The following is a 71,940-nucleotide window of genomic DNA, read 5'->3' on the forward strand; positions in this document are numbered from 1 at the left end:
CTGGGCCAAAAAAATAAAAAACATTTGTTCTATGTCCTGTACACAAAAGGGCCTACTTTTCTTAAAGGTCTTCCTAAATCTGTGTTAGTGAGCACTTCTCCTTTGCCAAGATTATCCATCCACCTCACAGGTGCAGCATATCAAGATGCTGACTCGATGGCATGATTGTCCAGGTGTACCTCAGGGTGCTCACAATGAAAAGGGCATGCTAAATGTACAGCAAAAGAAAAAAAAAAAAAATAATAAAATTGCTCACTAACAGATTCATCAACCATATTGGAGAAATAAGACTTTAGCGTACAAAGAACAAGTCTTGAGAGCTTTTATCAAGAAAGGAGCAAAAACAAGTGTTGCATTTATAAGCATGCATGAATAATTAAAAAAAAAAAAAAAAACAAATTAAAAAAAAGTAAATAAACTACTGACAACATAACTCCCAAATTCCTAGTATTGTCATTCAGAATTTGGTCAAAATGTTGAACCATATAGTTCACTATACAAAAATGTCTCTATAGTGAACAGGAAGTAGCAAGCACATCCCTCACTCATTCTGTACTCTCGAACCAGTATATACAAATTTTGAGTAACCTATACAGTCTACTATTTTTAACAACTATTCAATGAGTAGGGATCGAACAGATGATTCCGATCCTAGATTACCTCTGCTTTCGTTGTGCTGCCATCTTTGTGTGAGAGGCCCCAGATGACAATGAAGATGATGGTATGATGTGCTGCAGCGTCCAAAATTTATACACCTTCTGATTGCCAAGCAGAAACAGGTGTGCTTCTTTTTAATCCTCTTGAAGACGCCGTTCAACGCAGGCTCAATTCACTCTTTGGGATTTTAGGAATAGACACACGGAACAGCATTTAACTCAAAGGGCGTGGGCAAACGTTTGCGTTCAAGAGTCATGTTTGATTTTTAAAAACAGATCGGTGAGGCCGGATCATTTGTGGATCAGGTATGATCGATCGATCGATCAATAGATAGATAGATACTTTATTCATCCCGTGAGGGAAATTAGATATGCAAAATGGTGTAATGAAATAATGATTGACTCTCAGTTTTGCTTTATCTAGAATATATGTAGCTTTAATTGAATCACACTTAAGTTGTTTAATAAAGCAAATCAATAAAACAAGTTAAATATGCCCAATTGTATAGGTTACGAATATTTAATTTTATTTACAACAATCAAGCAATTATTTGATGAGATAAATGAATACAAATTATGTAAAAAAAAAAATTAACCATTAAATAAAAAGATGTCAAGATTTCATGTCAAATGGTTTATTTTACTGACATCTCAAATGGCTTTGAGATTTTAAAATGATACATTTTTTTTGTGAACTAATTATTTCATAACAATAATTGTATGTACAAATAAAAATGTTTATTTTACAAATGCTTTTATTCTATTTGCAATACATCAATGAATTCATCCGCTCTATGCCGAACGTCACTTGACCAACGCTGAACAACAATAACTGACTTCCTATGTATGTGTACGTAAGTTGGATTGATGGCACGATTGTTTGCAAAAATGTTTGTTTTCTTTGTGGCTGGTGTCTTCGGACAAACGTTAAATGCATGAATATCATTTATTTATACAAATATGATACGATTCATGTAAAGATGAACACAGTCCATTGTCATCTTTGGTGGTTCTGTGGATACATCTTGTGTTTAAAAAAAGATATTGTAGCTGTTTTACAGTGGGTTGTGCATATACCGGATTACTTCATGAGATGAATGAATAGCAATTAATAAAAACTACCAATGAATTATTTTTTTAATGGACCTGTTATGAACAATATATATTTTTTAGTTTCACAAAAAAAATGTTATTCTGTTATTTACAATCAATCAATCAATAATAAATAAATAAAATCAATCATTTTAAAAAATACATTTTAATAAACCAGTTTGAAGGGAGGGAAAATAGTATTTTTTTTATATAAAAAACTTATATATATATATATATATATATATATTAGTTTACATGATTTAAATTTTTAATTTTAAATAATTGTTTTTTTTTTTAAATGATTTAAATGATGTAAATGTTCGGAGGCCGGATTAACATGGGGCACACTTTGGCCACTTCTGATTCAACGCAAATTAGGCATTCGTAGTATGTGCTAACGGCGCCATCTAGTGTCTATTAGTGCACATGCAGTACATGGACAACCCTAATTGGACTTCAGGCCAGGCCGCATACAGGGAGTCAAAAGTTTTTTTGATGAGCTTTTCTTCAAGTTGCTGGAGTGTCGTTTCATTCAGACGGCAATTTGGAATGTCAGCATATTGTGATTTATTAAAAAAATACGTTTATTATTGTGGTTGCAGTTGCACTACATCCTATTGAGAGATGTTACTCATACTTGACTGTCATGTTGATGGATGTTATATTATGTGTAATATATGGACATAACATTTTGTATAAATATGCACATTTTTATTTATAATACATTGTAAATAGTCAAATGTAAGGGAAGTTTTTTATGCAGCTTTTGTATTAGATTTTTGGTCCAAGTGGTCATTTTGTTGTGAGCACACGCTATCGTCCACTAGGTATTGATATTAGTGACCTTGTTTACATACATTCAGCTCTTGGTGACCAGTGTACCGTCCTCCCAGTGGTGGTCTTCCTCTGCAGGATCGTAGCTGTACACTGAAATCAGATCATCTAATCTGACACAACAATCCACACAATGAGGCATGGATATTCTAAATAGTCAAACATCAGGATTGTGATTCAAGCCAATAAAAATCTTACCTCAACCTCCTCTTGATAAACAGAACCTGAGGGTGAGCACAGCACTGCCGCAGTCATGTGATTGGCAAAGAGAAGAGGAAGAAAGGTAGATCTGGGGTCACCAACCTTTTGGAAACTGAGTGCTCCTTCTTCGGAAATGCATAGGGCTACCAGCAAAGGTAGCCCTATTTGTAGGCCGTTTTAGGTGGTGCTGAAGTACCGTTGAAAATGAATCTCAGCACCCATACAATTTGAGAGGTAAAAATGTGTTATGTTTTTCAAACAACCTAGAAATGTGGAAAACCACAGTGCTTAGTTGTAACGTAATATTTAAGCAATAAGTAAATAAACACCCTCCGCCATTGCCCCGAACATGGTTTGTTCCTGCGTTTGTATCCCATTTTGGGGGTTGGTGAACCACCCCTAAACATCTCATCTGAGAATTGCCCCGGGCTACCAGTTTGATACGTTTCATTGTGTTAGTAATGAATGATATGCATCCGCATGAAAACACTGATCACGTTCATGATTCTTCACAATAATTATCAATGATTGAACAAGAAATGAGACAGATGAATATCAATAAGTAAAACTTTGGGCTCCAGTTGTGTAGGCCGCAGCACAAATTGTGGGATATTTTGGTTTTTCATACAAGTGCAAGGCTCACTGGCGTGAATTTGGTAGACTGGTCTTGGCCGAGATGGACATACCGACGCAACGAGGGTGTGTCCTTTGACATCAGCCCGGAACACGTGACAATTTGGTGACTGAAACGTACACCTTGCTCAGAGCGTGGCTATTTTGTGGTGCAACGTAGACCACTGGGCCAATGCAATTTTGGTGAATTTGATCCAAGTGCAGGCAAACAGATACACGAGCGCCACGGACGTGAGGTATATTTCATTCATAAATACAACCCCAATTCCAATGAACATTAAATATCTTGTGTATTCAAGTGTATTCAATTAAATATAGGTTGAAGATGATTTGCAAATCATTGTATTCTGTTTTTATTTATGTTTAACTCAATGTCCCAACTTCGTTGGAATTGGGGCTGTATATGAACAGCATGGATCGAACCCTCTGAATCATTTTAGAAATGAACTATTTGAACACATTCTTATGATCATCATGATTGTTTATCGGAGCGCGCTGGGGGATGGAAATGAAGACTCGTTGGAGGGGATATAGATCATTAATGCCCGCAGACATATTCGAGCCGCCGCCGGCTTTTCACCAGCTGATTCAGTATTTAATGAGGGTACCCGCTAACATTCAATTCTTCAGTCGATTTCCGAATCGTTGACTCCTCTACCGCATATAGAAACTGCTCCATGTGGGAGTATATTTGCGGCGCTTTTAAAAAGAATGAAAGAAGCCGGTTTGATGGGATGGGTTTGCACTCGGCCGTGGTGATGCCCACACCAGCGCAGACATCCCATTTTAAAAGCGCCGGGGTATGCCGGTCCACGAAACTACCAAAACCGGGTCTAGCCCGCCTCCTCGCAGAGTTACGCCATGGGCAGAGCTGTATTAGTGCTAGTCACGAAAATAGAGCCCTTGGTTTTTATAAATATCTGCAAGTGTCTACATTTTTAGATGATCACGTTTCCATCATTCCTAGGAAATCGCAATGCATGTCCCATCACTAGTGAGCTATTTTTTGAACGGGCCTGCTGGCTGACATTCTGATATAGATCGTTAGAATATGTGTTGAAGGGTAGAATTCCAACAATGTTGGATGGCTACGTACTGCAGATCGTCCTGTGGAGAGAGGTAGTGCTGTGTCAAAATATTGTGCCAACTTGAACCTGTTTAATAGCATTGCTGAGGGAGGAGTGGAGGTCAGGTAGTCTCATGCTTTGTTTACATACAAGCAAAGGAAGCTATTGCGTGTGTCGTTTTAGCAATTTCCCACTTCAATTGTTTGAGCGTTTGAATTTCCCTTCTCATCAAAACATTAAGAATATAAAGCATATCAAGCTCATCTTCCAGTCACAAGTTCCGATATTCGGTACAACAACGCCATCCAGTACAAGAGAGACCATTTTTTCTGACACACAGAGGTAGCATTGACAGACTGAGGAAATCCTTCCGCACCCATGCCACACAGCTTTTTAATTCCCCCCCTGAGAAGGAAAGGCTAATATCATTCCCTCAACTGTCAATATTTAGCAGGTTCACCCTGAAGCATGCACCATATTCTACATGTTCAGACTGCCCTGGAATAATTGCCTGTATTGAATTCTATTACAACAACACTTTTATAGCTACTATGTTTAATCTGGCTGTCTGGGTAGCTAGCAAGACAGTCTTCGGAACTATCTACAGGTTATTTCTGAGATGATTTTGTAGGTGGGGGGGTGACGCCCTCCTGAAATTGTTTAGTTTCTTTGTTGTTAAAACCGAGTGCCCTGCCTATAGTATATACTTTCCCCCCACTGTCATAATGTCTTTCCTCCAGGAGAGAGCTTGTCGTCATCGGTGCGGTCCACGCGAGGAAAGTTCATCCAGTGGGAGGAGTCAATGCATGAGTGTCACCGGCGAATGTTCAGGTCTAACTCGCTGAGCATGATGGCCTCAATTTACAAGAAACACGGGACCACGACATCATCTCTAATGGTAGGTCGCTTAGAACTCAAACTGTTTACATATGATTTGCATTTAGAGCACATTTTGATCACTTTTTACGTGTTTATTGACACCACACAAGTGCGTAAGAGAATTAAACTACATTTGTGAGTTTGAGTAAACGTCCTCCTTTATAGGCTCAGTATTGTGATTGTTGTGTGTGTTTTGTCACGTTTGGCTTGTGTACCCACAAAGTCCCGAGACTTTGTGGCACGCCGCGCATTTCCTGTTAAGATTTGAAAGGCTGTCAATGATTAGACTCAACCCAAAGCTTCAGTCACATACACTGCTCACTAAAAAGTGAACCTAAAATGCACTATAACCTTTACAAGTTGATTTCATTATACCTTATCTAAACTTCTGATTTCAAATGTCTAACTGTTTTCTTTTAAACTTTCTATTGTCTAAGAAGGCGCTGAACGGCAAAAGTCACAACAGTTGTTTGAGTCATTAATCCAACAATACATTTCCTTGTTCAATTGCAATTGCTATTTACACAATCTTCTCCATCGTGCTGTTCACATTTTGACATGTTGAGACCAAGACAACACCAGACCATTGATCAACAGTACAGGATGTTCTAAGAAGGAAGTGACAATTGAGCTTCGAGTGTCATCGGCACATTGTGGCAAAGAGACTGGAAGAGTCACAGAAAAACATAGAAGTGGACGCCTTAGGAAATTTTCTTGGATCGAACACCTTTTGTGAATTTTGCTGTGCAGCCAAAAGTACCGGTACTGAAACATTCAACAGTTGGACAAGTGCTTTCATAGGTTGACAGAAGGTCATAATAAATTCACCTTTAAAGGTTATAGTGCATTTCACCTGAAGCAAAATATCCCTATCCTTTTATGAGTAGTGTAAGCCTATGCTGCCATTTCTTGCAGGCTGTCCCGCTGTGACGTGACACACTGCAGCATCAAGACGCACTCGAGCTACAATGCGATGGATCCCCGTGGACCGCAACCAGGACCACCCCCTTTGCCAGCACGTAGAGTGCTCCACAGACAAAATGCAAACAACAACCTCTCCACGACTTTGACAGGGACCGACTTTGACGCTCATATTTACGAAGAGATCGACATTATTGAGGAAAATAAACAATCGTTGGCGAACAGGTTGCCTCATTCGAAATCCCAGTCCGACCCACAGGCCGACGGCCGAGAACATCCTAACGGTGCTCAGCGAGGAACGCGCAGGCCTCTCCGACCTCGTCGTACCGCCCCTCCGGTCCCGAGTGCAAGCGCGCCAAGCGGACAGGACCACATTTCCCCACCTATACCCCCCAGGAAGCACGTACCCCTTGGCCACAACAAAACCAGGTTCTCCTGTGACCTGACTGTCCCTGTCCACAAATTGACCCGCTCCAACACACAACCAGACGACCTGGTGAGTACCTGCCACAGTTTTTCCATCTTGGCGAGGAGGTAAAATTGTCAGTGTGAAGGCCTAAACGATTGTTTTTAACCCTAGGATAAATGGGTCATCGAACTGACAGATACGCCTGAAGGCAGCACCAGAGTGATGGCTTCATTCTGTCAAGCCACATCCAAGTAAGACGATGCCGGATATACGAGCCATGAAATACTGTGCAAATGTCTTGGGCTACCGCTAGGTTTGTTGTTTTAACGCATAGTCATTGTGACCTTGGGATGCAGTAAATCGTAGGATAAATCCAGTTAGATTCCCCGAGAATACACTTTCCACAAAGCTTTGGAAAGGGGTGGCACGTGAGCCAACGAGGCAATGAGCATATTTTGGTGATGATCTGGATAAACGGTGTAGATTCAGGAATTTTACACTTTGAGTCACTATGGCAACAATGGAATCCGTGGAATGGAATCATAATGGCATAGATGAACCAACAAACGCATTGACAGTTTGTTTTGCCCACTTTTGTTACAGTCCCCGTGAAGTGAAAATGAATGCCTTCAAAATTTGACACACCAAAGAGAAGAGTGTTGTGAACAATCTTGCCAAATTTGATTGGCTGGGAAAAAGAAGACCAAGTATGTAAAATAGGGCGTCAAAATCTTGAACAATCAGATCAACTGTCAATCGAATACCTCTACTACCACCTGGAAAAATGGATGCTACAGTACTTTGTCTGTCATATATCATACATAGTTTGAGCTTAAAGCCTTCGGTGGCTGGAAGACATCCCGCCAGGTTGCGGCTGGCATTTTCCATGCTGCGACAACAAGGCACTCTAAAGCGGCCATGGGCGGACTACGCTCTAAACTGGTCGCCAGTCAGTAGCAGGGCACATATAGACACAGACAACCATTCACACTCACCCACGCTGCCCGCATCAATGTCAGGCGAGTGTACCGCTACACCATGAGTGACTGCACACTTTTTAAGCAGTAAGATTTCATCAGGTATTTGGCTAGAACAATAAAATATAAAAATGTTGAACGATTGTATCCATCCTGCCTTTTCTCTTAAAAGTGAACGTGTATGTAAGAGTTCTATGTGAAATAACGTCAACCCCATCAAACATTATGAGTTCAAAATAAGTGAAAGAGAAATGGTTTTCTTCATTACAACAGTCACTCCCTTTAGGTATAATGGCTCGGTGTCCTTTGTCCATACAGTGCATTTTTGACCTGGTAATCTGCTGTAATTATTACAATTACAAAAAATGTCTTTGTGGCGTTTTGATCTGTCATTGTTCTCCTGCCGTCAGTCTGCTGTCGCACTACAAGCACACACAAAGTGCTCACAACTCGGGTGTGGTGTATGCTCGAGTGTCACGCCTCCATCCCGCGTTGCTGCAGCAGGTCGAGCTGACTGTCAGCGTGGCGACCCAATATGAAAGTCACCAGCTTCCGATCCCAACCGCAGGTATCGCATCCATCACTCTCTAAACTATAATAAATACCAGTACACTGTTTGGAAAAAGTCAGGGATATTCAGCTTTTGGGTGAAATTTCAGCACTGTAACCTCTGTGACACTGTAAACTCAGTGGCCATTCCCCCTCCCCTGGTATTATTGATGATTAGTTGTCCTGATCTGTTCCTGTCAAAATGTGAACAGCGTGACAAAGAAGAGTGCTTAAATACCAATTGTAATTGAACCAGGAAATATAATCTTACTGTGGTGAATTTTAGAGTCATCATACAATTTTACCCGAATGCTGAAAATCCTTTTTTGTCAGTAGTGTATGTCCTGTTGAACTTGTATCTTTTGTCCAGTGAATAGGACGGTGCAAAGTTTAATCAATGAGATCTTCCAGCTGCTGGAGCTCACTCGCAAAACCAGCGGCCATTATGTTCTCAAGTTGTGTAACTCTGAGGAGTATCTCCACAAGTAAGTAGTTTAATTGAGCAAACTTGTGAATTTCCCCCACTGTGTATTTGCGGATTGACGCCGCACTGTCTCAACAGCGAAGAGCGGCTGGGTTTGCACGAGGTCGTTCAAACACACTGCAAGTTCAACATGGCCCTCCCCCTTCGACTGCTCCACACCAGCAATCTGAGACACAGCCTGGCCAGGGATGTGAGTCACTTCAAACGCTCTCAGATGTTAATCATTGCTCAACAAAGAAAGACCTACCCTGCCACATATTTATCAGGGCTGGTGTGGCTGTAAAAAAAAAAAAAACAACAACAACAAAAACACTACCTGCAGTTTTCTTGCAGTCTTTGTTCTGTATACAAATCCCATACTGGCTACTTACATTTGGGAGACAGGCTGAGGAAAAAAAATAACGCAGATGCAGCTATACCATTTAAGTGGTTTGTGTCTAATACAGGATACAGTTGAATCGAATCTCTGAAGTTGAACACAATCCGTTTCAATTTGTTGGCATTTACATTTTTTCCCCCATAAATTATGGAAACAGTAAAAAATGTGTTCCAGTGGTGAACAGTCGCTGTAATCGTAAATATACATTTTAACTAATGATGGTGCGAAAAAGGCTCAAAAGTGCTTTTTCAGTTTTGTCACTGAAATAAAATGGCAGACAAAGGATGTTGTTATGATGCAAGCAAAAACCTCATGTGCACTATATTGAAAAAAAAAAAACCCCACATAAAAATGGTTCTTTATTGAACAGTTGGCAACGTCCACGCTTTCCACTGTTTGTGTTGGGGAATGCTTGTTGCGTGCTATTTTGTGCCGCACTAGCTACGTACGAGCTACAACTAACGCTGCTAAATATGATGCGGAGCCGCGGAGGTGAACGTTCACGTTGCATCTGCTGTCCACGCGGCATAAGTCACTCATCGTGGCCTCTATGGCAGCGATTGAGCGACACTTCTGACAAGTATCTTCGTGACGAAGTGAGGATGAGGAGTAATTAACAGGAGAAAGACGGGGACGGCATGCTAATTGCTAAGCTACCGTGATATGTCATTTTTGGATACAGTACACTTGTCGCATAGGTCTGGCTGGAACCACGTTAGTACAGTAACCAATTTTGAAGAGCAAAATAGCAGGTTTTTAGAGAGAAAATACTATAACACGCAATCACGCGAGAGGACGGGAACGCGAAATGAATTAGTATGTCACCGCAAGTCCACTGTCACTTGAGAAAAGGGGCCAATAAGTTTAGAAGTACATTAATACATATGGATAATATAAGATAAGAACACTATGAAGAATCATTTTTTATTATTACATACTATACTATCATAACTTTCCCACGGTAATGTGCTTGACATAATTTAAAAAATGTGGAAACTCAGACAAATTGTTTTGGAAGTGAATTTATATATGTTGCCGTCCGTCACAGCTATAAATGCAATTTTACTAATAAGTTGGTACATCACTCATTTTACCATTCTTAACTGTCATACAAGTGTGATGGATCCCGTGAGGGAAATCAAGGTGTCCTGGTAGCAGTGATACTTGTGTGAATAATATAGCTCCTTCGTAAAACATTTTCTCTTGATACTAAGACATTTTTAGCAATTGTACGCGTCCAACTTTGTGGGAACAGCTCGGAGAAGGCCCTGTTTTTGTTCCCAGTGCACAAAGCAGGATTGATATAGTCTTGTTGGATGAATGATCAAATGTCTTTCATATGAACTAGAACAGATATTGTCAGTCTACGTGCTCGCTCTCAGGTCCTACGTCAATGTTAACTAAAGATGTCGCGTATCAATTAATCGTTTCATTGTCATTTCTCTCCTTGAGGAGGATGACGACAAACCCACGTGTCATCTTTACGAGCTGGTGCGGCCCGTCTGCGTCTTCAACACGTGCAAGTAAGACACCGAGCCGCCGTGCCTTTCCATTGTTACGGCTGCCGTGGTGACATCTCATTACATCCCAAGTTGTGTGTGTTTGCAGGGGAAAATAAGTAAAGGAGGTGTGTGCACAAATGTGTTTTTCACCTCTTAAGTTTTCTCTCTGTCAGGTTGAGTCTACAGAATGTGCTGATGAGCTACAGCAGGGAGGAGGCCATGCTGATGAGAAGCAAAGTCAGTAAAAACAGGTGACTGTTCGGGTATAAAATATTTGTGAATGAAGCATTCCAAAGTGACTTGATGTGTGTAGTCGGGGATGAACGTCAACGTCCTGGTGGCCCACGTTCGCACCATTACTGATCTCCTGTGCGGCCTCTCAAGCGGGGAGCTGGAAGACGCCATTGGCCGGCTCAACAGAGTCAACCCCATACCTCTGGTAAGAGAGCACATCCATGACACTTTTTCATCACAATCCTGCTTGTAGCTTGTGTTTTTCCCACGTCACGTCTTCCATTTTCCATGGATCTGATGCATGTAAGGTGTGTGTCCTCTCCTGTCCTTGCAGAGTCATGAGGAGATGTTAGAAGGCGAGAGTGGTGAGTAGATGTTTTGCATCTTGAAATGTTGTAATTATGTTTGATCAACGGGGACAAAATCAGCATCATCGGGTCCCTCGAACATTGAAGATTTAATAGCGCAGACAACGCAAACTGACGTGCAGCAACACAGGAGTAAACATTTGCCCAGCCAATTGTTACTAGGCTGAATTTGGGATGCAGTCTATATGCATCATTAGACATAGTTGTTGTTACTATTATTCTTATTAGTAGTTGTAGTAGTAGTGTTGGTGGTGGCACGGTAGGCGACAGGTTAGAGCGTCTGCCTCACAGTTCAATCGGGGTTCAATCCCCGCCTGTGTGGAGTTGGCGTGTTCTCCCCGTGCCTGCGTGGGTTTTCTCCGGGCTCTCCGGTTTCCTCCCACATCCCAAAAACATGCACGGTAGGTTAATTGAAAACTCTAAATTGCCCGTAGGTGTGAATGTGAGTGTGAATGTTTGCTTGTTTATATGTGCCCTGCGATTGGCTGGCGACCAGTTCACACATGAATTGATATCAAGAAGATTACTGACACCGGAGGCGATTATTGTGTGCCTTGTAGCCATGCAGGTGCTGCACGAGTCCCTGCTGAAAGTCATGCAGAGCTTCTTTGAGAACTTCCTGTCCAACTTCAGAACTCAGGACGTTGCCAGCAAACCTCCGACCCGTGATGTGGAGCAGAACAGTGAACTCTTACAGTTCAATGTGGCCGCCCTCTATAAACTTCTACCCAGCTGGGTGACCACGTACGACATAAGCGCCACATGATGCACACGTCACGCCAAAAAACATGATCCTTACGTGTTGTCTTTTTTGTCTAGGTACGACTGCTTCTCTATTTCCTGTGAGCTGACGTATGGAGAGACGCAGCTTTGCTCGGCCGTGGTTTCTGAAAACATCAGCACAGCTTTATCCTTTGAGAAGAAAATACGTTGTAACCGCATGTGAGTTCTGTATAGATTTTAACTCTACGGTACAGTATAGACATTTATTTTTTTTCCCATTACATACGATGTACAGGAACGAGTTCCAAGATGAAATCTTTACTGTACAGGCAATATTTTACGGTAATTAACATTTTAAGATTCCTGACTGATGTTAATCCTTTCAATGCTCATCGAGGTCTCACAAGATTTGCTTACACCTTGTGTGAAGTCGTCCAGGAAGAGAAGAGATGTAAAAGCAGCACTCTTTAGTGGCATACTAGTCAGTGTTTATCTCAAGTCGAATGTCGTGGGTTAAAGAACATCACACGGAGTCAGAATAACGATTCAGACTCCCCATGACAACATAAAACCTCCTCCCAAAAAATGTAATGATGAAATAGGTCCACGCCATACAAATATAGATATCAATGCATACAAATATGGCTTTCAATGCAAAGCTATATCTGACATACTTCCCTTCTCTTTGAATGAGATGTCCACATTTCAAACGAAAACATATTTCAGAGGCTGCTCAGAAAAAAAAAAATCATCCTCCAATATCATTAAGTGGAGGAAAAGAAACGAAGGATTCTTAAGAATCCTTAGCTTATCACTTCATTTGAATTTTTGGACTCATATGACTAAATGCTCATATGAACTCAATGAATAAAATATGACAATACAGTAAATACTGTTGAATTATTGAACAGACAAACGCCTGTGTAGAGTTTGCATGTTCTGCCCGTGCCTGCGTGGGTTTTCTCCGGGCGCTCCCACATCCCCAAAAGCATGCGTGCTAGGCTAATTGAAGACTCTAAATTGCCCGTAGGTGTGAATGTGAGTGCGAATGTTTGTTTGTTTATATGTGCCCTGCGATTGGCTGGCGACCACTTCAGGGTGTACCCCGCCTCCTGCCCGATGATGGCTTGGATAGGCTCCAGTACTCCCGCGACCCTTGTCTATATTGGTTCATAAATGAGTAAAAATCTGTACTTATAAAGGCACGTGATTTGGACTAATGTGCAGTTTTATTGCTAAAAAAAACATTTTCTTATTGCCATAAGGAAATGAAATTCCTCTTCTTGTTAAATGGAAAACGGTACCATAAATGTATGTATGTTTGTACATAATTGTAAGCATTCTTAATGTTTCCTGTCGGGCCCTTGAATCGCCATTGAAGTAAAACATTTGATTTCAATACACATTTTATTGTTAACTTCCTTACATTACCAAATAATTCAGGTATTTTAGGTTTTGGGAAGTTTTAAGGCAGCCCCTGACCACTTTAATGTAACCCTTAGAGTAATATAAACGTGGTGCTAATTCAAATAGCAAAGAATCAGGTTTTTTTTTTTTTTGGAACGTCAGGATGGCGTTTCCTGTCCCAGCAAAGCAGTTGCCCTACGAGTGCATGCTGACCTTCCAGCTGATGGGCTCAAAGCGAGGAAAGAATCCCGAGCTGCTGGCTTGGGCTGTTCTACCCCTTTACAGGAAAAGGTACATCCCAACCACGCTGAATCACATTTCCTCTTCAGAATGAAGAGTTTGCAGCGTTTTCCATTCCACAATGTTGACTAAACTGACTGTGTAGAACCCTGGTAAGAGGGACCATCCTGCTCACTTTGTCCATGTTGGCCATGCTGTCTTCACCCGCCTCCCCAGCCCTCTTTGACAGCCACAGACAAACAGTGGGGGTCATCCTGCAGGTGAATAGTGTCAGAAAGCTCTGCCCTCTGTAGAAAAACAAAAAAACACTCATCATCTCTTCCATGCAGCTGGAGTTTCCCGATGAAGTGAACTGGACGTATCAGAGGCCTGTCGAGCTCCCCGGGTCCTTCATATTCTCTCCGCCTTGTGAAGATCTGGAAAAGAAAATGTTACAAGTGTCGAAGAAGGTGTGCCTTTGCTTGTGAGTTAAAGAAAAGTAGTTGCACTCGAAGAACATTTGTCTCATGGGCGCATATTTTTATTGAATGGAAGAATTTTAAATATGTTGGTTAGATATGATCGTGAAGGAGCCAGAATGAATGATTTATGTCCTCTTACCGACATTGCTAATGAGTTGAGTGTGGGACAGGTAAGTGCCAGGAATGAAAGAATGAAAATTGGACACACGCTGGAACAACGAATTTCCTTTTGTCTCCAGTCTGTCAGAAAACGAGAAGAACTTCCTGTGGAGTAAACGTCACAGCGGTGACAAAGCAAGCACCTTCCTCCATTTGGTGTTGGGTGGAGCCCCCAAGTGGCAGGCTGAGGACCTCACAGAGATCTACACAGTTCTGGACCGCTGGGCTATCCATCTTCCCGAGGAGGCGCTCTTCCTGCTCACCGATAAGTAGGCAGCAGCTCAGATTCCTGCCGTGATTCCGCATACCAATTTGCTTAATTTAAACAAAAAAGAAATCCTGTTTATCTTTAACCAGTTTTCCAGACCAGACTGTGCGCAAGGCCGCTGTGCAGTATTTTAAACAAATTCCTGATGATGAGTTGGAGCAGTTTCTACCACAGTTGGTCCAGGTGAGCACCGCGACACCCACATCTCCTAATTCACATCCTTTCCATCCTCAGTCCTATTTAGTTTGTCATCATCATCATCATCTTCTTCTTCTTCTTCTTCTTCTTCTTCTTCTTCTTCTTCTTCTTCTTGTGCAGGCTCTGAAGAGTGAGTGGGAACTGGATGGACCTCTGGTCATGTTGTTGTTGGAGAGATCTCTAAAGAAAATTCGGATTGCTCATCAACTCTTCTGGTGTGTAACAACTCAACCATGGATTGTGGTGTTATTACACATCTTCTTTTCCTTTCGGCTTGTCCCAACCTGCATCCTCCTCACATATATATTACACATATTGGATTCAAATGGAGCGGCACGGGGGACGACTGGTTAGAGCGTCTGCCTCACATTTATGAGGACCGGGGTTTAATCCCCGGCCCGCCTGTGTGGAGGGGTTAGCCCGTCTGCCAAACAGTTCTGAGGTTTGGACTCTAGCCCTCCTTTGTGGACTTTGCATGTTGTCCTTTCGCCACATTCTAAAAAAAACATGCATCTTAGGTTCATTGATTACTCTAAATTGCTATGTTATCTGATTGCATAACTACTGTATATGTGAAAAATAAAAGCACTGTAATTCCAAGTTTGGGCTGCTTCCTGTTTTTGCTTATTTTATGATGTTATACTGCATGTACCGTACTCTACTAAGTTCATGATATACCAAAATGACTGTTTTAGCAGGAAAATCAGTTTATTGCATACAAAAGGACAAATATCAAGAGGATATTCTACAGTAACTGTGACACAACAACTGAATTATTATGTTAATGGTGTGTTATTGTCCATTGCTGTCTGTGTTGCCAGGTTGCTGGAGGATGCTTGCACAGAGTCGCACTACCAGAGCTGGTTCAGTAAGGTGCACGCGGCCTTGCGCTTCTGCTGCGGCCGAGCGCTGAGCGAGGAGCTGGATAAAGAGAGTCGCTTGCTGTCGGCACTCGTCCAGGTGGCGGAGAAGGTCCGGACGTCGGAGAAGACGCGACGGAAGGTCTTTTCATCTCATTCACAGGTTTAGACTCGGCAGAAAGGCAAATATTTGACGATGCATGTTGATTTCCGTGCAGGCTGTTCTGAACAAAGAAAAGGGGAAGATTGAGGAGTTCTTCAGTGATGGGGGAAGTTGCTGTCTACCTCTAGATGTTGCCGTCCGCGTCAAGGGAGTGGACCTGGATGTAAATGTTAAACAGCATCATGACAATCCAAACCATTCATCTTTGGAAAAGTGTTTACAATGTGAGCTTTTATTTCCAGGCCTGTAAGTTTTACAACTCCAATACCTCTCCTCTGGGCGTGTCCTTCGTTTGCACTGACCCGCTGGGAACGAACATCACTGTGATCTGCAAGGTTGGTCATAAAGCAGCACTTTATTGATCCTCGTTGGCTCTTTAGTTGTGCCCCGTCAAGGAGAACTGTGAGCTAATGGCCAGCTACGCATCTGCTTCCACAAACACGCCACTTTGAGTGTAAATGAAGCTTTTTGTTTTTGTTCTTGCTGTTTTCCATCACTCAGTTGGATGTGCTCTCTCCAGACAGGAGATAGCCTGCGCCAGGACATGCTAGTACTGCAGATGGTCCGTATGATGGACAGGGTGTGGCTCCAAGAAGGGCTGGACTTGCGAATGGTCACCTACAGATGTCTTTCTACTGGGACGACTCAGGGTAACTTGATTTGAAAATGTATTCAAATAATGCTCTAATGCAGTGATTCCCAACCACTTTTCCAATCACGTGTTCCGTGGAAAAGGATCCAATTTTTCTTAAGTAGTCCAAATTTCATGTTTGATTTATGCTGGCAACATATAATGCCGCCAGAACAATTAAATGCTCTTTTTTGTGCCATTATTGTTTGTTGGTGTGGTGAGTAAGTTTTCTGCTGAGAAAAAAATGACGCCTTTACAAAAAGACGCCTGGTACTCTCTGCAGTTGCATAATAAACCCCATCGGAAACTATATGAAGAAATAAGGTGGCATGGTATCTGCGGTTTGTGTTTGCGGCTGACAGGCCTCATAGAAGTGGTTCCTGAGGCGGTGACGCTGGGGAAGATCCAGCAGGAGTGGGGTCTGGGTGGGACCCTTCGACAGGACACCCTGGAGAAGTGGTTTCATATGTGGAATAAAACAAAGGAGGACTATGAAAAGGTTAGCAGGCCCCCTGAATCACTAATGCGAGTTGACCTCAAGGACTGATCGTTAACCTCTGCTCCTGTTTGTTTATCACGTGTTTTCAGGCTGTGATGAACTTCATTCACTCATGTGCAGGTTGGTGCGTGGCCACCTTCATCCTGGGGATCTGCGACCGCCACAACGATAACATCATGTTGAAGCACAGCGGTCACATGTTCCACATCGACTTTGGCAAGATCATGGGCAATGCGCAGAAGATCGCAAACTTTAAAAGGTACGTATATCACTAGGTGAACAGACACATGGGATGAAATCAAATACATCAAACGCGAAAAGAACTTGTCACATTTTTTTCTGTCTTTTTTTTTTTTTTTAAACAATGTAGGGACCGATCACCGTTCATCTTCACATCGGAGATGCAGCACTTCATCACAGGCGGTGGGCAGAAGCCTCAGCGCTTGCATCGCTTTGTGGAACTTTGCTGTGAAGCTTACAACATCATCAGACACAGATCTGCCCTCGTACTCAGCCTGCTGGAGCTAGTAAGGCCAAACATTTATGAACATCAACATTGCGTGTGTGTGTGTGTGTGTGTAAGGGAGCAAAACAACAACAACAAAAAGAAAACAAACAAATAAAATAAACAAGGACAATGAAGTAGAGTGGGGGTCTTCTGTATGAGATGAGTTTTTATTCAAGACTCAGGGCAACAAGAGAAGGTACTGCTGGAGCAAAGTGGAGACTGTGGAGGGTAAGCTTTCATTAGCATGTTAGCACATTGTTTAAACAGAATTTCTAGCTGTGTGCCCTAAAAGAGCCAGTAAAATGAGCCAAAAAAAATCTTGTAAATTCGCCACACCACAGGGAAGAGTGTTGTTAATAAGTTTTGAATGAATAAAAAAATCCCCAAGTATATAAAATAAGGCTTCCAAATCATAAAAAAGTCGAGCCCGCCCTCCAGCTTCAGGTTTTTCTGGGTTACGTTACGCTGACACTTCGATTTTGTGAGGGGCGTGGCTTGAGTCACAGACGCGAGGGCGGGGGTAGGGAGTAGTGAAGTGAGGCAACATTCAAATCTTGTTAGCAGTTTGAAAACTGCGTACTCTACCTAGAAGTAGTTCTGAAACTCTTTATCGGTTTCTGGCTGCGTTATTATATTAAACTGTCCCCTGGTGGCAAGTTGCACAAACCAGAAGGAGCCGCGATGGATTCATCATGATACACAAACTGTTTAGTTCTTTACATACTACTTAGTTATGTTGTTAGTCTATATTTGTATAAAGTGCAATATTATAGAGTTTGCGTTTCCTTATTTAAAACATAACACACATTTTGTGTATTTTTTAGGGGGCTGGGAGCTGGAACAGATTATATATAGCACCTCATAGTAGCTGGTTGTGTCAATATAGTGAGTTGAACAATGTGTATTGGAAAGAGGAAATTGTGAACTATGAGATGTCAATAAAGGACTTTTGTTGTGAGGCCAAACGCTAACACAATGGTGGATCATAAAATAATACACCATAAGTCAGCATGAACAATGTACACATCTTCGATTTTATAGAAACCACTGGAGTAGTTTCTGTGTAATAATGCTAACAAACCAACAAAACAATATCCCAGTTGACAGAGGTAATGAAATGCATTTCCATTCATTTATTCATGGTGTTTGTGTGTTTGCATTTCCCAGATGACCAATGCAGGAATGCCCGAACTCAAGGACTGTAATGACCTGCAGTACGTCCAGAGAAACCTCAGACCTCATGACACTGACCTGGAAGCCACATCCTACTTTACAAAGTGACTGACACGCACGCGCACGCACATGCACACACGCAGATTTTCTTTCTTAAAATAGATTGCTCAAGGCAAGTAAATGTTGATATACTCTTAAATTGTGTTATGAATCGAGACAGTTATTTTCCTTCATTAGCAACATATGCTTTGAAAGGGCCCCCCTTTTTGCCTCCTAGCTTGACAAATGCAAATGGTTGGTAAAGGCAACATACACGCCAGTATCCTTACACTTCTGGTTTGGTTTTTTTGGAAATAGACTTGCTTGTAAACCATTTACAGACATGCTTTATTTCTGGTTGAAACTATGAATATACTTTAGGCCATTATGAACATATTTGCATTTTTCAAAATTTTATTTCAGTGTTTCGTTGCTCGACCTCCGCATGTGCCATTGTGTCTGTTGTATAGGAAGATCAAGGAGAGCATAGGTTCTGTTGCAGTCAAGTTGAACTTCCTAACACATAGCATGGCCCAAGGGAAGAAGCAGACAACGCCGATCCGTGATGGCGTTCCTGCTCCCAGCACCAACATTCAAGATGCGGTCATCCAGGACTTTGCCATCAAGGACAAAGTTGCGGTGAGACCAGCAGTGGCGAGGCCATTGGGCCGGCAGTCCTTTGGGGCCCATTGACATGCTGTTTATCTTCTTCCCACCTTATTTTTTGAAGAGACTGGACCCAGAGGGGGCAGCCCATTGGTCCATTTTCAATATAGACACTAAATTCAACCAATAAGACAGAATACCGGACGAAAGCAGCCCACCACGTCCCTGCAACGATTGGGTTTTGTGCGTAACGTGTAAAATTAAAACGGAAAAATGAAGGTGCACTGAGGTTGCATGCAAAGAAATCAAAGAATCTCATTTTAAATGCTACAAATAATGCCAAAATCACATATAACTGGATGTTCGCTGGAGGGCTCGAGGATCCTGTAGCCTCTCCCGAGTCTGTGACGTCGATGGTCCCGCAACAGCAGGTTTGGACAGCATCACAGATGCACGCTTTTAAAAGTCGAGAGTGAGTGGAAAAATGTAAACTGCCGGAAAGCAACTTGTCACGTTTGTATAACAAAGGCACCTTGAGGTGATGACGGTAACGTCAGCTCGCCTCCATTACATGACTTAAGCAATGGCGACTGATTATGTATTGTCAAGTAACATCGATACAATCCATCGTCATTGCTAATGTCCAGTAATATTGCACACGTCCCGAAATCTGGCAACCATGGCCCCTTGTTATGATAAGATCGCAAATGGTCAAGGCTGGGAAGTGTTGGATGAGCAGCACGTGTCTGTTTTAGGCTATGCCATTGCATGTAGATATTTACCAATGTGATGAAAGGCTGCGTAAAAGTTGAAATTAGTAGCAACCCTCACTGGTGTAGCGAAAAATGTTTTTAAAAGCACTCTCACAAGTCAAATTAAGTCAGTTAAAGCTTTGCAATCTAAACATTATAAAGAGTAAAAAAAAAAAAAAAATTTTAAAAGTATAAAAATATGAGCAAAAGGTATGCCCACATTGAAAAAGAGTGAGCAGGGGAGCATCGAGGTCGAGCAATTTGGGTGGGCTTAGCCCATGACCTAATTTTGGAAAGTACTTTTTTCAGACCTTGAAAAAGACCATTTGGTGGACGACCCAAAATAGGGCCACTTGCCACTGATAATAATAATAATAATGGAGTCTATAGATACTGTATACTGTGTGTGTGTGTGTGTGTGTGTGGTGGAGTGGCTCCCTCGCACTCTGTATTGACCAGCCGCCACTGTTATCAATGTTAAGATGGAATCCAGACCAAAAAGTCAAGACGCATTCTTGTTGTTGTTGTTTTTCCACCTTTTGATTTGTCAGATCTATGACCTGAGAGTGACCATCGACGATGGCTTTTGGTATAGCGAAATGACATTTGAAGATTTTGAGCTGATCCACAAGCAACTGCAGAAACACTTCATAGAATCTGCTATGCCTCAGTGAGTCAAAAGTCAAGCGTCCATCTCACATTATCTTGGTATCGTAACACAGTACTTGTTATTTTCCTTTCCAGGTTTCCGTGTTGGTATATGATGTCATTCACCCCCAACAGGAAGATGTCTCTGTTGAATAAATACCTCAAACAGCTTTTTGAGGGGCCTTGCAAGGGAGTATGTTTGCTTGATGTTCTCTTTTTGCTTTGTGTCCTTCTGTTTTAGCGTTGAATTGTATTGCTGTAAACACAAATCTGCTTTTTTTCTGCTTTTAGAATGAATTTGTGTGCAGTTTGTTCTTGGATGGGCCAAAAATGGTTAAGCAAAGCGTGGTAAAAGGTGAATTTCTGCTTTTAAGTATGTGTTCATCAGCCACAACATTACTGTAGGTGCACCCACGCAATTTTATAAGATTTAATGTGTCAAGAGATTTAATAAATATGTTTATTGTGAATGCAGGGTTCAGACGTGTACAACTCCACATCATACTGGGAGCTGTTTTTTATATTTGTCACCTTATGAGTGGCAACTCTTCGTAACCGCTGAATTTCTGGTGCAGCACTTGCATTGGCTCTCACTTGACTGCGCTTGTGTACCTCGTCAAGTGTCTTGTAAGATGAACAGGCTGTATTAAAAAGTGTGAACTTGTGACTTCCCGTTACAGAAGCCTGCCCTCAAATCCAGCTGTACATAACTTACAAGGAACGAAAGCTCTCAGTCTTGGTTAAACACCTCAAGAACATTGTGAGTTTGCCACACTGGGGGGAAAAAAATTAAATAAATCTGCATGTTAAATGTTCTTTGTGAAGTTAAAAATGTCTTCTTTTGTTTTTTGACAGAAGATGGCCAATGGCTCCAACCCTGATGCCTATGTGGTCACATGTCTGAGACCGGATCCCCAGCAGAAGTCCAAGAGAAAGACTAAAGTGGTGCGGAATAATGACAACCCCACGTTCAATGAACTGGTACAATTATTTTCTTTTCTGCATTCTAAACAATACGGTGTTGTGAACTACAATAGCCTTCCGGCATCATGGTGTTTTACTGACCAGCTCGCATTGCGCACACTGTAAGATAAGACAGGGTGTCCAGAAATCCTTAAAAGTGAGTTCAGTGTGAGTTACATTTCTCCTTGAAGGACTATAATGAGTAAAATGAAAAAAATGATTTTTTCAAACACTTCTTTTATTATCCTTAAAAAGTACATACCATTCCTAAATCTATCATTCAGTCTTTAAAATTGGACTTTGTCATTGGTGAATCTTGATTTTTTATTTTTATTTTTTTGTATTATTCATCTTTGAATGATGTATTATGCTGGGTCCTATTTAGTGAACAGTAAGTCTTAAATTTGATCGAAATGTCTTAAATTTGTCTTTCTCCAGCCTGTATCCAAAACCAGACAAAAGCTATAACCTATCCCAGCTAACCTTGGGCGAGGCAGGGTACACCCTGAACTGATTGCTGGCAAATTGCAAAGCAAATAGACGACACTCACATTCTTTTGGAATGTGAGAGGAAGCTGAAATAACTGTTGAAAACCCACCCAGACAAGTGTGTGGAGAGCACAGAAAGTTCCGCACAGAAAGGTTGAAGCTGACACTGGGACCGGGGACCGGGAACCAGGCAGACCTAATAATCACTCTTCCACCGTGCAGCAACAATATTTTCATATACTCTACTATACTATTCAGTACATATGTAGTAAATATATTATAAAAAGAACCAGAGTGGGCGGCACGGTGGAGGACTGGTTAGAGCGTTGGCCTCACAGTTCTGAGGATCCGGGTTCAAAAGGTTCCCCGCCTGTGTGGAGTTGGCATGTCCGGTTTCCTCCCACATCCCACAAACATTGATTAATAGGAAACTCTAAATTGTCCATAGGTGTGAATGTGAGTGTGAATGCTTGTTTGTTTGCATGTGCCCTGCGATTGGCTGGCAACCAGTTCAGGGTGTACCCGGCCTCCTGCCCGATGATAGCCGGGACAGGCTCCAGCACGCCCGCGACCCGAGTGAGGAGAAGCGGCTCAGAAAATAAAATGGATGGATGGGAGAACCAGAGTCAGCTGGGATAGACAACTTGGCACAGGATGAAAGAAAAAAAGAATTTCTCAAAACAAATACATTCATACATACATAAATTACATTAATATCAATATATTAGAAAAAGCATGACAAACATTGTTGTAGGATGACAGAACAAAGAATGATAAAGTACAAATTCCACAACCTTTACAAAATTACGTTTCAAATACAGAGCTGCTCGACTTGACATGTCCCAAAAATGTTTGCGTCGTTCACAGCTGGAGTACGCAAATGTCCCCCTTCTGTATGGGATGGTGCTGGAGGTGAGCGTGAAGAGCAAAAAGACGTTTGTAGCTGCCACAAACATTAAATTGGAAGAGGAGCTGCTCAACAAGGAGACTTGGTTCACACTGGGAAACTCGGCCCTTTGACCCAAGTTGCTGCACTGCAGGCCTGTTGCCAACAGGGGGTGCAACCACAATGTCTATTGTCTCAACTACAGTGCAGTGTGAATAAAACTGTGGATGAAGTTACAACTGGGGGGGGGGGGGGACTCATGAAAGAACTGTTAGGTATTTTAACTGCAGTGATTGAAAGCACTGAGTTTTTGTTTTTAAATGCCAATCAAATGTCGGAATAATGACGATAATCTAATAGGCTTTTTTCAGGCTTTCTTTCCTCTTTACCACCCACGTAACACTAGATCAGAATCGGAATCATCTTTATTTTGCCAAGTATGTCCAAAAAACACCCAAGCACATGCATTGAGATGCATTTGTATGAACATATTTGCATGCACCACGGTCCATATGGGCATGCTTGCTTGGGTTTGGTGTGGAAGCCCTGACCACAACCCCATCAAATAATCTCCATATTCTATTTTCACCTCCTGGAAGGCAGGGGTGCCAAACTTGCTTTGCTCACAGTTTTCATAGTTATGAAAAAATGTGTGTGTTATGTTCTAGTTATGAAGAAAAAAAACCAAGTGATTGCCCCACAGTCCTGCTGAGAAAATTGCCCATAGATACCACAAGATGGCGGAAAATAAAATTCTTGTTTGACAAGGCTATAGCCTGAATAAATCAAAAAGCTCCTCCCCTCACTTCAACATAGTTTCATAGTATCAAAAAAGCTCCTCCCCACACTTCAACATAGTTCCATAGTATCTTGGTTTTAAGTTGAGTTGGGCCACTATGACATTCTTGGACTTTTTTAAACATTGTAAAGCCAAACCGTCAGGCAGCCATGTATTATTGTATTATAGTAATTTGAGAATCTGTTCCATCACAGGTTTCTGTGAAAGGTGATTAGGTAAAAAGTTTTGGATTTTTCAGGGTTGCGGGTGGCCCACAGTCCTGTATCTCACCAGACTAGATCTGCCCCTGCCCTCAGCAGATTTCCATATTCAGAACCAAAACAAGAGCAATCTGTAATAAACTGGCAATCTTTAAAGCAGTGTTGACTTGACGATCATAATTAATGTGATATTTTCACAAATCAGACCTTGAGAGTGGAGGAAAAAATGTTTGCTTCCAAAATTGAATTCTTTATTCACAAGCCATCTGCCTGAGCCCCCCCACTCCTTTTGCACGCCACTCGTAGTTTTGCTGTTATAGTTGTAAAGTTTCTTTGCATAGTTTATATATAAATATATATATATATATATATATATATATATACCCCCCCCCCCCCCCCCCCCCCCTCACACACACACACAGTCCCGTCCGAAAGTACTGGAACGGCAAGGTCAATTCCTTTGTTTTTGTTGTTTACTCAAAAGATGAATATGAGACCAAAGTTCTGAATTCCAGATTTTATTTCATGGCATTTACATGCAGATGTGTTAAACAACTCAAGACAAAGCACCTTTTGTCTGAACCCACCCACTTTTCGAGTGAGCAAAATTATTGGAAAATGTGACTGATGGGTGTTTCTAGTTGCGCAGGTGTTGCCTTTTAGATTGATTGCTTAATCATTAGTTTGTGCTTGTTTTTGGCTTTGGGTTTCACCTCTGAAAACTGCATTTGCTTTTAAGCAAACATGAAGACCAGAGATCTGTCTATGGGGAAAAAGCAAACCAATTTGGAAGCTGAGAGAAGAGGAAAAAATTATCAGAGCTATTGCGCAACCATGGTGCATAGACAATACAACAATTTGGAATGTCTTGAAAATGAGAAAAACTATTGGTGTACTGAGCAACAGAGATCGAACAGGTCAGCCAAGGGTATCAACAAAAACCCAAAGACAACAGACATCACTGCCAACCTATACATAACACAAGATGCAACCCACTCATCAGCAAAAAGAATCGGAAGGCCAGATTGGAAAGAAGTAGAGATATGAGCCAGAAAGGTTTTGGAACAAAGTTTTATGAAATGATGAGACCAAGATTAACCTCTACCAAAGTGATGGAAAGGCCAAAGTATGGAGAAAGAAAGGATCTGCTTATGATCCAAAACACAAACGCTCATCTGTGAAGCATGGTGGAGGTAATGTCATGGCTTGGGCGTGCATGGCTGTTTCTGGAATGGGCTCACTCGTCTTTGTTGATGATGTAACTCATGATGGTAGCAGCAGAATGAATTCTGCAGCCTACAAAACCATTTTGTCGGACAATTTACAGAAAAATGCATCCAAACTCATTGGGATAAGATTCAACAAGACAATGACCCAAAACACAAAGAACTTCATCAGGGAGAAAAAGTGGCAAGTGTTAGACTGGCCAAGTCAATCACCGCACCTTAACCCAATAGAGCATGCATTTTACCTCCTGAAGAGGAGACCGAAGGGAGAAACCCCCAGAAACAAACAAGAAATGAAAGAGGCTGCAGTAAAGGCCTGGAAAAGCATTTCAAATGTCTTTATGTCCCCAAAGTGTTCTGTAAATTGACTGTTTGTTGTACTAGAGCGGCTCCAACTACCGGAGACAAATTCCTTGTGTGTTTTGGACATACTTGGCAAATAAAGATGATTCTGATTCTGATTCTGATTCTGATTCTGAATGCAACAGTCTGGTCAAGTCAGTGGATCGCAGGCTTCATGCAGTTATTGCAAGTACGGATTATGCCACCAAATATTAAATTAACAAAAGATGGTCTGTCCTGAGTTGTTTAACACATCTAGATGTAAATAGTATGAAATAAATGCTGGAATTCTGAACCTTTGTCTCATTCATCTTTTGATCTGAAACGCAAATGTCTTTAGTTTACAACAAAAACAAAGGAATGGACCTTGCTGTTACAGTACTTTTGGAGCGGACTGTATATTTAAAACCAATTTATTAGTAGTAGTTGTCAGGTGTGGTCACAACCATGAGGGATCTTAGTGTCGCACCCCCCCCCCCCCCCTCCCACACACACACACCCCCAATAGTGTTGCAGGATGTGTCAAATGTTTTTTTTTGTGTGTTTTGTATATGCTGCAGGCCACTAGAAAAATTGATGCCGGGCTGCAAATGGCCCCCAGGCTGTAGTTTTGACACCACTGCTCTTGTGGTATGCGAAAGAAACACTGCCAAGTACAGTTCAGTTGTATTTAACTTTTGAGTTCAATGCATTTGCATTTAATCTTAAAGAACTATTTATTTTGAAACATTGATTTGGGTACATTTTTATTTTATTTTATGTGCTTTACATTTGAACTGAATCACTGCTTCAGTAAAAAAAAAAAAAAAAAAATATATATATATCTAAGCAAAGACTTTGGACACTACGCTCAATATTTTTTGAGGTGGTACTTGGTGTAAAATGTGTGAGAACCACTGGTTTAAACATGAACAGATTTAATGACATGTCTAATGCTAAGCATCAATCTTTGCTTTTTAGGAAAGTTTGAACAGTAGGGATGATGCTATAAAAATTGCTCTGGCTCCATCGGAAGAGGCTGGAAGCCGCATTAACACTTTTTTCCGTCGACTTTGCATGTGGCCAGAGTGAGAGGCCGTTACCATTAAGATTGTGACAATCTTTCACATCATGGAGGCAACATAGAGTATAATGCTGTGGAGGGCTAGTTTGAAACCTTTTGCTGATTAGCATGTGTGAGCAAGATGGAGGAAAAAAACACTACCCACGCACACACACACCGCACAACTCATTGGGTGTATGCTGAAGCAGGTCCTCGTGTTATCTTAATACCATCCTCCCGCTGACAGGACCGCTCAGCCGTCCTCTCACTCTCGTTTATTGGATTTGGTGATGAAGCCGAACAGAAATAGACTTTTCTTCACTGGATTTACTTCAATAATGTATACCTCTGTGGATGCTATTTATACGATTCCCTGCTGGATTCCTCACATGGGAGGGAACGAGTGATGCCTGGGGGGTAAAAAAGAAAAGCCTCTTTTTCATAGTCGAACTCATGGTGTGTTACTGTAACCAAGTGTCATTTGTTAGGTCTCAGGCACAGCAAAAGCCTTGGATTTATTGTTCTGAGGGAAAACAACTTTGCTCGCATTAACTGAACTCACATCAAAAATTATTTCTTTGTCACAGGAAACTACAATCTCACTCAAGGGATTTTGCCCTTCGCTTTAATTTATACAAGCTGCAAACAAAGATGTGCGCAGGCCTGCTCATTGGAGTGTTCTGGTATTTTCCCCTGTGCAGCACTGGCAGGAATATAGCACATCTATTTTCACATAATAAAACTGATATTTATAACTGAGAAGATGCAATTGCTTTGATTTATTTGCATCTTTTTGTTGTTGCTCTGCCATACTCGTCTCTATTGGCGCTGTGTGTGTTTTTCTGTGTGTGTGTCGACTCGAGCTGTTTTTAGGAAAACCAGACAAAAACGAAGAGAGAGGCTGGATCCAAGCTGCAGCCATCTCGGGACCGAAGAGGTACCCAGCGATAGCCTGGCGGTACAAAAAAAGAGTGTGGCCGGGAAAACCATGTTTAAATAACTAAAAATGCCATAAACAAGAGTCTTCACAAAACAATTCTGTTACTGACCTTTCTTCAAGCTGCTGAAGGTCAGCGTGTACTGGCCCACAAATTCACTGGACAAGAAGCCGGTCTGGTCTCGGACACAGAAGCGGACGAGGCACAGGTCGGGAATGCTGATGCGGAAGTTCATGTCGGTATCCCAGTAAGGATTGAGAGCTGCAATAGTCATCAGGTTCTTTTATCAATTCTATCATTAAAAAGTTCAATTCCATCACAAATTATATGTGAATGCTGACATATGCTGCTGCTTTGGGTTAAATGCCCAAATAAAGATGCATGTTAAGTTCATCAAAGTCTCTAAACCAGTGATTCTCAACTCTTGTTACCCTGGGACCCGCATTTTCATGTTGTTACAAAGTCGTGACCCACTTTCATACAAGTCAAGAACAATACATTTGTTTCAAAACAGTCTTAAAACATTTACAGTACAGTGTTCCTTTGCTACCGTATATCGCAGTTCACCTATTGCCGATTCAGTGCAGTGCGATTTTCAAACTATATCACACATCATTTCCCAAATCGTGGGATTTTGAGTGTATACTGTACTTTTTTTGTTGTCAAATAAATGCTTCCTAGACTAAAACATTAAAACTGCAAACAAATAAATTCATTAAAATTTATTAAATCACATATTACAAGGACTAAAATGTACATAGCATACCGTACTACTGTGCATTACTGTAGGTTTGGCTTTAAAAGGTTTTTAAGAGTATAGAAAGTTTTTATTACAGTATGGTAAAGGTTAATAAGAGTGTGGGTAAGATCAATAAGAATCTGGGGAGGGAATACAGCTTTAGAATATGTATAAATAATCCAAAAAAATGATTACTATGATTATTTTCACTTTCCTACGATGTTCCGTGTAGGAACTTAATACGTCTCTGTACTGTACCGGAAAAATCAGGATAGGAATAAGTTTTTTTTTTTTTACTAGTGACCCAGGACACGCTGGAGAGACTACGTCCTTCGGCTGAGACAGAAAGCTCAGAATGTTGCAGAACTTGAGTTGAGTCTTGAAATGAAAGTCAAGGCTGGCAAACCGAAGAGTCATTCAAGTTATGACTTAACCCCCTCCCTCGACGCAGAAACACTTACGCACGCACACACACACACACACGCGCGTACACACACACGCACGCACGCACGCACGCAGGCGCACACACACACACACACACACACACGTTGTGCTGAAGTACTTACAGTTGTTTTTGACTGTGTTTGTGTTTTTTCGGTTGCAGTCCGATCCAATTCCATGGATCTCAACTCTGACAAAAGGGTCCAGAGCCTTGCCGCTTCTAGGAACTGGTAAGTTGGACCCACTGATCACCTGTTGACAGGCACATACACTGTATGATGGGCAGTACTAATGATGTCATTGATCATTAATCATGGACAGTCACCTCAAACTGGCACTTATTGAAGTCAAACATTGCTATTTCTTCTAATGAGTTGAACTGAACTTCTGGCCATTAAAAAGCAGACCATTGCATCAAGTTGCCAGTGTCAATACAGGCGAGAAAGCTCAAGAGAAGATAGTTTTCCTGAACACATGAATCATTTACAAGTTTGTATCACTCGCTGTTATTCATGATTCCCACGGCATTGACTCGTCGACACACCAAGGTTTCCCCTGAAATGATCAAATAAAAAATGGTGACAATGTGAATAAAGGTGATGCTCTCCCCCGTGTTTCCCCCATCCTAGCAAATAATGGAGCACATTTATATTTCATCCATGCAGCCGGGAAGCTTCACTGTTTGTGCAAGCTCGCTTTAAAACAAAATGATCTCTGGCAAGTTTTGTCGACACTGAAAGGGGTTGGGTAATGTTTGTTTTTCAAGAGTGGCAACGTAGTGAATGAAAAATAATTGTGACAAGCTTCTTTAAGTACACATGAACTTCAATGAAAAAACATTCACAACAGCCAATACAGTGGAGGGAATTATTATTTGATCCCCTGTCGGCAAGGGAGTCACCTCATACACAGGAGAAACTTGTTAATAATCTGACGGTAATTTTGACCTTCGTCACCAAAACAGTTTGTAACACACTTTGCCATAATGGACTGAAATCTACAACCCCAATTCCAATTTAGTTGGGACCTTGTGTTAAACATAAATAAAAACGGAATACAATGATTTGAAAATCATGTTCAACCTATATTTCATTGAATACACTACAAAGACAAGATATTTAATGTTCAAACTGATAAACCTGATTGTTTTTAGCAAATAATCATTAAATTAGAGTTTTATGGCTGCAGCGGGGAACGACCCAGGACACGCTGGAGAGACTACGTCCTTCGGCTGGCCTGGGAATGCCTCGGGATCCCCCCGGGGAAGTCTGGGCGTCCCTGCTAAAGCTACTGCCCCGCGACCCGACCTCGGATAAGCAGTAGAAAAAAAAGCTGGGACAGGGTCATGTCTACCAAAGTGTTACATCACCTTTTCTTTTAGCAACATTCAATAAAGTTTGTGAACTGAGGACACTAATTGTTGAAGCTTTGTAGGTGGAATTCTTTCCCATTCTTGCTTGATGTACAGCTTCAGCTGTTCAACAGACTTGGGTCGCCGTTGTCGTATTTTATGCTTCATAATGTGCCACACATTTTCAATGGGAGACAGGTCTGGATTGCAGGGAGGCCAGTCTACTACCCGCACTCTTTTACTACGTAGCCACGCTGTTGTAACACGTCCAGAATGTGGTTTGGCATTGTCTTGCTGAAATAAGCAGGGGCGTCCATGTTAGAGGCATCGCTTGGATGGCAGCATATGTTTCTCCAAATCCTGTATGTACCTTTCAGCATTAATGGTGCCTTCACAGATGTGTAAATTACCCATGCCATTGGCACTAACACAGCCCCATACCATCACAGATGCTGGCTTTTGAACTTTGCGTCCATAACAGTCCGGATGGTTCTTTTCCTCTTTGGCCCAGAGGACATGACGTCCAAAATTTCCAAAAACAATTTGAAATGTGCACTCATCAGACCACGGAACACTTTTCCACTTTGCTTCAATCCATCTTAGATGAGCTCGGGCCCAGAGAAGCCAGCGCCGTTTCTGGGTGTTGTGAATAAATGGCTTTTGCTTTGCATAGTAGAGTTTCAAGTTGCACTTACGGATGTAGCGCCACACTGTATTTACTGACATTGGTTTTCTGAAGTGTTTCTGAGCCCATGTGTTGATATCCTTTACACATTGATGTTGGTTTTTGATGCAGTGCTGCCTGAGGAATCAAAAGGTCACGGGCATTCGATGTTGGTTTTCAGCCTTGCCGCTTACATGCGTTGATTTGTCCAGATTCTCTGAACCTTTTGGTGATATTATGGACTGTAGATGACGAAATGGGCTAGGCAGTCAAAACTCAAAATCCCAAAAAAAAAGCAACCTGTGGAGGGAGCTGAAGTTTCGAGTTTCCAAGTGCCGAAAAAAAACAGTATAAACCAGCATATGCTGTTTTTGCCAACAAAAACTTCTCTTTATTTTTTTATTTATTTTTTTTGCAGGGGCTGCCAGGCCCACTGGAGGATAGGGATAGTTTAACAGCAGACAGTTTGGACCAGGATCTGAGCCACTGACTGCTCTGCCACAGCCACCCAGCAATACCAGCATGCTGCTGTTGACCTGCTGGTAGTGATAGTGTGACGTGCTGGTAGCTGGTGGCAATCATAACTGCAGCGCAGCATGCAAAAAAAAAACAAAAAACAAAAACAGCATATCCTGGTTATGCTGCTGAGCACCATGCTGGTATATGCTGTTTTTAATTTACATTTTTTGTAAAGGGTGGGGATCAAAGACACTTGAAGGATTTAGATCTGTGTTTCTGTTAAGAGGAGTGGGCAAAAATCGCAAAGATGTGTTCAAACCTGGTGACCAACTACAAGAAACATCTATTTGTTTTGCTCGTCAATAAGGCTTTCTCCACCAAGTACTAATTTGTGTTTTGCTTGAGGATTAAATTCTCATTTCACTTAATAAAAGTGTTAAAAGCATTTCATGTTTCACTTTTAAGAGAACCATAGCAATATATTCTTGCAGTAAATATTTAACTGAGTAAAAAGACATTCTTTAGGATTTTAAGCACCCATATTTGTATTGATTCAATAGACATCTGTGTTTGTGTGTGTGTGTACGCGTGTTTGTGTGTATTGCAATGCTACTAGAATTACAATTACACCAGCAGCACTAGGGATCTGCATAATCATTGATTAATTTGTACAAATCCTGGTGACTGCGTGCAATCACGTCTTGAAGAAAATGAGGGAAAATGGAGCGGAACCGGCAGAAGCGCTGTTGATTCAATCTCAACTGGAATGACGTTTCAAGTAGGGGAAGTTGAGCTACATCCAAACAGACCTCTTATGGCTTTGAAATGAGACTTCAGAAAGTCTTTCATACGATTAAAAATAACGTGGAAAAAACTAATTAAGTGGTTATAGGTGGAGTTTGATACATGAACAAAAAACACATTTAGGCACATTTGTTAAAACTGTCAGTATAAAACTGAGAGTAGTACATCAGCAAAATGACCGTAAGGTGGTCGGTGCCTGTCGTGGCGGCAATCCCCGAACCCGTTGGTGGACATCAGCGGTGAGGGATGCCGTCAAGCTGAAGAAGGAGTCCTATCACGCCTTTTTGGCCTGTGGGACTCCTGAGGCAGGTGATGGGTACCGGCTGGCCAAGCTGAACACAGCTTTGGTGGTCGCTAAGGCAAAAACTCAGGCATGGAAGGAGTTCGGTGAGGCCATGGAGGGGGATCACACTCCTCAGCCTCCCTGGTAAGGTCTATTCAGGGATGCTGGAGAGGAGGGTCCGTCGGGAAGTCGAATCTCAGATTCAGGAGGAGCAGTGTGGTTTTTGTTTCTGGTCGTGGAACGGTGGACCAGCTCTTCACCCTCAGCAGGGTCCTCGAGGGTGCATGGGAGTTCGCCCAACCAGTCTACATGTGTTCTGTGGACTTGACGAAGGCGTTCGACTGTGTCCCTCGGGGAATCAGAGAATTGTCTCCATATGAGACGGTGAGTTTACCACAGTTTAAAGGTAATGAGAAGAGCCACTTTGATTGGACGTGCTTGAAATCGGCTGTGTCCACTCCCACATTGGCCCAGATCTCCCGCTTTTAAATATGCTGGGGTGTGCTAGTCTACAAAATTACCAAAACTCAGTCCAGCCCGCCGCTGTGCAGATTTACGCTGTCTGCTACGCCGGATTTATGCGAGCCAGGAAAATGGACCCACTGGTGTTATGGTAACACGCTATTATGAATCATGCTTAAGTACATTGCGTGTCTTCTGCACAAGAACATGCATTTTAGGATCACTGAATACTGTACTGTACTTTAGATTGTCCATAGGTGTAAATGTGAGTGTGAATAGGTATAGGTGGCGACCAGTCCAGGGCATGTCCTGCTTCTCGCCCAAAGTCACCGAAGATCACCTGCGATCCTAATGAGGATAAGTATAAAACGGATGCATAGATGCTTTGCAAAGACCTTTAGTGTACTCAATAAATGGACGAGGATGAGGGAGGTTTTTGTAATGCCCGTTAATTTACGGTGGTCTTGTATCCAATAAACACATGCTGTACATTTACATCTGTGCAATGACCCAAATTAAAATAGACACGCACAACACACACTCATATTATTCTCTAATCCGTTCAGAGCGGCTCAGTCGAATGTTCAAAGTGTTGCCAAATAGTAATACCTTGAGCAGCAGGTGTGTTGGTTGAACACCGCGTTGACTGCAGCTTGGATCAAAGCTCCTGTCATTGGACATGAGCACAGCAGGTTTAAGGACGTAACCGCAGCCCCCGTTGTCTTGGAAACGGCCATCATTCAGGTCCATCGGCAATCCCAGGGACTGGAAATTGAGTGCCACTGCAAAGTACAACAGAGCAGTGGTAGGATAATTAAAATAACACCAAAAAATAGCATCTTGTCTTGCTGTTATGTCTTCAATTTTTTAAATGCTCTTACAGGAGGGAGCTAGGTGATTTAACAACTTGCAACAATTCTGCATGTTGCATCAGTGAGGTATTCAAGAACATCCAATGTGCGAGAAGTGCAATTCACTTCCCACTGTCTGCTCCATGCATAATGTCTTGAGTGAACAAGCATTGCAGATGAGATTGAACTAACACCAGATGTAATCTTTTTGGGGAGCTTTCTATCACGTCATAATCATAACTGTCTGTTGTAACCATCCGTCTGCATCGCTTAAGAGAATATTCTGCTGATTTAACTATGATTGATCCATTCCAGCTAGTCTGGCACTGCGGTCTCTTTCAGCATAGCAAAATGTCCCCGTCTGCAGTCGGCCCGAGCAGTCTGCAAGATTTCAAGTCAAGCTCACTTTGTGGCAGATGAAGACAAGACAAGCGGCAGACAGAACACCAGACATAAGACACAACAGTAATGCCCACCATCAAGGCTATGACCTTTTGCCAGTGTGAAATCAGGAACTGCAAGGATACAAGAAAATGTAACAGAAACAAAAAAAGCAGGGGCAAATCAATTTGAGCAATGGTTTTACACGGTTTCAGCTAAAACACTGATTAGGTGGCCAGACTGTGGACCCGAAAGAAATGTTCTTTTCACTGTTAATTAAGGCAATTTCCTTCTGATGTTGAACAAAGCCATTCCCCAAACACAATATATTTCCTTCTTTTTCTCCACATACAATAAGAGCTTGTCGCTCAACTTAAACCTAACATTTTTGAACCATTTAAAATTGAATTCATCGTTCACATGATGAGTCAATTAGTTCAGGTTCCTGAGTGCACTTTGTTGCCGTCCAATGAAATGCATGTTCTTTCTCGTTATTTAAAACAAAATGAAAGATCATGTTTTTGTGATAAAAACTAACATTTGCAGATACAGTAGTGCCTTGAGATGCAAGTGACACCAGAAACAAGTTATTCAAGATAGGCGCTGTTGTTTGGCTGATATTTTACTTTGAGCAAAAATGTGCACTATGAGCGCTGTATGATGGCAGTAAATGCACCTCAACTCACCTGCATCCCAACAAGTAGCTGTTTGACACATACAGTAGTAGCAATTCTTCAAAAAAGAGGCTTCAAGCTGTTTAATGCCACTCCCAGTTGAAGTTTAATGTCAAACCAAATACAAAATGAAGAGAATGACAGATTTTGTAGTCAAAACACAACTTTGCATCCTGCTAGCTTTATGCTAACACACAAAGAAAAACGACATAGACGGGCTAACGAATATCATCGAGAATCATGATGATGTCATCCTTTAAGCAATTTGAACACAAACAAAGTCTTGCAGCTGATCGTGAATCACGGATGCACGTAGCCATCTCCGCCGAGACGATAAGTTTCCATGGAACGATGGCCACGCCCGAGGAGCTGCGCAGATGTTCATGGCAGACTGCGACCGCCGTAGAATGAATTGCATAAGGTTATGCAAGATTCATTCAACACGTCGTGGCAGACGATTGATGAGAGCTAGCAGCTACAGCAGATGTTCCCAGCTAGCCATTGTGCATTTTAGAACACTGAGAGCGGCCCAAAACAGACGACGGCCAAGACGCATTTCAAACTTTAAAGAAGCATTTTAGCAAGAAGAGGTTGTCAAAATGTGTCAGCAACAGCGTACTGTTTCTCATGTTGTGACAAACTCTGCGACCCATAAAAACTGCCACCATGACCATAACCAGGGAGCTATAGATATGTTTTGAAATAATCAAATTGGATTTTTTTTTTTTTTTTTTTGTTGAACAATAACACGTCTTTATTTCGGAATAGTACAAAGAGTAAACGATGCGATTGTGATTCGCTGGTCACTCGTGACTGTCAATGCAAATACTGAATGGGGATTTAGACTCCGAGTCTGAGCCCGAGTTATTACTATGTTTTGCAATTCCATATTATAGTGTGCTATTTTCCTTTAAAAAAAAATACACACATTTTTGGGAGCGGTTCCGGGGGGGTTGTAAAGGATTAATGGCATTATCGTTCATTTTAATGGGGAAAGATTTGAGATACAAGTGTTTTGCGTTACGAGCGTGGTCACGGAACCAATAAAACTTGTACCTCGAGGCACCACTGTACATGCTTTTCATCAGACACCAACAACGTGCGAGTTCTCGTCCTTGCATGTGCTGACAGATGTCAAACAGTGCACACTTGTTTCATTGACCCACCGAGCTGCGAGCCAACGTTCCAGAATTCTTGTGGGTTGTAATTGGACGAGGACGTCCTGGAGCCCGCTGGATAAATTCTGCTCAAAAACCTCTGGTTGTGCAGAACAAAGTCTTTACCTGAAGATAAAACATGCACCACATTCAATAAGGTGAAAAGAAATATGTGACTAGTGGCTGAATACAATAAAAATTGAAAATAAATGAACTATCAATTACTTTTATAATATATTGTAGATACTAACTGGTATGAGCCATAAGAAATGCGAGTCCACATTGAGCTCTCCTGCTCTGCCTTGTCTGCAGCTCATTTATGAGGTTTCTTTGCAATAGGGCGCCCTTATTTTGAATATTTGGGATGAAACAAATACAGCATAAAGAGTGGGAGTAGCTTCGATTTAGTGAGATATTACTTTATGTTAAAATGTGTAAACTGTAAATTATTAAACTGTATATAAGAGGCTAATTACATCCTTATTCACTATTTATAAACAATTTGGAACCCACAATGAGAGCGCTATTACAACAGTAATATTAATTTATATTTAATCACATTTAATAGCATCACTGTATAGTTTTCTTGCTCAGCACATAACTTTGAAGAATTTTTACTTTTTTTTCGAAAAGCAGTTCAAATGTAACATCGTGGACATAAAAGGATTGAAGGCCTTCTGTTTTAACTGAACAGTTGTATGATTGTGATCACACAGGTAGCTCGTGTTCAGTATAAATGGGGCCTTGAATAATGCAGTCTGCGTATTTGCTCCATGCAATTTCTCTTCTTGTTGCAAGAACTAAACTAAAAAGACAACTCTTGGTGTTTGCTTCCCAGTGTTCATTACAGTATGTAGTAATGATGTATTAACAGACAATCGCCAAATCATTTTTTTTTAGCATTTTGGCTTTAAGACAGAATGTCTCACAATTTTACCCCATTTTGAAGGAGCCACAAAAGTGTCACTGATACTGCAAATTTACTAAACATCTTGCGAAGTAATAGTGGAAAGATTTACTTTACAGTCAATAACTGTGCACAAGGTTGTCACAATTGCGACTATTTAAATGCCAGTTTATAAGAGCCTGCGCTGCTTTGTCTTCCGTGGCGACGACAAGGCGAACGTTTGCTATTTGTCTCCCGAAACGACTCTGTGTCGTCTCCAATTAGCTCTTTGGAGAATTATGACCAAAGATAAATGGTATAGCAGATGAAAAACAGTCCCAGTCCCTTTCTCTTTAAGATCAGTGTGGTTGTAAATCATTCAAATCTGCTGCTCTCACCCAAATGAAACCTCTGAATCAAACTTCCTTTTCTTTTTGAGTGTGACTATACCTGAAACTTTGGCCAGCTTGCGTGCTTTTTTCTCAGCCATGGACGTGTTCTCACAGGAGTTCTGATTGTCTTTGGCGTGCCCAAAGCTGTTGAACTTGACAGACACGGTGTATATGACGAGGTCAGACAGAGCATCTGCCACCACCACCCTCTTCTTCTACTCATTGCATTCGGGTGGATAGAGACAAGAGAGCAGTCACGTCTTTGCAACAAGTGTGAATCGCATATACTGTAATATAGCGTCAACTTTGTCTTTATAATGTCTTGGCTTTTTAATATTGCCTTCAAACTGGTTCAATGGCCCTGACTCACTTTCGTCTTTGAGCCTGCCTTTCTGGGGGACCAGAACTTTGATTTGCTCTGTTGCTCCTCCTCTTCCTCCTCTTCCTCCTCTTCCTCCTCTTCCTCAGCCTCATCTGCACTGTCGCCGGCCTCTGTCCCTGCTGCTCCTTCTATCCTTGCACGAGGCTTTAGCTTTTTATTCTTGATGAGGATCTTATACTTTAGGTCCTGCGTGACCATTTACAGACAAACGTATGCAGCACAATGTCACTTTACGTATTCATACGATATACAGTGCCCCTTCTCAAATTTATTATATTTATATATTTATTATTTTTTTGTATAGTTTCCCACTGTCGTGAAGCTCATCAAACAAATGTAGATAGATCAGACAAAGCTAACCCAAGTAAACATACAGTACAAATCCCAATTCCAATGAAGTTGGGATGTTGTCGAAAGCGTAAATATATACAGAATACCAACTGTGTTAAGTGACAATGGTTTTCTGAAGTGTTCCTGATGGCAATTTCCTACACACAACAATTCCGTTTCAGTTCAGTTCATGATGTAGTCCCGCCGGAGGGATCCAAGGTCACGGGGATTCAATGTTAGTTTTCGGCTTTGCCGCTTACATGCAGAGATTTATCCATATTTTCTGACTCTTCTGATGATTTTATGGACTGCAGATAATGAAATTCATTGAGAAACGTTTTTGTTAAACTGTTGGACTATTGCTCACACAGTTGTTCACAAAGTGTTGAACCTCACCCAACAGCTGAGCCTTTTGGGAATACTCGATTTATACTCAATCATGGCACTCACCTGTTTCCAATTTATCTGTTCACCTATGAAATACTCCAAACAGGTGTTTGTTGAGCATTCCTCAACTTTCCCAGTCTTTTGTTGACACTGTCCAAGTTTTTTTGGAATGTGTTGCTGTTACCTTTGTTAAATTATGAATTCATTGTGGCTAATCATATTTTTGGGGAAAGCTGAGTTCATTTTCAGCCGACTGGTTAGCACATCTGCTTCACAGTTCTGAGGACCGGGGTTCAAATCCCAGCCCCGCCTGTGCGGAGTTTGCATGTTCTCCCCATGCCTGCGTGGGTTTTCTCAGGGCACTCCAGTTTCCTCCCACATCCCAAAAACAGTCATGGTAGGGTGATTGAAGACTCTAAATTGCCCGTAGGTGTGAATGTGTGGGCGAATGGTTGTTTGTTCATATGTGCCCTGCGATTGGCTGGCGACCAGTTCAGAGTGTACCCCGCCTCTCGCCCAAAGATAGCTGGGATAGGCTCCAGCACACCCGCGACCCTAGTGAGGATAAAGTGGTACAGAAAATGGATAGATGGATGGAGTTCATTTTCACTGACGACACCCAAGCCTGATTGCCTAGAAACCTGTTCAATCAAGAAATCAGAACCTGTCTGACAAAATTAAGTCGGCTAAAAGCTCTCAAAAAAATCCAAAGAAATCCAAGAACAGATGAAAAGTCAAGTAATTGACAACTACCAGTCTCCAAAGGGTTACAAAGCCATTTCTAAAACTTTGGGATTCCAGCGAACCACGGTGACAGCCCATATCTACAAATGGAGAAAATAGTGATAGAATAGAATAGTGGTGAACCTTCCCAGGAGTCACCGGCCTATAAAAATGACCAAAAACACAGCGAAGACTCATCCAGTAGGTCACAAATGAACCCCGGATAACATCTAAATAACTGCAGGCCTCCCTTGCATCAATTAATGTCGGTGTTCGTGACTCACCAATAAGGAAGAGACTGGGCAAGAAATGGCATCCATGGCAGCATTCCAAGGCGAGAACCACTGCTGACCAAATAGAACCAAGGCTTGTCTTACTTTTATTAAAAACAAAATTTAAAAAGTTGAAAAAAAGTTGACGTTGAATGATTGAGATTGATAACTGATGATGACAATATTCTGTGGATTTATGAGACGTAAGTTGAACATTTTGCAAGGTGTGTGTCTCATTACATCTGGCATAAATGTAACACAACATTTCAGAAAAAGAACTTAGCAACCCTCAAACATAGTGGTGGCCATGCCTGGGGCTGCTTTTCTACTTCAGGACCTGGACGCCTTCATGAAACCATGATTTCTGCTCTTTACCAGAAAATTCTGAACGAGAATGAAATCAATTTGTGACCTCAACCTGAAGGGACTTGGGTTCTGCAGCAGGACAACGATCTAAAACACACCAGCAAGTCAACTTCTGAATATAAAAAAAGAAAACAATTAAGGTTTTGGAATGGCCTTGTCAAAGTCCAGACTTGAATCTGATTGAAACGCTGTGCCAGGAACATAAAAGGCTGTACATGCTCAAAAACACTCCAGTGTTGCTGAATTAAAACTCAAAACAAAACAATTCTGGAAGGAAGAGTAGGCCAAAATATGTTTTCAGAGATGTGAGTCATTGCCAGTTTCAAAAAACGCTTAATTTTAGTTTTGGTATGATGATGAACTTTTTGTCTGATAGTGCTTTATGGATGCTTGTCAGACTGAGCATACTAGGTTTGGGTTGTATGTTTTAACCAAGTTTAATGTGGGGGGAGTGTAACACATAAAAAACATTGTATAATTTTATTGAGTATAACATTCCTTAAAATATTGGGATATAAGATTTCCTACTCAGTCACTGATGGTGTAGTGGTACACTCGCCTGACTTTGGTGCAGGCAGCGTGGGTTCAGTTCCCACTCAGTGACGGTGTGAATGTGGGTGTGAATGGTTGTCCGTGTCTATATGTGCCCTGCGACTGACTGGCGACCAGTTCAGGGTGTAGTCCGCCTTTCGCCCGAAGTCAGCTGGGATAGGCTCCAGCGTCTCGCGACCCTAACCAGGATAAGCGGTGTTGAAAATGGATGGCTGGATGGATTTCCTACTCGTGTTCAACTTTAGTGAATGAGAGATCTTGAATTAAATCAAAGAGGCCTAAAAAAGGTCATAAACTTGCCTTCCCTACTTTCTTAAACCTGCAGATACTCTGGGCTCCCCACCTGTAGTGTTGATGATGGAGCGGCATGGTACAAATGTGTGAGGTCTGCTAATTTGTTTGCTTATAAGTTTCTTGTTTCAGAATCAGAATCATCTTTATTTGCCAAGTATGTCCAAAACACACAAGGAATTTGTCTCCGGTAGTTGGAGCCGCTCTAGTACAACAGACAGTCAATTTACAGAACACTTTCACCATCCAAACAATGAAATTGCCAATGATTGCATTTGTTTCCAAGGGGAAAATGCAGTCTTGCATCACAAATTCTGTATGCAAGGCTCTGTCTCGCCTTCTTTTTGCCTTTGTTCCTCCAGAAGTTAACATTATGCATAACTCCCCAGACACCTAATATTTACTCCAACTAATACAATAATTATGGCTAGTTCTCCAGCACTCAGTGGCAGTGTTAGCGTGTTGAGTAGTCGGGTTGGGTTTGGTCACAATGGGCACATTTTGGGGCGGTCCTAGCAGTAGTAAAATAAAAGAGGTGTTACTCACCACTATCACTATGCACTTGTCTCCCCTCCTTGCTTTATGCACCCCTGCTGTACCGCCTACGCCAAGAGTTGGTCATGGCCCTGGCCCCGCTATGAGGTCGCCAAGGTTGCAACCAGGTTTGCATATTATGTATAGTATGTGTTTAAATACTGTGTAAAAACAGAAACGGACTTGTTTTAGTTCATTTTCCTGTAAAATGCTATGATGGCTGGAAAGGTTAAAAAGGCCCAGTACAGGACTGAAGCACCCATTGGGCACTATAGGTCCACTGGCATTATTGTCTTACATCTTTGTCAGGTCTGACACAGCACTAGGAAAAACTTTAAACTCAGTAGTAGTTGATGAGGACATCACAGCTTCCAGCACTCGGCAAAAAAGACATTTCTTGAAGACGCTTTGAGAGTCAAGGTTTCGTTCAATGAAAATACTTTCTTGCAATAAATTTCCATTTAATAATACAAGGAGCTCCCAGACAAGAAAGCCCACAAAAAGAATCCACTCTAGGAGAAAAGCCCTTCATTGAACTCATCATATTGGCTAAAGGCTGGAGTGAGGGTGCACACATCTATCAGTCTTCTGTTCAGTAATTGGCTGATGCAATGCTTTGACTGGAGGAGTCTGAATAAGATCAAGTAGTTCAGAATACTAAAAACTGGCATAGAATTAAATATAGTTTAAATGGGAATCTGTTTCTTAAGAAACAGGCGTGGGACACATATTGTTCAGAATACCCTTAATGGCGCTTAACTGCTAAGACCAATGTCCGAATTACATAATTAAGACATCTGTCGGTATGACTTGTATCCGTAGTCTTACATTTGGGCTTGGGAGGTCTCCTGTGGTTGTGTGATCCAAGCGCACATCAAGCAGCTTATCTGCCAGTATGGAGGTGAGGTAGAGGGCCATGACTTCCTGCTGCTCTTTGGAACAATGGTTCTCCAACGACAGGATTACCGGGTAAACAGAGACCTGCCAGAAAACAATCAGCACATGGAACTGAATTGACAAATGACACTCAAAGACAACTTACAAGTAAAGCAGATCTAATAGAGATGCTTTTAAATGGCGCTAATGGTGCTCAACCAGGGAGGAGGTGATGGGGAAACAATGGGAACACACAATGGGTTGTATTATACTTGAATTAAATTTACTGAGTTTTACCTCAAAGGCATGCTGTTCCACAGTTGTGATGACATCCTTGAAGAGAATCTTTGTGGTCAGGGTGTAACCATGGTAGACGATGGGCTCCATACCTGGCCCATCCCAGCAGTCTATCTCCAGACAACGGCAGCCTTTCCTCAGAGCACTATGAACACAAACATTTATTAATGCAACTAGTATCTTGATTCACCTCTAAACTATTCTTTCAGGATTTGAGGGTTTCAACCCTGCTTGTCAGATCGGCAGAAACACAAAAATACACCTTCTCCTGTCACCGGCCCCCGCCTCTAATCATTTCCATTTTCTTGACAGGAACCACACCTTTTCCTCCATTTGCCTCAGTACACAAGCACCTCCATGAAATAAGAAGAATGTAACAGGTAAGCCCTGTTTCCATAAGTAAGGTTGAGTCAAGTTTGCACTTTTGGTCTACTGTATATGTAAAGGGTCACAAATAATGTGACCCGAGCTGTTCACTTTTTGTTGTATATCACTCTGCAACTAATCTGCCACATTTAAGGAGACCGGGGCAAACAGTGATGGAGTAAACTAAAAGTTATCCTATATATATATATATTATACTAGTTATGCCATAATTCCAGGGATGCATCTTTGGGAGGGTCCAGGCGACGCAGCCTATGGAGGCGCTGCCCTCAGAGGCACCCCTGAAAGCCACGCCGACCATTAGGCCTGTCATGATAACACATTTTTTAAGACAATATATTTTCTCCAAAATTGCCACGATAAACGATAATATCCTTGTTGTTTTTTTATGCCTCTGAAATCATTAAAAATAAGGCCCACCCTTATTATTTTTTTAATTAATTAATTAATTTGCTTTTAAATCAATACTGTTGTTATTATTATTATTGTTGTTATTATAAATTCCGTTCTTGTTTCTCGAGTAAATTGTTTTTCTTTACTCTGTTGGTCCGCTGAAGACGGGCCCTTCACCTGTCAATCGAATATATGTTAACGTTGCTTTCGTCAACTACTGGCCGAATGCGTGCCACTGACGTTATGCTTGAGAAACAGTTAACCTTTCTGTGTTTGTGTTAATTGGGGACTAACACAGAAACAGTTAACTTTGCTGTGTTTGTGTTTATTGGGGACTAACACACACAACAAATCGGAGAAAGGCCCTGACGGTTTAAATGACTTTGCCGCGGTGGAGCAAGCTGTTTCGCTCCTTAGCCCGCTAGCTCATTAGCTTGCAGGCTAGCGGTGGAGCAGTGGAGCAAGCTGGTGAGCTCTTAGCTCTCTAGCTCATTAGCTCGCGAGCTAGCCAACATAATAAACTGTTCATTTTCCCGTTTGTGTTAACTGGGGACTAATACACACAACAACTCAGAGCAAAGCGCTGACGTTTTAAAAGACTTTGCTGCGGTGGAGCGAGCTGTTTAACTCCTTAACTCGCTAGCTTGTTAGCTCACAGGCTAGCTTGTTAGCTCACAGGCTAGCTCGTTAGCTCATGGGTTAGCAAACACAATAAACAGTTAACTTTCCCTTAAGTGTCTCTGTTGTGTAAATCTACACACTGCACACACACTCTGCTGGCATTCCATGAGCATTCACTGTGTGATCCGCGCGCCGGCTCACTACGACAATGACAATTTATCGAGACCGGAAAAACTATCATGTTCATTTTATTTATCAAACGATAAGTCGATGTAGTAATTATCGTGACAGGCCTACCGACCATTATTAAATGAACAGTCAAAGCAAAAAAAAATCCCTGTAACCCTTTAAGGAACTGAGGCACAAAAAGAGTTTGCTCATAAATGGTAGTTACTGCTTGTCCTACTTTATGAGGTTCACCCATCAGAGGTGACCTTGGTTTTGATCTTTCCTGTTTGCGCCACTTTTCCACTCTGTCTCTTACATCTCAATGCTAAGTGGCTGGGTATAAGTAAGCATAAATAATGTTGTATCCAGGCACGGTGTACGACTGGTTAGCACATCTGCTTCACAGTTCTGAGGGCCGGGTTTCAAATCCCGGCCTCGCCTGTGTGGCGTTTGCATGTTCTCCCTGCGCCTGTGTGGGTTTTCTCCGGGCACTCCGGTTTCCTCCCACATTCCAAAAAACATGCGTGGTAGGTTCATTGAAGACTCTAAATTCTCCTAAGGTGGGAATGTGTGCACGAATGGTTGTTTGATTATATGTGCCCTGCGATCCTTGAAGTCTCGGCGCCCTTTGCACAATGGTCATTGCACCGGACTATTGCAATATTAGTCATTCGAACTGCTCTAGAGGACTCTGCATCTTTTGCACAATTATCAAAAAAAATAAAAAATTCTGATGATTCTGATGATTGGCCAGTTCAGGGTGTACCCCGACTCTCGCCCGGAAAAGGCCCCTCTAACAGCTACTTCCGTTTGACCCAGTTTTGTATCCGCTTTGTCCATATTTGGATAAGACCGCCCCCTTTCCTCTGATTGGTTGCCTCCATGTACAAGACCCACTTGAGGGAGCACTTGTTTGTTATGTTGACAGCGCTGGAGTGGAGCAGTAGGCGGAGATTTTCGCTAGTGATGTAGATAAGTTTGAGAAATTCTAATTACCTGATTTCAGGCCTCTGGATAGCAGAACATCGGGAACTCAGGAATGCATGTACGATTTTAATTCACATTTCATGTGTTTGTTGAGGCACCATAGAGACAATATTACATCCCAAATACTAGAAATAGTTGGTTTGGCAAAATATGTCCCCTTTAAAGTTGTATTTTATTTTTAAATGGGGTGTTGTTATTTTATGAATGAAAGACAATGTTAAAAACAATGCTATTCAATTTATTTTGTAAGTTTATCTAAATTGCAAATGAAGGGACAGGCGCCAAATTGTCTTAAATGCATGACACAGACTTACCAAACATAGGCATCCAGGTGGCTTTTGCCTACTAGTTGGTCTCCTATCAGGTAGGTGTTGTGCGATGAAGAGATGAAGTAGTTGCTGAGCGGCTGGTCCATGTCTTGGTAAACAGACGTGTGGGTCTGTTCGAAGACACAGCAGTCTTTGGACTCCATGTAGCGGAGGAAGCCCCCAAACGTCATACATTGACTTTCTATGGCTGCAAAAGCATGAACAAGCAATGTCACAATTAGAATTACATTCATCCAGCCATTTTCGATACCACTTATCCTTTTCAGGGTCACGCAGTGCTGTGACCTTTTCCAGCTGACTTTGGCCAAAAGGAAGTTTACACCCTGAACTGGTCGCGAGTCAATTGCAGGGCACATATAGACAATCATTCACACTGTCATTGAGTGGAACCCACACTGCCTACATGCTGTAGAAGACAAGGCTATTGAACCACTGCACCATTAGTAACCCAATTACAACCACATTTCCACACTCCTTTGCATGTTAGGTCTTTAAATATATGTAAATGAGACGAGTATATGACTTAGGTTATTGGCTGCACTGGTCTTGTGGTACAGGCTGCTACCTTTCATGCAGATGTTGGCGGTTCAACTGCTGATCAGTGACCCAATGCCCATCCACAGCTGTTTCCTGGATAAAAACTGTGTGAACCCAACCATGCAAGTGATTTCCGGTGGTGACATCTGATGGGACAAGCAGAAATCCTTTTTCGGTTTGAGACGGAGTTCCATTCTTATAGCGGCAGCGTTTCCTGAATTTGTCCGTAGGTCGGAATGCGTCTGTCATTAACCTACGCACTAATAGTCATACTTACAGTAAATATTTGCATCAAAACACCATAAATATTTTTTTGTGCTGGTGAGTAATTTTATGATGCGCGATGTTCGTAACCTTCCAATGCCGTTAAACCCCCTGTGTTTCACTTGTTTTTTGACTTGCATGACTTTTGTGTACATTAAAACATTACTTTCGAAAAAATAAGACGGAATCCTTAACAGATTGCATTCGACGTGAGAAGTTCCACTGTATCTTGTAAATGCTTTTACTGGATCAGATTGTGCACATCGGGGTTTACAGCAAATCGCATCAAAGCTTCCCAAAGTTATATTTCTGTCACAGAGCGCAGCCTTCTCCCCACCAGCAGCCTGGCGCGTTACAACGCTCTTCTCTCTTACCTGCCTCTTCGATTTCATATCTTTCGATCAAACTCTCAGCCGTGCCCTCATCGGCGGTGACCTCCAGCTGCTCCTTGTGGAGGAACCTGAGAAGGGAGCAGGCAGGTAACGTGGTCTGGCCCGAGGCATATATGTTGAAGAGGTTCTGGATTTCTCCTCTCCTGGTGGATGGAGCCTTGCTTCTTTTCATCTTGCTCTGCAAACCACCATTTTTAACTCTTCAAATCCCCATCTGATCCTGTTCTACTGTTATTATATAGTTATATAAACTCATGACGATCATTTTTAGGTGACATGCTGTTTATAATTATCCTTCACATTACAGTTTATTTCCAACACAAGATGTGTGATCAACAGCTTGCTAAAAATATGCAGTTTATCTGACAATTGTCCTGTCCTCAGCTAACTTAAATGCAACAGTTTTACCAAATTATGAATGCTCTTATTCATTTAGATGGCTTATTATGGTGTCACTTATTTGCACCTGAAAAAACTTACTGAAAATTATAAAATAAGTATTGAAATAATTCGTCAAAGCAAAGAATAACATGAAGTAAAAAAAAAAAAACATACATAGCTGAAAGTAAGCTCTCAGGTATAAGCGAATGTCAAGACTGCGGTGTTTTACTTATCACACATTTATTGCCATTTTAAGATTATAAATCGAAATCACTTCAAATTTGGTAAATTACTCATTGCTGTAATAGTTTGACTTTTCACTTGGCACGAAGGTCTGACACCGTCTCACTTGCACCAACCCACAAGTCGCTTGTTTCCATCAAATGCAAAGGCGATGTCAGTGACCCATGTGCTTGTCATTCTTATCACTCACAGAGACGCGTGCGTGTGTGTGTGTGTGTGTGTGTGTGCGTTTTATCCTAGCTTTGGCCATCTCACCCTCCCTAGCTTTCATCTTGTGTTCTACAGCCTCTCACAGTTGTGACACTAGTTCAAACAAAAACTGTTAATGGGTACCCAGCAGCGGACAGGCCTATCAGTGCATCTGTGCCCCGTGCAGTTCACACAAAAGAACAGGCGCTGCTGTCATATTCATTAACACACAGGGCATCTGTGCCTGCAGTGCGCATAAAGGAATAGGCTTGAGTGTTCATATTAACAAATCATCCACTTTCTGTCTCTTTACAAACAGTAGTCACGTGAAATGTTGCCTGGTGCATAGACTGTAATTGTTTCAGTGGCTTAAGATGTTGGACAGACATTCATTTTCATGTCACCAGCACATTTTTTTTTTCAAAACAAATTTGCCGGTTGCTGTAAAAGCCACAGTATTTCAAAAAGAAAAATGAAGGCTTGATGGAAAATTGGCGGCCTCAAGAGTTTGTCATACCTGTGGCAGTCCCTTGACTTGAAAGAACAAGCACAGATGTTATTGACATCTTCGTTCCTTCAGACTCTGTGAAAACTAAGTTGGATGAAAATAACCATGTGCATCATTATTTTGCCTTGTCAGAATATTAGCCAAGATACAGTACAGCACACTCTTTTCCTCACAGTTGGTTACATACCTCTTTCGGCATGCCAAGGGAGACTTGCTCAACTCTGCTCTTTTTACAATTAAATTTCCTATTCAAGTTGTTCTTGTTTTTTAAACTAAAAAAAAAAAAAATACCCCCAGGACATCTAGCTCTATACTATGACATCACCTTTCAACTTTTGTAGAAATCCTCTTGTTGACATCATCATAAAGTTGTTGACATCGTTTCAAAGAATTCTTCACCAATTCCTGTGAAATGAACCCCCAAAAATGACACAGGAATTCTCATTTCAATTAACTATGAGATAAAATATTTATTGACACTTTGGCATCAATACAGTTGCGCATGCATTGCATCCAAACGAGACCTTTTGCATAACATCACTGTACTGAACACAGCAAACACACACTAGAGCCATCGGCTCTGACTACTTGGGGAGTCACTTGGCGCATGGCAAATTATGACAATTTAGGACATTTACTATCCTATTCTGTTGAGACCATCCGTTTGATTCGATGCTTAGTTTCTTGTAAGAAACCTACGAGTGTGCATAGGACAATATTATACTTTAATACTACTAGTGAGCAGATATATTAAAAAGGGGAGGAGAAGGAATATGGAATATTCTGCAAACTCTATCTTTACCACACATCTTGGGCAACATTTTAAACTCATCTCTCAAGCTATTGAGCGCATCCCAAAACTGTGCTGCAGCACTATTAAGCTTCTTTGGATTGATCCTCTGTATCTCTGGAGAAGACACCTTTCAAGTTTCGGTGGGTCCATCTGTTCTCAGTCATTGTTTTTCTGTCAAGAAATATAAAGGACATTTTCCAGTCAATAGAGTACATTTTACATTTTACAGTTAAATGTAGCATCTGGAGCTGGTTGAAGTCAGAATCGATGGTTGCAGAGTTTGGATTTAGTGTAGCATTGCACTCAGCTCTTCTTTAAAAGTAGTTTTGTTTCCACCGCCATATAGTCCTGATGATGGTTAGTCCATCCATCCATCCATCCATCCATCCATTTTCTGAGCCGCTTCTCCTCACGCGGGTCGCGGGCGTGCTGGAGCCTATTCCAGCTAACATCGGGCAGGAGGCGGGGTACACCCTGAAAATGGTTGCCAGCCAATCGCAGGGCACATAGAAACAAACAACCATTCGCACTCACATTCACACCTACGGGCAATTTAGAGTTGTCAATTAACCTACCATGCATGTTTTTGGGATGTGGGAGGAAACCTGAGTGCCCGGAGGAAATCCACGCAGGCAAGGGGAGAACATGCAAACTGTGTTTTTGTTTGATTTTCTTCTGGTATGCAGTTCCATTATTCAAAACTTTTAATTACCTTTCTTGTCTGTTCTCCAAAAGTCACATTTTGTTCAATAAACTCAGCACATAGTCATCCAGGGGTTAATGCATGCAGGTCAAATTGGATGAGTAAAATAGCAGTGTTCATTTCAAAAGATTAGCTTTAACGTAAACATGATTTGTAAAGGATGGACCCTCATAGTGTAGTGGTATGTTCGCCTGACTGCAGTGCAGGTACTGTGGGTTCAGCTCCCACTAAGTGTGAAGGACCGTGCGAATTTCTTTCTTTCTCTGTCTGTCTGTACCCTGTAACTGGCGACCAGTCAATTGTGTAGTCCGCCGAAGTCGGCTGGATAGGCTCCAGCTCAGCACGGTCCGATTGTCTAAATCTGACCTCACATTTCATCGACCATTCTAATTCAAACACTGTAAATTAAAATGCTATTAGCAATGCAAAAGATCATCAGTTGAAATATTCCTATTTCTGCAGCGATGACCTGGCTGATTTCAAAGAAAAACAATATGGTAAAACAATCTTTTCTTGCGGGAATCCAGGTGCAATAGCAATTGTACAATAACTGTTCATAAAGGAGGGACTGAATAGCTCATTCACCAATTTAAAATTTTATTTTTGTCTATTTCCTTAGCCTTGGTACTTTACTCTCAAAAAGCTATATTATATGACATCACCTCTAAACCTTCAAGTCTTTGCCCTCACGTCATCTTAAAAAAATATTCATAGCATGGAAGCATTTCCCATTTCTGAAACCATCAAAGTGTTGTTACATTGCATAATGTATAAGTAACGCTCTGATTCTGAGGACTATCTTCACAGTGCATTGTAATAAGTATCAAACAATTGTCATGAATACATTAAGGTAGGTGCAAAACAAATGGATTTTATGCATTATAGTAGGTGTAAATAATTGTCGTGGTCTGACTGTCCAGGTTCGTGCGGAACACCGTTCAGTAGTTACCATAGCGACAACTATTCCTCCACTGAAGCTGTTTGAAGGAGCAGTTCATGTTAAATGTTAAACAACCACATTGACAACCTCAGCTCACTCACTGGACACTTCATTAGTTAGACTGCACAACTGAATGAGAGCCAACACAAAGATAACGATGCTCGGTTTTCTTTGACATTATCGAGAGGTGCTACTATTGTAGTTGCAGCGATATAGACACCGCTAAATCGTACTGAGAGCTGTTATTTTTAGAATCATTTATGACATAATAAGTATATTGTCAATTTGGTACCTTTGACAGGATCATTATCGTTGGAAATGCAGACGAATAGTGTTTTGGATCTCAGTAGACGTGCGGGTTCATAGATCATTTTACATTTGAGACTGTCCCATGATCCACATGTTATGGAAACAATGAGTCCCAGCCCTGGAACAATGAGTCCCTGCAATTTATCATCACAGATACAGTAACCCTCTGCTATATCACAGTTCTTGCTTCGCAGTCCTGCTATATTGCAATTTTTTTTTATTGTAATTGTTATTCTCTTTTATACTGCTTGTACAATATTTTTGTTATCCATGGCTCTCGCTCTCGCTCAATGTATTATACTGTATGTGTGCTTTTTTTTTAGAGCAATGTATTTTACCCAAAACTTTCACGATAAACAATAGTATTGTTGATGTGCTTTTTTTTTTTTTTTTTAATGCCACTGAAAAATGATATGAGAGCAATAAAGAGTTGGACACATCTTACAAATTCTTCCCTGGTAATCAAACATATGAGCATAACTGTAATGTTCTGTCATTTCCGAAATAAAAGTAGGGCTGCATTTTACAATAAAAGCAAATAAATAAAAAGAAAGTCATACGTGTTCAAATAAAGAGCTTAACTTAAGAAAAATAAGAAAGAATTGCCCCTTTTCTGTTTGGCATCTTGACAACAGCAAAGTCTCAAACATTTTCTGATTGAACAAATCTTACCAACTGAACTGTTTTAGAGTTTCTCATTTTTCAAAATCTTTGCTTTGATTTTTCACATAATGCACTTCTAATAGCTGCTCCCAGTGGGAACTTTCCGCTGAGAAGTACAAACAAAAATGATTCCATTTTAAGCACCATTTGTTCCAAATGTTCTCTTGCTTTATCTGTAATTGCTGACTTCTTTTTTGGCTATTGTGTGGGTCTGTATGGGATAGTTTCTGGGTCCAGACGTGGACTGCGGTCCGCCAGTTAGTGACCTGTTTTGATGTTGCCACAATCGAGCGAGCCTCTTTAGCTCCTTAGCTCACTCGCTAGTTAGATCCCGGCTAGCGAACCTAATAAATAGTTAACCTTCAGTTGCGTGCATCTACGGATGCGAAGCTGTTCCTCCAGCAGCTCGCAATGAAAATTCATCGAGTCAGGAAAAAAAAGTCTCTGTTGTATTTTTGGAACTTTTTTTTTTGGGAAAGCGTGGTACCAGTAGTGGTACGCCGACTCCTTTGAGTGGTACGCAAAATAATCACTTCCTAAGTATGCTTAAGAACTGTTTGTACACTTTGTTCTTTTATGAACAATACATTTTAATTGAATCATTTAAGTACAGCTTTTTTCTTTCCTGTGTTCAAGTGCAGTGTCAATATTCAAACTGCGCATAACGTTACAGTGGCTTACAATAGTATTAAATGTACTTATTACTTCTGTCTTGTTTTTGATGAACATTGAGGACTACTATGCTACTATATTTTATTATTGGTCATGATGGTGGTACTTAGAGAGTTGAGTATTATTTCACGTAGTATTTTGAGTAAAGAGTTTGAGAACCACTGCGTTAGATTACGTGAAAAAAAGATGTGTTGCCTTCATGTTGCTAGTTGAGCATGAAGCTAAAACTACTGTATGTGATTTCTTTTGCATTATGAATGTTTTTTGGGCCTCTTAGAGATTTGAAAATGATGTGTCGAATCTTATTTTCAGGTGATGCCAGTTTGAGAGCACACAGCTTTTGTATTGAATGTGATTTGGATGAGATGAATGCACATTCTACACAAAGCCTACACAGTCTTGTAGTTATAATGTTTGGTGACAAAGGTTTAAACCTCGGCATAGGCCCAGTTCTTCGATTTCTGTAAAATATTCATCATGGCTAGGTTACAGATAAAAATGTTACCGTTTTTTTTTTTTTATATACATAATTGAGAGTGCTGTCTGCCGTTTTATGAGCATGGATAGTGCTGCAGCCTGCAAGGTGTACTAACCACATCTCCCAATAGTTGCTGCAGTGAGACTCACTTTTAGCAGCACTACTTTCACAGAAAAAAAAATCCACATTTAATACATCTCAAAGCCAGGACTGATGAAAATCCAAACAAATCACAAGCACTCATGTGTGCAAATGTCAGCGAAGCTTAAACAACAGATGATCAGCGACTGACTGTTGTTTGTTGATTCAGCATGCTCGGCAAGAACTTCCTTCTCCGGTTTGTCCGACAAGCCGAATGTTATTGGTGTGGTGGGAAATCACTGGTGCACAACACTGGTCACAGTGCTCACTTTACACCGGGCTGTAATGGCCCAGCTCCAAGCCTGTCACAAACATCGGCCGTGCATGTTTGATATGATAATTCCCAGCCAGTGAACATGAAGCCGGGGTCTGGCCTGCGTCTCTGCATCAGTGCACCTCCCTCTGCAGCAACACTCGCTCGGCAGCACAGTGTGCATGTTATCCACCCCTGCTGCGTGCATCTGTGCCCATCGCCGTTGGTTCTGGATAAACATCAGCGGTCCAGATGTGTTTTCATGAAAGCATCGACATGCACATAGTTTATATGCACCTCATTGAATCACGACTCAGTCACATGAACTTGACTGTTCAAGATGAATAGTGTGAGATCAAATGATGGAGATGATCTCAGACACGGGCGCACTTTTTGTTTTCCAACTGGACATAAGGTCAGGCCTTGTTTGTGAATTATAATGAGCTCGTTTCCTACTTACATGACTCATTAGAGCTGTGAATCAGACATGGAGCCAAATGACAGTGGCAATGCCTGATATTGTTGATGATGTCACTTATTTGAGGAGCTGTCAGCGTGTGACACAAGCTTTGGTGTCAATGTGAGCTTTAGGCGCTTCTGGCTGTTCATCCATTGTGGTCTTCTGAAGAGTTTTATATATATATATATATATATCTGCCAAAGAAACACACGGAATTGCATAGTGCTGCATCATTAATTGAATTTGAATTGTGATCGAGATTTTGGCTGCCGCCATTAAATGATCGTTGGCGATGTTTTACAATTAAAATGCGGGCACTGCTGCATATGAGAAGTGCTTCATTTATAGCAGTGCCTGCAACCTAATCAGCCAGCCGCAAAGGAGCGAACACATGCTTCTGGCTTCATTAAGGGCCGGCACCCCGCTCTGTGGCCAACTTCAATATCCATCCATCTATTTTCTGTACCACCTATCCTCCTCACGCGGGTCGCGGGCGCGCTGGAGCCTATCCCAGCTGACTCTGGGCGAGAGGCGGGGTACACCCTGAACTGGTCGCCAGCCAATTGCAGGGCACGTATAATTGAACCACCATTGGCACTCACATTCACACCCACGGGCAACTTAAAGTCTTCAGTTAACCTACCATGCATGTTTTTGGGATGTGGAAGGAAACCCGGAGGAAACCTACCCAGGCACGGGGAGAACATGCAACCTCCACACAGAGGAGGCCGGATTTGAACCCGGGTCCTCAGAACTGTGAGGGGTATCAAATTCCATCATCCGTTTTCTTTGCCGCATCCTAATTAGCTAGAGCTGTTGCATATCCGAGCCAAGTTTGGGCGAAAGGCGAGGCAGATGCTAGCGTGAATAGAAGTGACCTGCTAACACCTTCCTGTTCCCGTCGCATGACTTTTCTGTCAAGAATCTTCAAAAGCCACTGTATAATAAAACAATCGTGAGTACTTTTACTCTTGTGGTTAACTTCCACTTAAGAATGTTGAAATGTTACTGGAAACAATTCTTGGTTCAAAAAGCTTTCTTTCATTTCAATTAAAGCTGGAACAAATTCATTCACTTTACAGCAGGTACTGAAATGTGACTCCTTTCATATATCGCTAGCAGTTTGAAAAATGCATATTGTCCATGTAAAAGGTTCCATTGTATGACCTTTTATTTTGCTGCGATGACTTAAAAATAGTTTGTAATCATTTATCATTCATTTATAAAATACTTTTCTTTCATATTTAATTCTAACCTTTTCAATGTTATCATGACATTTCTTTGGAGGTTTTTTTTAATGAGCTGTGTGGCATTCATTTTGACTCAAGTTTGTTACTCCAAATGGTTGCCAAGAGATACTTCAGTATCATGGAAGAAACATCAAAACCCCTCCCAATTTTCTTAATTTTAGTCTTGTTTATTTTGAAACATCACAACACATGCTCAGTTTAATGCCAGCTGTTCCTAGAATGACTTCATTGTGATGAGCAGTTAAGTGTTTCCTGAGTTTTTATTGGAACAATCTTAATTCATGGGGGGGGGGGGGGGGGGGGGGGGAGATGGCAAATGGCTTATTTCGCTAAGAAATTTCAAGACCATCCATCCATCTATTTTCTACCGCTTGTCGCGGTCTAAGCGGTACAAATTTCAAGAGAATTTTTTAAATTTAATTTAATTTACAGTCATCATTTTCTGACATTATGATGCTGGCGAGGAAGGCAGTTATAGTTATTAGTAGATGGCCCAGCTCAGGGAAATGCCTGAGTTAAAGTAGCAGCAAGAGATATTTCTTTGTTATTCGTACCAGATCGGATACAGGAGCCAATGATCCGCCTCATACATTCATTTCAAAGTATGTATGTACAATATAAAGAATACAAGCAAAATCCTTCCTCCTGTGGCAGGTTCTTCACATCATCTCACTTGCCTCAAGATACATTTGCTCGTTACTCAGGCATACGTTAATAATGGAACTTCTCAGTCCTGTGAACACGATACAGAGAGATAACAGGGTGTCCCGGTGGCAACTCCAAAATAAAACAACCAGTCTCTCTTCAATGACTGTAATTATAACTTGTGTCACTATTTTGGCAGAAGAGACATGCAGCGACTGACTTTCTGAGGAGCCATTGTTTTTTTTTTTTCTTTTTGTTTTTTTTCCTCATTATCTTTGGCTGCAGTTGTCAAACTGCAGCCAAAGCTACTTGCGTTCAGCTTCTATTAATGATTGGGCCAGAACAATGTATGGGTGATACAAAAGGAGTGTTGCTATAATTAGAGTGCAACACCAATTTAGTGTGTTACAGCGTAATCAACAAACTTTTGCTGACGCCTGCTTTAATTACAGTTGACTTGAGGCAACATACTGGAATCCTCTGTAAACACGAATCCTCACATACAGTATGTGTCCATCCTTTTTCCTGGCCAACTCATTCCATAATTGTCAGTGCATGAGATCCATTGCTGTTATTTACATGTAATGTGACCATCAGACATAGAAAACTCAACATCTTGATTTAGAATTAGCATGGTTCACATGGTTTAGATAGCTCGCCAAGATGTCCATATACTTTAATGCAGTTTAGATTATACGGTAGAACATGAAACATTGAGACTCCCTGGAGTAAATCGATTCAGACGTCATTGTTTTCCTGTGGAGCCTGTTTAGCTGGCTTTCATAACAATAATATTGCACCGTATGAAATGATTCGTTCTTTTAGATTGGCCGAATGACCAATGAGCAGCCAGCGTGCAGGCGGGGGGTGGGACTTCATTAAACGTACTACCATGTGATTTGCGATTCGCTCGCGTTGTCGCTCACAAATGGCAAATGACCAATGAGCGGCGGAAGGATTTAAGTGATTCGTTCAGTGAATTCCTCTGTGGTGTGTTGAATTTGCATGCTATTTTACTGGCCTGCTTAGTACCATTTTTTAAAAAAAGGTTTGATGTCCTTTTATCCAGTTTGCAGATAATTTAAGTTGAAAATCCCCAGAATGTCCTTCTACAAGCTATTCTAGTTGATCTTTCTCACCTGGCAGTTGAGATTTATTATTAATATGTGAAATGTAAATACTAAGCTTTGCTGCTCTGGTTGGATTTCTCATGGTCTCAATTTAAATATGGAAAACAGCTTCGCTCTGCTTGGCAGTTGGCGATATATCTCGGTGGCCAAACGTTCACAGCGACCTCACGTTTGGATCATTCGATGTGGGGTCTTACTATCATCGTGAAGCAGAATTCATCAAGCGTTGGGAGTGTTGGCCCACGACTCACAACCCCACAGAGGAGAGGATGTGGGTGAAATATAAGAGAAGAGTATATTTTCAGGAACGGGTCCCATTCAATCACTTCAACATAACCGCTTGCGGCATTAATCTCTCGCTCACATTTTGGCAACAGTGACTGCAAGCTTTGCTATTTTAATCCAGAGTTACATTCAACATTATAAATATAGTTCATTATTTTTGTAAATATATGCTATTAGAGACTGTATTTGCAGGGGTTGGTGGCGCGGCAGCTGTGCAGCTGGGCCACTCGCTCTAAACCCAAAAATGCACTGACAGCAGTGTGTGAAAACTTATTGTACGAAGTCATCCTCCACGAAATGGCCCCGAACACAGCAGAATTCTGGGTCTGAAATGCTTAGGAATTTCTCCAAAAACAAACTGATTGATAATAAACTTATTCCTCAACTCGTCTGACTTTGGCAGGTAATGCAAAGCTTTGCACATGATGCAGCCGCGTCGTCTCAGCCAGTTTTCATAAGATGAGTGGGCATGTACCAACCACGAAGTGGGCAGGGCCCATGAATAATGGCCTAATTTTTTACGTCACTAACACTCGGAAGTCCGATCCGGTCATTTGCAAGCCTTGTGCCATTTATTGTCTTTTGCATTCAATCGACAAACCTCATAGATGTCAAACTTAAAACAGGTCGCAGACTCACTTTGACCTATGTTATGTAGAAAAAACTTGATATTGATGGAAGGGTACCTACAAGGTAAGAAAACAGTTTTTTTGTTTTAATATGAGGCATGGTGGCACAGTCTCACAGTCCCGATGTCCCGGGTCTACGACAGAGCCGCTATGCCTGTCTGAGCGTCGTTTTGCAATCGATCGGGCGACAGGCCCCGTTTGCGCCAGCGTCCGTCCCCCCAAGAGCAGATCCACAGCCCTGTCATGCTCCATCAGGCTGGGATCAGCTACAGTGGACCTCCACTTGAAAAGCCCGCGTCCCAACCCGCAATGGCCGCAACCGGGAAGCCCCATGAGTACTCCCACCGCGGGCCTCCGCGAAGAGACGATCCGCCAAATTGAAGCATACTGTAACAGTAACACTCTATAGCGGTGTAGTGGCTGTTATCTAAAGTCGATGGTCGTGGGTGGAAGAACAGCACACGGAGAGGGACTTAACGATTCCTCCCTGTTATACTGTACTTGGCCTAATGACAACAATAGTCCTGCGCCAAATACAGACATAAATGCAATCAGCTTACATATTAAGTCAGCTGAAATGGAATTCAGCTCCCCCGCGATCCTGATGTTGACGAGCAGTATAGAAAATGTATTGAAAATATAAAGCTGAAAAATGAGCACTCCAGTGTCCGTCAACTGGCTGATCCATTGGTATAGAATTTTCCAGACCATTTGTGTAAGCTAACCACTCAGTCTTCCAAATGGTTCTATCTATAAGTTTGTAGTTGCAAGTGCTCCTTGTGTTTTCTCTTTCCTGCCCACTCGTGTGACAACTTGTGACAGCTCTTAAATCCCTCCCTTAGAAATCATATTCATTTCACTGCAGCTCTGCAACGCCAGCTGTACGCCACTGTGTCACACTCAGTAGAAACACATGCCGCATGGCTATATCTGACACGCACTGATACATTGAAGGCAAACTATCAACCTCTAAACACTTGCTATGCCAATACTGTTCCGGAAAGATGGATGGAAGTGAAGTTGAAGTCATTGTGCAACCCATCAAGCCTGTTGTAAATACCTGGCAGGAACAATGAGCTTGCATTTGCATATTCAGGCAGCTTTAGTGCTACAACGTTTCAACTGGAGTCTTATTTATTTTTTCTGCCACTGCCAGTTAATCAGATCATATTCTGTTTTACGGTGGAAGCGAAGTATCGCGAGACATTAATATTAGATACGACAAGGCTTCGTGGCTTTGGAATTGTTTCCTCTTTCAATCACTCTTTACAAAGCTGTTACAATGAGAGGATCCTCCAGTTATTCACTATCAAGCTCGGAGATGGATGTTGTGTGCATGCAAAAAAGAAATGAAGTCTGTGCCCTCTGCGTGACGTGCTGCTCAAACAATCACTGAGTGAGTTTTTATTGTATTGACAACCTCTAAGGCCTTTTCTACAACTTAATTTACATCTCTTGGAGTGTGCTTTTTCTCATATCGTCACAGACAGAAAAACATTCACTTCCAGAATTAAGTGTTGTTTGCTGAACTGTTGTGCAAATTAGGCAGTAATTCGTTAATTGAATTTCACAGCAATCAGGATCTACACATTAGAACCAAAGAAACTCATTTAGTGCACACGATAGTAATTGCATGGTAGTTACAAATGCAAGTCTGTAGTCTGTAGTCTTTCTAAGTCGGTATGCTTTAAATATTGTTGAAGTGTTTTTATGGCACCTTCTGAAAAACAGAACAAATGCAGAACGATGTCATTGTCTACAGTAAAGTGAAGCACCCATACATTTCATTTCAATTATTTGTCAGGTGAGAACATTTAACTGGCAATGTGCTCAATTGCTAGTCTTTAAGCTGTTGAAGTGGAAATGATCAATTTTATTGTTGATGAGGTGGCTTCATGACTGCAACATATGAGGTAATGAACCACAAGAAATAGTATTAGGAAACCAGTAAAATAGAGAGTTTAACTCATCTGGGAAGACTTTCCTCAAGATTTTGCAGTGTGTCTGTTTGAACTGTGTCTCAATATTTTTGTCCATGTAGCGTATGTGAAAAAAACAAAAATCGGATGCATTTGTGAAGTCATTGCCAAAATAAATAGTAAGTAAGAGTATACAGTTTGAGTCAAACGTTTGGAACCACATTCTAATTCATATCATGTCCAGTTGTGGCTCAACGTTTGACTTGTATATTGCTTTGTTCATTGACTGCACCCGTGCATTTCGGTGACAGAGACTCTGCGCTTTGCTTTGTAGCTACAGGTACATGAAATTATAAATATAGTTAACTATTATTGTAAAACACAACATACATTTAGTAGGGCCTAAAATATATACTTTTAGGATGTAAATACCAATGTTCAAAGTTCAGAAAGTCATGAAGCAATCAACCAGTCATACTTGCCAATCATCCTGGCAAGTATGACTGGGGTATAGCTGATCCATGCAGGCTGTGAGTGGCCCACTAGGGTCTACATTTTCCCCTAAGTCAACTTATATAGAATGTTTAACCTTGGTTTTCACATGACAGTCCTTACTCTGCTGATATCCATTCCTGGCTGCAGGAGCGCACGTGTCCGACATCTCATCAGCCAGGCTGCCTTTGAGATAAGTGTGCGATCAATAAATACTGATTTCATGGAGTCACCACAAGAGTCATATTCTATCCCTGCCACTTTTACCTCGGTGCCCCAGCACAGGTGGCAGATGGCCTTGTGTGCTCAATGGTGTGCAGCACATGGATGTGTTTAGTGGCCCAGGGACCAACTTCTCCACAGGATTCAGCTGTCTTTTCCAACGGACCCACTGATTCTTGTCCAAACACAAATACACCTATTTTTTTTTCATTGAACATTTTAGTAGGCCTTCGTCAGGCATATGTGATAACTCAAGCACGTGCTTTCTCAAACTAGAAAATGAAAATAGAATCCACAGCCACGGAACATTTATTAAATTAAAAGGGTTGTAATGCAAAGTTTGTTTGTGGATTCTGTTTTTCTTTTCTAATTGCGTGGGTGATTCCACAAATATCCCAAAGTTTCAGGTCAGGTTGCTGTTTAATACATTGTAAGAATTAGGAAGTCTCTAAGGAGTTGATGTTTTTAGGTTGGTCAAGTCAACATTACAGGTCGTACGATATACTGTAGGTCTTTACGTGATCCACAACAGGTATCAATGAAAACTTAAATCCACAGAATACAGACATTTGGATTTGAATTCTATATAACGTTATACTGTATCATAGCTCATGCACAATCACAAACACTGGATGATTTACTTTTTTTTAGTAGGCACGAGCTGAACACAAGAAGTTATTTAACAGTCACAAGAAAAAAACGCAACGCTCTAGTGAAACCAAACAAACACATACTGTAGAAATAAAGGATTTCACAATACCTTTTCAAGTAGTACAGACAAGGACGTACAGTAAGTGGAGCAACAACACTACTTAGATAGTATAAAATGTGCAAATACAGAGCGTATCCTTCTGTGTGCGTGTGTGTGTGTGCGCGTGTCTGTGACCATAAAATAAAAAATAAAAAAATTCCATGGCCAAAATAGCCGCAACAACAGATGTCAATATATAAATATGTGTACTGTGATGTCAAAGAGCAGGTCTTCTGTTTTCTTTGTTTTTCTGAGAGAGAAAAAACACCCCACTTTTTAGGATAAATGAACAATTCTATCTATGTTTTAAACTTACCTCACCTCACGTTTCCCATCGTGAGTCGGGGCATATCACAATCATTTTGATAATACTGTAAAAAAAATAAAATAAAATAAAAATTAAAAAAGCGTGAGATCAGGATCATTGTTTGGTGCAGTGTTGGCTCCCTATCAAACTTTCTTTTACTGGTGTGGAAACCTCACAGAAAAGATACTTTGGATTTCATTGAATTTGAAGATAGTTACAGAATAACATGTCACGAATTTAACATGCTTACTCCGTTCTCCCAAACTGAGATCCCTTTGTGAATATATTGTATGCCTGTGAGGACGTCTTGTGTTGCCGATTTAAAACGGTGAATGTCAGACCACAACCAGTCTCGCTGTTGCTCACATGACCCTGGCTGCTCTTAAAGAAGATGGTCATGACCCGTCTGTCACACAGCTTTCCTTTCCCATCAGACACAGGATGTGTGTGTCAACAATGGAGCACCGCATGTGGGGAGAAAACAAGCAGATGTTGCATTTACACTTTGGACCACATGCCGCCATTCCCCCTTTTCAGTCCACATACTTTTTACAGTCACTTCTATATCATACGTTTTACAGGTATGCATCGGAATGGCATGGCCTAATTCACTAACAATTGATTTAGAATCTGAAACTTAACCATAGATACTCTACAGAGTGGAGGCACACACTCGTGATAATGAAAGTGGTCATTGCACCGGACTATTGCAATATTAGTCTTTCGAACTGCTCTAAGTGCTAGAGGACTCTGCATCTTTTTGCACAATTGTCGAAATAAATAAATAAAATGTACCGGCATTACCAGATAACTAGCAACCCTTTATTGCTCAGTGACTGTTTTTTTGTCAATGTCTTTATGTCGCAAAAGTGTTCTCTGTCAATTGAGCGGCTCGAACGGCCGGAGACACATTCCTTGTGTGTTTTTGGGGCATACTTGGCAAAGAACGATGATTCTGATTCTGAAGTAGCAGGTGTGCACTGGGATTTGTGATTTGTCAGCAGAAACGAAAACATTTACGATCACTGCATATCACAGTGTCATACTCATGGACAGCATTGTCCTGCTTAATTTTTTTTCTAACATGCTGCAGCTGGTAGGACCCAGATCAGTGTCAACCAATTACCGTACTTGGATATATTTTGTGGTCAAAAGTGTAATGGTCAAATACTAGTACTGAATGTAGTCGTTTATAAAGCAGAGAGCTTAATGGAGACTTAACTATTTTGGAGGAATTGAACTGCAATGTGAAAATTACGCCTCTGAAGTCGTACAAGCGCCTCCATTTTTTTGGTGCTTTTTGGTGTTTTTGTGATTGTGATCTCTCCATAAATGGGTACTTTATGATGGCAGTGCAAGAGTCTCTGTCATAGTTAGTCATCCATTCCATCCATTGTCAACACTGCTTATCCTGGTTCGGGTCACGGGGCGCTGGAGCCTATGCCAGCTGACTTCGGGCGAAAGGCGGACTACACCCTGAACTGGTCGCCAGCCAGTCGCAGGGCACGTATAGACACGGACAACCGTTGGACCTCACATGCACACCGTCACTGAGTGGGAACTGAACCCACGCTGCCCGCACCAAAGTCGAGCGAGTGTATCACTACACCATCAGTGACTCCATCGTTGGTCAATACAACAATAAGATGACAAATATACAATAAGGACAGAGTTCACAGGGTATCAATCTTTAAGGCAACCGCCAGGCGTTCGTGCCTTGTTGTCTGCCACACTGTTGCATGTCCAATACAGCTTTTTGGTTCAAACTTCGCTGTTCTCGCTGCTCCGTACAATCTGGTTTAGTCAGTAACGAGTTGGCAATGACAACAACAATCAATGGAAGGGGTTTTTTCTATGATGTCTTCCCTCTCTGGCTAATTTGTAATCCAAGCTATATAGGCCATCTGTACGTCTTATTGTTAATAGTGGTAAACTTATATTTGCACTTGTATAAGAATTAAAAATGTTAAAATATTTTTGTTATATCTGATGGAAACAAGCGGCACGGTGGACAACTGGTTAGAGCGTCTGCCTCACAGTTCTGAGGACCGGGATTCAATCCCGCCTGTGTGGAGTTTGCATGTTCTCCCCGTGCCTGCGTGGGTTCTCTACGGGCACTCCGGTTTCCTCCCACAACCCAAAAACATGCATGCTAGGTTAATTGAAGACTCTAAATTCCCCATAGGTGTGAATGTGAGTGTGAATGGTTGTTTGTTTGTTTGTGCCCTGCAATTGGCTGGCAACCAGTTCAGGGTGTACCCCGCCTCCTGTCCGATGATGGCTGGGATAGGCTCCAGCAGCCCGCCAACCTCGTGAGGATGGCGGGCTGCGGCAAAGAAAATGGATGGATGATGGGAAGAGTTTGAGTTTTGTATTGGATTATTTACATTATTTTTTAAGAGGGAAATTATTTTGAAATATGAAGAAACCAGAGAACAACTCTGAACACATTGTGTTTGACCTTAGAGGTTCCATTGTACTTTTCAGTTGAACCGCAACCAAGTAGTTCTGGGTGGTTAGCTTCGTGCTTGTCACGTCCACACCACAGCTGCAAAGCATTTCATGTCACAATCAACTGACTCACGCTACATACACCATCCTCTAATTACGCAAAGCTCATTCAGACATAATGACACATATCGCTTGTGGAAATCTCGTAAAAACTGAAAACAAAACCATTTCGACTGCCCTCAAAAACTCCATGGATCCAAGATGTCACCACTGTGGTCGATAAACAAAACCACAAAGGTCCATTTGTGGATTGTTAGGTTTTGACCAACGACGGTTCAGATCAGCGTGTTGAGTGAGTCAGAGGTGAGAACTATTTGAGCCCTCTTGACAAACATTTCTATAAAATAATGACCTACTGTACACTGCACATTTCAGCTTCTTGTGTTCCTCCTGCTAATTAACCTGTGCCCTTTTCATGTTGGTCAAAGGATACCGTGTGTTGAAATTGGAGCGCAGATGACCTCATACAGAACAATCTGAGGTATTTGATGAACACTGTTGTATCATAAGATATCATTGAGGTTAGTGCCTGCAAACGCTCTCTCTCTCTCTCTCTCTCTGTGAGGCTGGACCTTTAGACCAGATACTTTTGTTGTTTAGCTAATCACATACTTGCAGCATTGTCAAGGGATCTCCCATTTTTCAGAATCATAAATGTTCTCAATTCACCAAGCAGAATCCGGTTGATGTCTCTGTTAATACCATCTTTAATGCCAAGCAGATGAGAGCTGTACAGATGCTAATTCGCTCCCCAGTCTAAAGTGGTGAGTGCGTCCTCTTACAAAGTGCAGTCATACACATGGTTACTTCTGGGCTGGCACCAGAACAAAGCAGTTGCTTGATGATGTGCAATCATTAATTACATTCTTATGGTGCAAATCTGCTCTGTGTAACTGAGCAGAGAAGCGTGGACTAGCTGAGCACAAAGACAATTATGTAAGAATGCCTTATGCAAAGTGGCCGCACACAAGACTTTGGTGTTTTTGTTGAGTTCCTACATTTTTAAACCAGTTCTTAACTAATGTTGACTCAGTTTGGAATAATATCTTTTTTTTTTTTAAATGAAAATAGATCAAATTAGAAATGATCAAGAGTTAATGACACAGCGGCTCCAAATGTTATTTCTTCATAGTTCTGTAAATCCATCCAGGCCCACATGTACAAGTCCACTTCCACCTTGACATATTGCTACTGCTTCGACCCACTTCCATTAACGCTCCCACTTAACCTAAATGGTATTGAGCTGTGTCAGTGACGATGGCAAGATCTCAAGTATATCATGTATCATTCATGTTGGCAAGTGAAACTGCATTGAAAAGATGAACTGAACTGACTTCCTGTTTATGTTTGGCTAAATCAACATACAAATATCTCCCTATGCTTGTGTGGGCCATTTTCTGATGGTACATCATTTTCTTCCCACATCCCAAAAACATGCTTCTCAGGTTAATTGAACATAGATGTGAACGTGAGTGTGAAGGATTGTTTGTTTACGTACCCTGCAATTGACTCAGGACTGACTCAGTCCGAGGTGGTTATCGAAAATGGAAGGATGGACGGTAACTAACATGCTGAGTCAGTCATATTTCATATTCTGGACTTGACTATTATCTCTTAGCAAACAAATATTGGTCACAATTGTTGAATTTTCAAAGTTGATTCAGAATGTGAATCCACTACAGTAGCCAATATGCTGAACATCACATGACCAAAACTGGAAAACAGGTTAGCGGACTTCCTTTCGTATAACGCAACCCTATAACTATAACTAACCCTAACCCATAACAACGGGTAGATGAAATGATGGTTTGAACACAAACTTATTAAAATGTTGTTTTATGGCTTCTGTCTTCAGAGAAAAGGTAAATACATGTACAGTATATCATTCATTTCTACAAATACATGTAAACACAAACAAAGCGTAAAAAAGTGATTTTGTCATCATTGGTAGCTCTTGAAGACATCTTTTAAAAACAAAAGACATTGTCGACATTTAAAGTTCCCACGAGTGGTTCGTCCTGGTCTCCTGCACTCGGACTTCGACATTTACCGGTGCCGTCGACACGGGAGGGGTTTTTGAAGGTAGGGAAGGCAAGGCAAAACCAAACGTGGTGGACCCAAGTGCAAGGAAGCAGGGAGGCAAGGCAGAAGTCTCAAAAATGATATTTAATTTGAAAATCAAAGGCAAACGAGAATCATAGAAAAAGCTAACTAAACAAATCCCGAAAACCGATCATCAAAATAACACTTGAATAAACCTAAAACAAGACGAGTGAAACTACAGGCGACTACAACGTGACACAGACAGCGTCAACGACAATGAACCGACAAGTGCGGAAAGAAACCAGGGAACTAAATACAAACAAATTGACGAGACGACGAGGAACACCTGGACGAGACACGAGTGGCTGGAGGGAGCTGATCGGTCGACACAAGGTAGGAGGTTGACGAGAACAGGTGAACACAATAACTAAATGAGCACACAAGACGTGGAAAACATGAAACAAAAACAAACACAATCCAAACCAAAACACAGCCCATGACAGCAGGAAGGAAATGCTTTGCTCTGTTTTGCCGAAAATGGAACACGGTTGCGCTTTTATAGTCCACTATTACGATGACACAGGCTTCCAGACATTCCCTCCCTCTAGATCTCACTGGTATCAAGCTGTAATCCAATTATTTCCAGGCTAATGGACCTACTTAGTTAATTATTTGTTTTAAATTTTTTTTTTATTGGAGAAGGGTGGGCCATCACGACAGCGATTAAAAAGGTTTTTACTGTATCGATTGTCAATTATCTACCCCAAGTTTGGGTCAACACTTAAAAGTTTGCTCATTTAGTGTGCAACCGTTTCTGCAACCCTGATCAATGTGAGGTTAATTCGAGGGACACATAAAGCTTGGGTTGATGAAAATTGCGATGTCACACACTATTGCTTTACTGACCTGAGGCAAAACAGAGAGCTATTTTGTTTACACAATCACTTTGCTCATTGCTTTTCTTTTCTTCTGACTGGATGGACATCAGTGCCCTGGTTCCCCTCTGCTCGGAGTTATTCTCGAAAGCAGATGACTTGCAGTTGGTAGCTATATCCGCTTCCCATCACCAAACACGCCCTAACCCTTACAGCAGTGAGGTACCATGAGTCTAGCACACAATAGAAACAAACAGGCGAGGGACAGGGGTGTCGGATAACTTGTCTTTGTTTGGTGTGAAAGGCTGATGCTGCACTTTCACTGCTCAATGACAGAAGTCCGGTGACAATAACCGAAAAGTGGAGTGAGTTGAAAGAGTGTGAGTGTCTGTGTCTGTCCAAGTGTGAGCTACCGCCATCAGATCACTCAACACATCTCTCAAGGGCTTTGGTGGGCGTTGCACTGTTACTTTTGCGTGAGTGTGGAAGAGTAGCAGATATTAAAATACCTCTTCCTGTGATATTAAGCATGCTAATTATTCTCTTGAAGCATATCTGAAATGGGAATTGTTTCACTTGTTTGAATCCACCCGAAGAAGCCTTTGACTCCCCATATGTTGTTGTTGTGGTGTCAAAAGCAAGTAACATTGACTTCAGTTTTGTATTATCCACACTGTAGGTTACAATCGATAAAGCTTGATTTACACAAACAAAAATGGGACCGTTACATATCTTCAGAAAAGAGAATGCTGCTGCTTTTCTGTTCTGCCTTGGATTTTTAACTAAAGATGAGTAAAACATTATGTATTTTAAAGATGCTGTATTTTAAAGTGACCAATGATCAATGACACTCAAATTTTGAATCAATGATACATTTGTATCAATAGCATATAATGTCAGATAGCTAGAACGCAAGAGCGTTTCCCAATCTCAAATTGGATCTGACCAAAGGAGGGCTATTTCTAAGACACATTCAAGAAAGATAAGTAAATGGTCAAAATCTCATTTTCTGTTTTGACAAGGATCAAGAGGGACAATGATGAGATTCTATTTGGAGTTGTCATTTCCGCTGGGCTCCACCACGCCCCCCCCCCCACCATTGGAGGCAAATTACAGTCCCGTCTTTTGAAACGTTATGCCACAAACGTGGCTTAATATGGCACCTATCTCTGGGCGGTTTTGCTCATTCCTCTTTGGCGCACCTCTCAAACTCCATGAGGTTGGATGGGAAATGTTGATGCACAGCCAATTTCAGATTTCCCCAGAGATGTTCAATTGGATTCAAAGTCTGCGCTTCGCACAGGTGCCGGTGATTTTTTATTTTTTTTTAAAAGTGTTTTTGCCAATGTATTTATTTCTTTTATATTATTAGATTTGTCTTTGGATTTAGCCGGGTGCTGTGGAGCGCTGCCTCCTTTCCCAATTTTCACCCGCCTGCGTGGGTTTTCTCCGGGTACTCCGGTTTCCTCCCACTTCCCAAAAAACATGATTGGCGACCAGTTCAGGGTTTTACCCTGCCTCCCAGGGTATATGTAAATGTATAACCACAACTGTATTAGCACTAGAAAGGAGCCATCACTTGAGCGATTAGTGGCCCTTGCGTTTACCGTTTGACAGGTTTTATGGTCACTTAAAGGGGCCCCGACCGATCAATGCTGCCCCTGGACCTCACGGTGGGATAATCCGGCCCTGCCCCTTTAGTCGTCCACGCACTGGCTGGCTGCTTTCGACAACAATAACACCAGAGAATAAGACACTTTGGGTGGACTTTGTAAAAGTGACTGCAGGGGAGAGGGGAGGAAAAACAAAACAAAAGCGAAGGGAGAACTTTTCAACATGACACGTCAGAGAGTGGGCAACTCGTGAAGGGTACCTGGCTGCCGCCAGCCGTCCGCCCGCCGTTGCCAAGGTTTCCGTGTCCGCGCTGCCTGCCTGCCTGCCTGCCTGCGCGCGCGCGCGCCACACGCCATTGGCAGACATGGCGGCGGACCTCCAGCCCGAGTGGATTTGCGGTCTGCCTCGTTCCTGGAGTTATGGGCTTACTCGTGACGGACGTGTCTTTTTCGTCAAGTAAGTGTCAGAAAAATCATTGAAGGACGCCGCTCCACAAATGTCCGCCCACGGCTCATTCGAGCAAAGTCGCCGAGTGCTAATTTAACGCGTCGCTCTCGCCACAGCGAAGAAGCCAAGAGCACAACCTGGCTGCATCCCCTGAGTGGCGAGGCGGTCGTAACCGGACACAGGAGAACTCCAGGTGAGGCGTCACTTTGCTCCCACGGCCTCTGCGTCGTCATGACTTGTTCGTGTCCAGACCTTTTTTTTTTTTCTTTTTTTTTGCGAGCGAGGCGGTGACATCCTTACTGTGTGTCTGTTTAATGGGCTGTAGAAAAGTGGGAGCTCCCATATGTCCACCTTTAACCCCGTCGTGACACTAACAACACCGATTTCACTGTGGCCACATACTTGATTTCATTTGAAATAAAGAATTAGATTTTGCTCAGTCAATTGACAAAATATGTTTACTTGTCCAGACAGCATTCATGTATTGTTGATGAATGTTTCTGATAATACAGCTGCTGCCTGTACATTCCAGTGTTGCAAGTAATTCCTTTATATATATATATATATATATATATATATATATATATATATATAGCTGAATCCTTTGCAGATTATATTGATGACTCATCAGTCAACACAAAATGTCCAAATGTTCCTCGTCCTAAAGCAGTGGTTCTCAAACTTTGTACACCAAGTACCACCTTTAAAAAAAAATACCTCACGAAGCACCACCATCGTGACCAATATTAAACTGCAGTAGTGTAGTAGGCACAAGTCTTCATCAAAAATTAGAAAGAGGTTTTATTCCTCAAAGGTATTTCTGATATTATTGTAAGGCATTGTAAAATTGGCTTAAAAAGTTTGAACATTAACAACACACTTCAATTTAGGGGGAATTTTTTTTTTTTTAACAATGATTCAATTCAAATGTATCGCACATATAAGTAGTAATAAAAAAATAGCTGAATAAAAGTTCAGATGCAAGATTAAATGCAAGTGTAATGTACTAAATACAACTGAACTGTACATAATATGTGATTATTTTCATGCCACTAGAGGGAGCCCGTGTCGTAGTCGTATCACACTAAGAACCACTGTCCTGAAGGCTTAATTGCAATGAAAAAGTTACATTTTTAAATATTCTCAACTTTTCATACTGTTTATTTATTTTTTATTTTTAAATCTTAGAACATGATTGACTTACTAGTTAACAAATGACAACAACAATTATTCAATACATTGTTGCAGCCCAGTGATACAACGTAATCAGCAAATGTGTTCATGGGAATCCCTTTTTGCAGATATTCTTCCATTCATCTCTTTATGCGACGCAGTATTATTAGCTGTTGCAGCCGTAATGGTTTGTTGTATGATTGTCCTCTTTATTCCTCAACAATGACTCAAAGAGAAATCAATTGTTGTTTAGTGAGTGGAACCTCCTCTCAAAATGGCTTATCGCTCTTTCACAGATCTACCCACTGGATGGGAAGAAGGATACACGTTTGAGGGGGCACGATGCTTCATCAAGTGAGTGACACCACTCAGTCACAATTCCACCCAGAATGCATGCATGCCAGAATTAAACAAGATCCAAAACATCCCTGCACCCTTCTCTTACATTTCACAACACATTTGCAATATAAAAAAAATGATTTGTTTGTGAATTCTTGCCTGTGAATTTTTAACCTCTACTCTATATCTCTCAATGGCTGGCCTGTCAAAAGTTAATGATTACACCTAGTGACATTGTGCAAGTACATGGGCAAACTGTGGTTGTTGTCTTTATGAGCTGATTCTATTGATTCAGTCCAACCCTGAGCCCACTTAAAGAGTTTGCGCCGAGTAATCAGGTCTGTGTATGATCTGCTTGCACTTTAAAATGCCACTTGTCTTAAATAGATGTTAAATGGTAAAAATGGGTTTGTATATGAAAAACATTTCCCAGGTTTGTGCTGGCCTGCAACATTACAGCAACTTGAAGAGCCTCATGTTCAGTTCGCTCGGCTCCAAGACTTGGATATACATACATTATTTGATTTATTTTTTCAGTTGCTGGCTGCAGTCAGGTTTCTATCCAAATGGTTCACTAATCTTAAATCCATATCGGGACGATCTGCAAAACACAATGCAAACGCACAGGTATTTCATGCATTCTTGTCATTCTTTCAGTTGTCACTGAACACTGAGTTTGAGGTTCACTAAAACGTTACTTTGGAGGTAAACTTTTATTCCTCCTAAGAAAGGTGTTGCCATTCCCATTAAGTGTTTTCTACCCCCTAAATGACAAACCATATAAGTGAGCGAAACACATATTACAGTTTACATAAGGGATGGATGTAATACTAGAGTAATGTATTTTGATGTGCTGAATCCAAATATCACGTTGGTTTTGTTCAATCAGGTCAACCTTTTGAACTACAGCCGCCTTTTTGTTTACATGCACAGCAATTTCTCTTCAGAGGTTCAAGTCAATGGAAGTTCATGGCCAGAATATTGAACAATGATGACGTAGCATTCAAATTACACATACTTACTTTGATCAATGTGTGCTATTCAATTTAAAATAAGCAATGTTTGTAACATTTGATTAATAAACTGTTCACAACTTGGCATAAAAACCTGAGCAGCATTTAAAAATATGAAAGATAATGCCATTCAAATATTTTTGCGCATTTTTGGTGGGTTTCTTTTACGACATCAAGGTAAACCCTGGAAGGGTGACTGCATTGCAGAGGATGGAAGGGTGTTGTGCCACCATGAATTCACTCTCCTGCTGTGACTTCCTCATGAATTTGAGCAGTTTGGTGTGGCAGGCTGTCAGGCAGTGAAGCTGAATGTCAGTCACTTTATAGCCCAGTGTTTTATCACTTTTATCACTCAGTGCAACCCACAACTCCACACCACATCTATTAGTTGAAAAGAACGGCACTGGTTCAATTATAGCTCATGCTATTTCCCCAATCGTTAATAAGTATGAATTGTTGAAATGTTTGAAAGTTTACTCCAATTTAATTTGTGATGGATTGTGAAATGTGTTGTAATATCATCTTTTACTGGAAGAGGATGGGTATTGATTACTTGAGTGAGTCGCAAAATGTACGCGCACCGTGTAATGCCCTTGAGTTGTGTGTCTGTGTGCAGCGATCCTTAAATAGACAGGTGGATGCTTAAGTCCGATGCAATGAAATTAGTCATAAAACAATTGACACATGTTCTGACCTGCAAGCAACATTCTGCTAAGTATAGGCTGTGCCTTAAATTGCCGTCAGTGTCTTTAAAATGTGACAAACGCACCGCTGCTCTTCAGCACACGAAGTCACTCGTCTTCCTCTTCGTTTTCTGGCCGCGTGCGCTGCTGCAGCCTGTTGACAGGGTGGACACTTCTGTCCATTATCACACTTCCGATTTTGTGGTTGTGGGTTAGTGTAGATATTCCACGGTGCCAAACAAAGGCCTGTCAGTGTTACCAGCCTTGTAGCGCACTTGGCAAACTACATCCCTGTTATAGCGTATGTTGTATAACAATTTTGCAACTTTGGTTCATTTCCTGGTTTAACAGGCCAAAGTACTATTCGAGGACAGTAACCCAACGGTGACCTGAAAAACTGTAACCTCAACCTGCTTCATAGATGAGTAACATGGATGGTCCCAGAGTAAGAAAAAAACCCCAAAATTCTAGAATCATACAACGCCAGGATATTTAACAAATGACAAAATAAGCAAGACCTAGATGTACTGTATAGTTTATATACAGTTAGTGTACTTCTCGAGGAAACACTCAATTTCATGGTTTAAATGTGATATGTAAGACTTCAATAAGTTATCCTTGAAAGTGGCCTATGACCACTTCTACCCGTGTGGTCGGAAATAGTCTGAACAGGCTGTGCTCAACAATTCTCGTTATCTCATCCTGACTCAGTGGGTATTTGTTGACAGGTTAATGTGATAACGATCTTGGAAAGTAAACAATTTGAGACCGTATGACAAGTAGCAAGTAAAAGCCTCATAAAACTGCCCAGAACCAAGAACCTGATGATTGGAGACATCCTGTAC

General features: G+C 41.5%; 3 protein-coding genes across 21 annotated transcripts in view; 2 read left to right on the forward strand and 1 right to left on the reverse strand.

The window, feature by feature from the left end:
- The first annotated feature begins 5,293 nt into the window (after nt 1-5,293).
- On the forward strand, nt 5,294-24,254 carry pik3c2g (phosphatidylinositol-4-phosphate 3-kinase catalytic subunit type 2 gamma). 4 transcript variants are annotated; one of them, XM_061676202.1, is made up of 33 exons: nt 5,294-5,381; nt 6,278-6,779; nt 6,864-6,943; nt 8,080-8,237; nt 8,589-8,703; nt 8,781-8,892; nt 10,534-10,604; nt 10,757-10,820; nt 10,897-11,022; nt 11,152-11,182; nt 11,746-11,929; nt 12,005-12,127; nt 13,478-13,606; nt 13,701-13,815; nt 13,885-14,018; nt 14,256-14,444; nt 14,533-14,626; nt 14,762-14,856; nt 15,463-15,643; nt 15,720-15,827; nt 15,907-15,999; nt 16,185-16,314; nt 16,658-16,794; nt 16,884-17,053; nt 17,165-17,321; nt 18,470-18,579; nt 18,985-19,153; nt 20,424-20,542; nt 20,617-20,713; nt 20,812-20,875; nt 21,201-21,280; nt 21,376-21,501; nt 22,840-24,254. In XM_061676202.1, exons 2-33 carry the CDS (start codon nt 6,336-6,338, stop codon nt 22,990-22,992), a joined length of 4,158 nt encoding a protein of 1,385 aa, XP_061532186.1. In that variant the 5' UTR covers nt 5,294-5,381; nt 6,278-6,335; the 3' UTR covers nt 22,993-24,254. The 4 variants fall into 4 exon arrangements, with proteins under 4 accessions (XP_061532186.1, XP_061532190.1, XP_061532189.1 ...); XM_061676206.1 differs by having other exon boundaries at nt 21,376-21,465; XM_061676205.1 differs by having other exon boundaries at nt 21,379-21,501.
- Nucleotides 24,255-27,336: 3,082 nt separating this feature from the next.
- On the reverse strand, nt 27,337-46,206 carry LOC133402467 (1-phosphatidylinositol 4,5-bisphosphate phosphodiesterase zeta-1-like). Its single transcript, XM_061676207.1, has 11 exons — nt 46,017-46,206; nt 44,827-45,028; nt 41,960-42,104; nt 41,615-41,767; nt 37,320-37,517; nt 37,008-37,164; nt 35,681-35,797; nt 33,218-33,390; nt 28,711-28,837; nt 27,517-27,666; nt 27,337-27,419 (listed from the first exon to the last, which is right to left on the reverse strand). Exons 1-11 carry the CDS (start codon nt 46,204-46,206, stop codon nt 27,337-27,339), a joined length of 1,695 nt encoding a protein of 564 aa, XP_061532191.1.
- Nucleotides 46,207-67,550: 21,344 nt separating this feature from the next.
- Nucleotides 67,551-71,940, forward strand: part of LOC133402468 (pleckstrin homology domain-containing family A member 5-like) — a 91,681-nt gene continuing 87,291 nt past the window's right edge. For 5 of the 16 annotated variants that reach the window (XM_061676208.1, XM_061676215.1, XM_061676209.1 and 2 more), the window contains exons 1-4: nt 67,552-67,896; nt 68,004-68,080; nt 69,357-69,414; nt 69,937-70,026. In XM_061676208.1, coding sequence (XP_061532192.1) covers nt 67,805-67,896; nt 68,004-68,080; nt 69,357-69,414; nt 69,937-70,026 — 317 coding nt within the window. In that variant the 5' untranslated portion in view covers nt 67,552-67,804. Of the gene's footprint in view, nt 67,897-68,003; nt 68,081-69,356; nt 69,415-69,936; nt 70,027-71,940 lie in introns of all 16 variants that reach the window. The other 11 variants (XR_009768522.1, XM_061676221.1, XM_061676222.1 and 8 more) reach the window with 7 other exon arrangements.

Source organism: Phycodurus eques, chromosome 5 (genome assembly GCF_024500275.1).
Source record: "Phycodurus eques isolate BA_2022a chromosome 5, UOR_Pequ_1.1, whole genome shotgun sequence".
NCBI classification, from domain to species: Eukaryota; Metazoa; Chordata; class Actinopteri; order Syngnathiformes; family Syngnathidae; genus Phycodurus; species Phycodurus eques.

Coding starts and splice junctions, on each gene's coding strand:
- pik3c2g (XM_061676202.1), top strand. CDS start 6,336: ATGGATCCCCGTGGACCGCAACCAGGACCACCCCCTTTGCCAGCACGT. Junction 14,019..14,255: donor AAGAAGGTGTGCCTTTGCTT/GTGAGTTAAAGA, acceptor TTTTGTCTCCAG/TCTGTCAGAAAACGAGAAGA. Junction 16,315..16,657: donor TTCTACTGGGACGACTCAGG/GTAACTTGATTT, acceptor TGCGGCTGACAG/GCCTCATAGAAGTGGTTCCT.
- LOC133402467 (XM_061676207.1), bottom strand. CDS start 46,206: ATGAAAAGAAGCAAGGCTCCATCCACCAGGAGAGGAGAAATCCAGAAC. Junction 33,391..35,680: donor GAACGTTGGCTCGCAGCTCG/GTGGGTCAATGA, acceptor TGTACTTTGCAG/TGGCACTCAATTTCCAGTCC. Junction 28,838..33,217: donor CAACACACCTGCTGCTCAAG/GTATTACTATTT, acceptor GCCTGTCAACAG/GTGATCAGTGGGTCCAACTT.